Consider the following 70,557-nt stretch of genomic DNA (forward strand, 5'->3'; position numbering starts at 1 on the left):
TGGTGTTGTGAAGATCTACTCAGTAAAAGGATAAAACCATAACCCCCTTCCATGTATGATATGGTTGACCACCCCCATAACTTTTCAACTTTTTCCCCTTAGAAGTTGTGGGTCTTAAGACATCTCTCACATTAATGAACTTGTTGAGAACTGCAAAATAAGCTATAGTTCAGGGGTATACCTAATATACACAAGGATTGGGACGTTTTTGAACTTTAAAATTTTTACGTTTTAAGGCCATTTATCTCAAAGCTATAACTTTTGTCATTCATAATTTTATCAGTTATGAAATACACTCATGAGTAGCTTTAAAATGGTATATCTTGCATGGACATTGAGTTTGAAGTCTTGGATCTGGAGGAAATGTCGTTTTGCCTTAGGGGTTAAAGGGTTAAGGCCCGGTTCAGACGCCGTAGTTCACATGAGTACAATCGAATTCGAATTTAGACCGGTCCAAATTATTAAATCCCGACTGAATTGATTCAGACGACGAACTTAATAATTCAGCCGAAATTAATACACTGAAGCATACTATGACTGAAGAAAATTGCAGATTTGTAATAAATAAATTTGTAATAATTTCTGCATTTGATTCGGTTCAGGTGAAGTACGATCAAAGCCGGTCCACAGCCGTTATTCCCGGCTGGGCCAGGCGGGAAAAATGGCAGAGCCGATCCGAATTAGATCGGCCGTTCTAAATTGATTCAGACGCCGTACTTCACATGAACTTAATTCATTATTGAATTCGATTCAGCTCATGTGAAGTACGGCGTCTGAACTGGCTTAAGATAGGTTTCAATGTATCTCGTTTTAGGCCTTTTTAATACGTTGAACTTCAACCACCTCAAATATAATTTACGCGTCAGAAAAACAGCAAAAAATCACAGTAAATAAGTCCAATAAACACAAACAACAAAATACTACACTTTATGCTGACATGAATGGCCTTATAGTCGACACTAAGCCTTTGGTGGTCTAAACAGATGAAAATAAAAATCCGTTACTTTCATTTTAATAATGTTTATATTTTGATTCAACTAACCAATTACTGTTTCGGTGACTTACTGATCACGCGTCGAAGTAAAACAACCGAAGATCTACGAAGACCGAGCTAAGATTTCGCGAAGTCTGTACTGTTCTAAAAGCTAACCAATAAGATCGACACAAAAAGACAGAGCGGTTTTCTAACGACTGTCGTAAGATTAAAAATGAAACAACGACAAGGTAAGTCACTACGGCACCAATAGTACTATACAATCAACCAATCAGAAGGCGACGTTTTCCCGTGTAACCGGTACCAAGCGCGGGAAACATGCAAGCGGTGTCAAGTACGGAGACATGCCAGCGCGGGAAACAGTCATGCAACCCATACCAAGCGCGGGATAACATCCAACAGATACTTGGCGCGGGAAACAAGTAACCTCTGAAAAGCACGGGAAAACATGAAACCGGTACGGTATGGAAAACATCGAGTATTCCAAATCAGGATTGGAAAGGCAAATCCAATCACATGTATACAAACTATTTTGAAAAGTCATCAGAAAACCGCTTCACAAATGCTATGACTGTTCGTTTTCCTTCTTTGGTATAAAAATAGGAGTCACATCAGCAGGTTTATGAGTACAGTAAGGCGAAGCCGGGCACCCAACTATTAACACGTGATTCCCCTTTATCCATAACCTCCACATGCTTTTGTGAAATCCACGCACATCCAGATCCCAGATCTTGAGGCATTTGGCTATTTCCTTCCAAGTGGCCCAATCTGTTGGGTGGTCCATTTTCATGTAAAATACAAAGTTTTTGCCTTTTTCGTCAGGAACGAAGTCCTCATTGGCACAAATATTCTTAGAGTGATCTAGCGTTTTTGAAGAGCTGCAGAAAAACGAAAAAAAAAAGCATTGAGCATGAAGTCAATTCACTTCACGCGTGACCAGTATTTCCGAGAATGAAATGAACATTCGAATTCCTCTTTATAATGTCCGTTATTTTAATGAAATGTTGAACATTTCTCTGGAAATCTTAAAGAAAAAAACGCATTAACTGAAAAAAAGATTCAAAACACTTGGGAAACAATTGTTATTCTTGAAATACTTAATGCTGTAACCTGAAGAAAAATTCATAGCCATAGCTTTATACCGTCAATAAACTAGGGAAATTTCAACAGGAACTCTAAAATCTCGCCGGCGATGTTCAAAACTGACATGTAAATTTCACAGCTCCCTTCAAAATTCAAAAATACCGGTCACGCGTAACGTGGATTGACTGTTATTCCAAGAGCGCGCTTTAGATATGAGATGATACATGGCCAACGGGGCGTGTAATAATCCCATATTTAACAAGCGCAAGTAGAACAACTGTTTTATTAAAAATCACCAAGAAAGATTTCGAGATCTTGCTGATTTCGTTTCGCAGGAACAACCAGTAGACGATTAAATGGTCACCAATTCTTGGGCAGGTGATAATAGCTGACATCCCATGGCCGCTAAGCCAATCAACTCACTGGAATTGCATTATACAATGAACCAGTTTTTAACAATAGCAATTATTAAAAACTGGATCATTGTATAATGCAATTTCAGGGATTTGATTGACTTAGCGGCCACGGTATATGAGCCATTATACCATGCTCGAGCAATAGCGACCATTAAATTGTCTTCTGGTTGTTCTTGCGAGGAAAATCAGTAAGAACTAGCAATATTTCGTGATTGTTTTCAATAAAACAATTATTCTACTCACGCTTGTTGGATATGAAACGATTATAGCCCACTCAGCGCTACGTGCCTCGTTGGCTATCTATCATTTCATATATCCAATGCACGCTCGTGGAATAATTGTTAATTATACACTCCCCGTCCAACCTGTATTTCAGGAGGTTTCTCCATATGTTCCAGAACTTGTCCGCTGACGGCCATTTTTTCATCTCTTCAAAACTCATTAATAATTCATAAACCCATTGACCTATCAAATGGTCGATAATACATCACGTGCAGTGACTTTATATCGATAAACCCCCTCCTTATTAGTATGCGGTGTTTTATCAGCTGATAAAACACTCCTCATTAGTATGCGGTGTTTTTCTTGTATGCTAAATTCCAACGTTCACAAAAGCATAATTGTTATGAACTCTATTGACACACGCTTTTCCAGGAATGTTTTTGACGCCGGTCAAAAAAACTCGCAGCACGTGTTTTATCGGGTCTAAAACGCGATAAAACACTTCTGCTCGTTTTTTAAACATTAAACAAAGAAGAGCTGGTCAAATTCGAATTGTCCAAAAGAAAGCTACCCTAATAATTTAGGATAACTGAATTAAATTCTACAACATGTGATAATAAATTGCTCACCTTAGCAAACGTTCAATCTCTTTCTCATAGTTCTCCTTCTTCACCTTTTCCACGTCAAATCGAACGTTTGTTTCTGTGTTGAGCGCATGTTTCTTAAAATACATTTCTTGAAAATACGGATGCATATTGAGTCCTTTTGACCCAAAATGATAAGTGCGGGAAATATCAGGGATAATACACTCCCTTTCCAGTCTGTTTTCTGGAAGTCTCATCCACATATCCCAATCCCAGAATTTGTCCGGTGTCGGCCATTTTGGTTCCAGTTCTTCTTTGTACATCTTACGCTTTAAAACCCTGCAGAGAAAATTTCGAACGCAGGTCAGTAATGTGCATTCAGGGGAGGACACGAGTGACACGACAAGGGAAGTCACTACGTCACCAATAGTACTACACAATGAGCCAATCAGAAGGCGACGTTTTACCGTGTAACCGGTACCAAGCGCGGGAAACATGCAACCGGTGTCAAATACGGAGACATGCAAGCGCGGGAAACATGCAGCCCGTACCAAGCGCGGGAAAACATCCAACAGATACTTAGCGCGGGAAACGAGTAACCTCTGACACACGAGGCGGTTTTGTACGCCGATCGTGGCGAATTTGATCGCCAACGCATCTCGTTACCGCTTGACACGGGAACACTAAGGGCGAATTCATTTGCCAGAACTGGCCAGCTAGACCGACAGTCTGTAAATCAAACGTGTCACTTTGTAGGGGTGGTGATAAGCGCTATTTTGAAGAAATTCGAAGGACTAGGATAAAACTTTTCCTTCACATTGGTATATTCCGTTTACGAACTGCCAGTTCTGACAAATTGGAACCCGCACTAAGCTACACTAGGCGATTTCCTACGCCAATCTTGGCACTCCGTTGCTGCCGCCGTTTTGAAAATTGTGATAAAATCGTGTAACCTGATTTGTTGAATTAGATTGCGATTCACAGCGGCAAACGTATAAAATTGCGGTAGTGGGCACACTAGGCGAATGACGGTGAATTTAATCGCCAGTATCTCCCATGCCAGATAGCGCGGCGATTTTGTACGAAGATCAGTAAGGTCGGCAAGGTCAAGCGACTTGTATAAACTGCAAATCTTTTCCAGACGTTTGAGGATCCTGGATCCAACACCAGTTAGTTACAAGTTATTTTTTTCCTGATCGTTCTGTGATCTTTTATCCACTGCAGTCTGTTAGCATATCTGTTTTCTAGCCTTGGTACATGATTTATGTACTGTCAGTAACGGATGGATGTTTTGAGGATTATACAGGGAAACAGAAAATAATAACACCATACCACTCCGGCAAGAGGACTACGGTGATAAATGATTCAATTGAGCGGATAACGTGGTTTTCAATGAGTGTCGAAAGTAATTCGAGTTTACTTTGGTTTTACTTTAATGTGCACTGTGATTAGTTAGAAAAGGTCACGCCACTTTCTCAACCAATGAGCCAAACCAAAACCGCCGTCGCACGCGTGTTCCCGCGCTTGGCGCCGGTGCATGTATTTGCTTCAAATTCTGATTGGTTCATTGCGCTGTTTGCGTCTGTTGTAATTGGCCTGAGAAATTGCGTTGGTTTTAGTTTTCAATATTTTATTGAACACCGCTGTAATCAACCAACTTACCAACCAAGCCCGGGCATAGTTTCTATCCTGTACAGCATGGCGGGGTCACCAACTGTGTGCTCGTAACCCTAAAAAACAAAATTAGCATAGTTCACAGTGAATCACACACAAACAAAAAACATCTGAAACAAACAGTTTGCATGTATTCGGGGTGACTAAGTATATTAACAAAACAGGGTCAATGCTTTGTCACCAAAAAAGAAAATAGTAATCTCAAATTGCACTGTGTGTACACTGTACATAAAATGTTGGGAAAGGGCTATGGGATCCTAGCCCCACCTTTTTGTTAAAGAAAGTTAAGACTCAGGGTTGGAATTCTTAATTTCTGAACCATTTTATTACAGGAGATCTCAGCTGGCCTGAAATTCTGCTGAAACCTGTATGCAAACATTTCAAATACACGTATAAACACCACACTGAAATCTACGACACAGAGAACAGAAAAGGCCATTTCTAAGTTGCGATAAGCCTTGTTATCAAAGCGAGCTAAGCTTGTTTGGCAATTGCTTATTTCTTTGATTTATCGTAAATTAACCCAAAAGCCCTAACAGTGATCAGCATCAAATTTCGCTTTTTAATATCAATACTTATTCAACCCCTGAGGTCATGAGAATTAAGGATATGATCACCCAAGGCGAATTTTCTTGATATTTTAATAACTTCTCCATAGTACATGCATAAGAAAAGTGTGGGGAAAACATGGGAGAATTTGGGGTTAATGGATTAAAAGGACTTAAAGCAAAACCATTTAGATCCAGAATTGGTAAAATTTAAAAAATTTACACTGATATTTGACAAGCCTGCATTCTCAGTGAGAATGTCAACAGCTCACCTGATCATTCCATGCCGATACACAATACAGGCTTTGATCCTCCTTAAGTAACGGCAACAACTGGTGGAAATACCAGAAAATATCAGTTGACACGTCCAAATCTTCCTCCAGTATGATCATGTACTCTGCATCTGGATACAAGTTGAATGTCGTTGTTAAACTTGCTTTGTAATGCTGTTGGTAAAAAAGAAAAAAATAGAATACACACGCTTACACAGAGAGCAAGGTGCAAGTGTTCAAAGCCAGATCATTAATTAAGTCCTGGGTTAATACAACCTTTGATGTGAGTTAAATTAATAATCAATAAAGATTCTTCCGAAAGCTTGCTCTCGCTATCATTATTATTTTTTTTTTTTTGGGGGGGGGGGGGGGGGGAGGGGAGGGGAGGATCTCTACTTTTGGGATTTATTAGCAGCCACAATTTTCTGATGTCACTTTCGGGTGCAGGGGGTCGTTACTGTCGGAATTTTAAGTTAGTTGCAACAGCTTATCTACGTATAATAAATATGTCATGGTAATATTTTCCTAGTTAGGGGATAAGACACAAAAAGAAGGAAGTGACTTTAGCCCTATTCACACCAACAAAACATGTTTAATTAAACCGGGTTTAACAAAATGAAAATTGGTAACAGAAAGCTGAACCATTGACTTTTACATAGGATTCAAGTAAACTTTAACTTATGCTTTCACTTGAGCTAAATCTGTGGTCAACAAAAATCCGAAAGCAGCTTTTATGAAGGAAACAATTTTAAACTGTATTTAACTAAACAGCTTTTAAACGTGTTTAAGCCTTGGTGTGAATGGGGCATTTGTTTTGCTGACTTTCGATTACGTTACTTGATGTCATACCAGGAGTTGTCTACAAAGATGATATTTTGACCAAGCAAAACTAGGGATTTGGTGTAGGTGACTGACATAAAAAATACAGAAAACAATGAAAAAAGATAAAGAGAAAGAAAGGGTAACCAGAAGCAGTGCATCATGCACAGCAAGTGACGGCCACTTAACAGTAAAATTGCTGGCATAATAAATGTCACCTGAGAGATTCTTGCATTCTTGCTACTGATGGGTGTGTGCTGAATTCCTCTGATGCCAAACAGACGAGCGACTGCCAAGGGTTCCTCAAAGTATCCATCAATAAAAACAGTCATTTTAGTGGGATCTGCTCCCTGGGCAGACAGAACAGATCGGATCATGCGGTACAGGTAGTTTGGTCTGTTACTGGCGATGATAGCTACTGGTAGGGTCATTCTCTCTCCATTTGGTAGAGGGTCTCCTTTTATATCCAATGGTGCAGGGTTTGAACCTTCCACAATGCAAACATGCGAAATAAACAGAGGGAAGTGCAAAACTGATACCAAAATAATTAAATTTTCATACTTCTGTTTTATTAATCCTTGAATTGTAATCAGTCAAGAATTCAGTCATTGACCGCAAATGACAAGAATAAACTATAAACTTTATTAATTTTATTATTATTATTATTATTATTATTATTATTATTATTATTATCATTATCATTATTAGTGTATGCCACAGAATGTTAAAATAATTTTAACAACTGTTGTTCTTGTACAAAAATTGAAAAAACAAATTCCTTATAAATTTTTCTTCTTCACGTCTGAGGTGTATAAAAGCATTAAATTACACTTCTGACTGGGTACAATAATGCTGCGAGACAAGAGACTAGGGACAGCATGGCTGTGACGTCAATACCGGGATGTTTGGTCTAGCAGTTTCTCTATTCCTTAGACAGGGCTTCTGATAATTCGCGGGAAAAAAGTCAAATTTCGCAGGATTTTTGGAGACAAATTCGCGGAGAAAACGGCCGATTTCGCGGGAATTTTGGGGGCAAATTTCGCCGAAAAACAAAAAAGAAAGCCATGAAGAAAGATTCCAGAAAAAAAAAATGGAAGGATGTCAAATTCAGGGCAAGAAAGAAAACGCAAAAGTTCATCCAACCCAGTTCTCAAGGCAATTGTACTTGTTTCGAGGTACAAGAAAAACATAAGCTTTACCGAAACGCCCGGCCGGTTAACCTCCTTTTTCAGCTGCAATTTAGAGCCGAACACAGCAACGCAATAAATTTCTTTTCTCTCCTTGATCTCTTATGTTGCTTTGCAGTATAAATGGCAAGATTGTTCGTGATCGAAGGTTCAAATCCATTTGTGAAGTCAAAACATTGTTGTGTCTTCGATCGATTCGATCGTGTCCTGCACGGACGATTAAACAGGTGCCTGCATTACTACAGACAGCAGTTTCCTTTCCCAATCCGTATAGTGTCACCGAAAAGTCTTCTCATTTCTTGTGCTCAGTTTTTCGCAACATTGCTCCAAGAACGCCTTGTAGTTATGGTACGTTACGTTTACTCGTGGCAGTGACGAAATGTCAAGATAAATTTGCATTCATGGAAAGTAAACAGCCCCAGTAGCCAAGATAAGTTTCAAATATGTTGTACCGACATGTATTTGGTAGGATTTTTAACGAATTTCGCGGTATTACGCGTTTTTTTGTGAATTTCGCGGGATTCCGCGGATATACCTGAATTTCGCGGCTCCGCGACCGTGCGAAATATCAGAAGCCCTGCTTAGTTGTTTCATTCTGAGTATTGTATAATTCCAACAATCCCATTCACAGTTTTGTCCACATAGTTTTCTTCCTCTGCACCCAAAAAACTAGTTTTGTTGACAATGGGGCCCAAAGTGCAAGTACTGTAATACGCATACAAGTTTACTGTACACCTCAGATTGCAAAGCAAAAATTTTCACAAATTGTTTAACAGACAGACAACACTATCAAAAAAATTGTACGTTTATAAGAACTTGTTGCAGGTAAATGAAACACTACATGTCGTTTCAAATCAATACAAGAAACTGTATGTACTTTCACAGTTATTTGCTAGAAGGACAGATTGAAGTTTTTGGTAAGGCTTGCATCAACAAACGTGCAAAGCAAAGGTTTGACAAATCCCACAAAAATGGTTGATGCGACTTGCATCGGACCATTTTCATTGACCAATCAGACTGGAGAACACAATCAACTTTACCAGATGTTTTCCCTTAAGGCAAACATCTGGGTACAAGATTATCTCTGCTCCAGATTGCATTACTTACAGCTACAAACACTGCCATATCCTTCAAACTTGTCACAGAATTCTTTCCGTCTCCTTGTTGCATCACTATCCTCCCACGAACAAGATGCACTATCTTCAGACTCTAATGTTACAAGGGCCTGAATTGTTAAGGACTCTGCCCATGAGTCAAAATTAGGCGACTTCCTGTGTCCTTCTGCACTGACGGCCCCTCGCTTTTGAACGACAAAGGCCCAAGTATCCCTGAAGTTGAGATTTTTAAAGTTTTCACTTCCAAGTGTGCTCATAAGATTCCGTGCTGTCTTCTTTAGTTGGTATGCACCTTCATCCTGATGGAGAACATAGTATAGATACGGACTAATAAAACATTAACACCAAGATTGTACAGTCAGTATTACAGCTCATTGGAAATTCAATTGCCTGGCATGCTGTTTGTTACCATGTTTGAGTGGTTTCCTTTTACAAAGTGACCATTTAAAACAGGTCAAGAATATAGAAACAGCTCATTGGGACTTAGTGAAGGGTGACTGCAACTGCTTAATAGAGGTCAGAGTTACAGTAATTAAGGGAAGTAGTTTTCGGGACTTTGACAACTGACCACTTAATAGATGGTGACCGATTAATGCGGTGCTACAACGTATTTACAGTGCGACGCGCCTTACCACGGTCACGCAACAAACTATTTTTACAAGTTAGCCAACCAGGATATCCGAATTTCATTAACGGTCATGTCTCCTTGCATGAAGTCCAACAGGCAAGTAACGCAACAACGAATTATTGAAAACATGTCGTTTTGTATTGGCTAACTTGCAAAATGAAGTTTGTTGGGTGGCCATGGTAAGGTGCGTTGCACTGTAATACAGGTTCAACTGTACTCTGTACATGTAATAAATAATTAATATAAATAATTATTCCTCCTTTTTATGGTGTTTGTTTTAAAATGATTACATGTAAGTATCAAAACAATTTCAATGATAGTTGGTCAACAGAAAACTCACCCGTATTGTAAAGCACAAGATTCTTCCATCAGAAATCATGTTGACAAATAAAACCAGAGCATCCGAGTCTTCTTTACTGGCAAATGTATCAAATGCCCTGGTTGCCATGACAGCACCAGTCTTTTGATTGAGTACAGCAACGTTCACACCCCTGGTTTGCTCATCTGTACCCTCCAACACCTTAAAAATCGAAGCAAAGTAGATTTTATTTGGGGTAGCAAGGGGTTGGAGAATGGATAGACTACAGACCATTCATAGGAGGCAGGACAGAGGAAACAAATTTGTGAGGTGAGGCAAAAATTCATATTACAGTCAATCCACATCACCCGTGACCAGTATTTTTGAAATTTGAACAGAGTTTTGAAATTTACATGACAGTTTTGAACATCGCCGGCGAGATTTTAGAGTTTCCGTAGAAATTTCACTGGTTTATTGACGGTATAAAGCTATGAGTTTTTCTTTACTTTACAGCATTAAATTTCAAGAATAATTATTTATTGTTTCCCAAGTATTTTGAAACTTTTTTTCAGTTAATGCGTCTTTTTTTGGAAAGATTTCCAGAGAAATGTTCAACATTCCATTAAAATACCGGACATTACAAAGAGGAATTTCGAATGTTCAGTTCATTCTTGGAAATACATGTACTGGTCATGCGTGAAGTGGATTGACTGTAAACCTTACAATGAGATACTCATCTAAAACAAATTTATGTTTGATTTTCTGCCTTTTCCCAAAAAGTTACAGGGATTTTAATCTAATGGTCAATAACTTAGATTTTTACAAACTAAGTGATCACATTGCCCATAAAATTGCTGGTAAACCCAACATTCAGTACAACAGTGTGACTCAATGGCGTTAGAAAGGTGCAATTTTAAAAACTAAATGTCATGTACACTGTATTCCAACATGTGTCGTGACTGAGTGTCACCCTTACCTTGGTGCCGTCCACTGTGATAGAGGCCACATCTTTACTTGACTGAACTTCAATGGTAATCCTACGACCCTCGACTTGAGAACCTGCGTATATTACAACAAAGCTACAAATTAATTTTATCCTTGAAAGCCAGACTGCATTTTATATAGGGTGCAAATTAATGTTGTGTCACTTACACTAATGACACAGATAATGGATCAGAGAATTAACTATGCAGTGTATGTTATGACACCACAAGCTTTTAGCTCGAAGACTCATCATATTGAAATAAAGGCTTACTACTACTACTACTAGAGTGCTAAAGAGAACCCATAAATTTCCTGCCAAGTGTGTTCCCTAGCAGGAAATTCATAGGTTCACTTTAGCATTCTGAGATACACTGCAAATTTAATTACATCTACAGTTGTACAGTTGTATTTTACTGTATAATATATAAGGTTACATAAAAGATTTCAGAATGGGTTTCAAAAGAGCTCATCCCATTCGTGTGGACTTACGAGGCTCTGGGTAGTGCATATTGTATCTTTGGGATAGGCTTAAATGTACATCACATGGAATACACCCTGGCTTAACAAACAGTCCAACCCCTGACCATGAAAAAATGGGAGGTTTTGTGAGTTCCAAAGGTGCAAGCTTCCAGGAGGTCCAGGGCAAGTGACGGGGATGATCAAATGGAGGCAAAAATCAAAACTCCAAAAAATCCCCAGGGCTTCCAACAAAACCCAAAACAATCCCTGGACTAAATTAACCCCCAAAGAAATCCCATGCTAAATTACCAAGCCTTAAAAATTTCCAGAAAGCATTAAATGATATGACACGAAAAATAAAAACATTAGAAATTAAATGTTTGTGTTTGTTCATTCATCATACCATCTGAAGTTATCTTCTCCGCATCTGGTAGTCATTCTAACAACACTCGAGACATCCAAGAACATTTTCTGTTTCAACAATAACATTATGCAGAATGACAACGCGGCCGGGATATGCGGGCACTACCATGAATTTTCAGATTGTTTTGAATACCTCAAAAAATCCCTACTGAAATCAAGCCACCCAAAAAAATACTTGCCAAATTTTTCCTACCCAAAAAATTCCAGGAATCCAAAGATTCAAACACAAAAAAAAAATCCTTCGATCATCCCCGTCACTTGAAATCCGGAGTACCCCCCCCCCCCCCCCCCCCCCGGCATGCTCCCCTAGGAAATTATTGCTATGATTCAATTTACCACCCAGGGCACTAATTTACTTTTGGTAGCTAAAGGGACGGTGCTTATTCGAGGGAGGGAACTTTATTTACAGAAAGGACTCTTGTTATTTTTTGGTTTTTCTTTTATATAAACATGGGAGAATGAATAGGCACTTCATTGAATAACAGAAACTGTAATATTACATGTAACAACTGTTTATGATGCAAGCTGATCGCTGCGACTGGTGTACAAAATCACCCTGTCAAGCAGCAACGAAATTTGCTTTGGCGATCAAGTATAAAATCGCCTAGTGTGTTGCTGGCTTTAATTCCATTGTGTTTGATTTGTTCAAACATCAAACACACCATAAAGTTTCTACTACAAACACAGATGATTTGCGGTGGAGAGATGATGCTAGGTTAATGGCAACTAAGTAGTGACATGGTTGACTGCCCCGGGTGGGATACTCGGGTATAAACGTGACGGGGGGGGGGGGGGGGGGGGGGGTCCGACGGAGCCTAATATTTTGCACTCAAAATAATACATGGACATTATATTGTGCACCAAAAAAAATACAAGATGGGAAATTTTACACCCAAAAAAATACATGACTTTTATACCCTAAAAATGCGATCTTAAGAACAGTATACATACTGCCTTTCTGCCTTTCGGGAACTTTGGCTTGAATTGCGTAAGAACCATTAGCCTGGCAGAAATTAGAACCCAAAAAAATACACGCAGATTTTTCAGACCCAAAAAAATACACGGTTAAATCTTCAACCCCCAAAAAAATACAGGAGTTGAAAATTTTAGACCCAAAAAAATACGTCGGACCCCCCCCCCCCCCCCCCCCCCCGGTAACGTTTGCAAGGTGGCTGGTGGCGAGTCTTCGTACCGTGGTGGCAAGATAACTGGAAACCATTGTTACTGGTGAATTTGCCTTTTGTTGGTATAAATTACTCGCAAAGCAAGTAATGTCTGGGTCAATTCCAAAAGCGATCATCCCCCCCCCCCCCCCCCGGGCATTTGACTTTTTTAAAAATGCCTGATCAAATTCCCCTCTATATGAGCCAATTTCTAGGTCAAATGCCCCACTGGTTGGGGCTGAAAAGTCATCGTGTTGGTTTTTTTTTTGTATTCACTAGCTCTGTTTATATAAAAATCAACGAAATTCATACATTAATAAATTTAAAACAATTTATTATTAAAGATAATGCATAACATCACATATGATCCGATACTCACTTTTCTTTTATATTAAATGTACATGAAGTTTGCTAATACGTGTGATAACAAGAACAATGATAAGAAACACTATGTTATGAAACCTAGACATGCCAACAAGTCGAGCTTCGAACGCCGAGCAAAGGGAGAACGAAGCTTGAGGGAACTTGGACATACCACTGAAAATGAGAAGCGAAGGGCAATATGTAACCCCACCATGCCAAAAACAATCTCAGATATATTTGTTGGAACGCTTCTCTATGGCTTACTACATTAAAAACTGTTTGACGCAAAATATACGCGTAAATTCTGGCTCTGAATAAAGCATTCCGACAATTTATGCGACCGCTGACCAGCATTTTTTCGACGGGTCAAATGCCCGATGGGTCGGGTTTCTATTCGCGTCAAATGCCCCACTATGTGGAGCCGAACAGGGGTCAAATGCCCGGGGGTTGCCCGGGGGGGGGGGGGGGGGAAGATCGCGCTTGGAATTGACTGATACATAACAAGGTTATCACAGGTGTGTAAATCAAAGAAAGACTTTAAGCACAATGATTGCCCCACGAGCGGGCAAGATTTTCACACCGACCAGATATTAATTATGTATACATTCTGTCACTCAAACTATAACGTTCGCTCGACAGTGGTGCATATATAATCAATGTTTGGACTCTCTGCCCGCTGGTCAATCCAGTTCATTAAATGACACGTTTAAAAGTGGACCTGTAATCTGTTGTTGCTCCATAACACCTTCAGAAGCTTACCTGGGTTTTGTTTGCGTTCCAATCCACTTCTGTCCTCTTGAACTTTGTTGGTATTCGGACCATGTGCGTCCCTCTGATACCTTTTCGTTGTATCCCATATGAATATCAAATTTATGATTACTGTCACGCAAAGAACTATCACCAATATCCACTGAATTATCCTGCTAAAGATCCCTTTCTTTCGTACGCGAATCGGCGTCTTCTTGCAAGGAACAGGGATGCTGAAGTACGCCGACGCCGGCGTGAAAGGTTTCGCGTTCGGGTTGGGCTGCCACGAACTCATATTGAATTAATTCGTCCCAACTAAATTTCGAGCATGTGAAAAAATAGTCGCACTTTCAAAGCCATGGAATTTACCCATCACTGCTGGGTTCCAAGAGAAAGCTCTAAGCTACTGATCGCGCTAAACAGTCTTCATTAGATTGAGTATGTTGATCGACGTGTCAAACTGTAATTTCTCCCCCAGAGCGTGAGTCCTCTGTGTCCTCGTTTATTGTTGTTGCTTAGTAGCCAGGCAATGCCGATAAAATGGAAAAATGGAAATACAGGGAGAAAAACGAATGGGTATTTATAGAAGGGGCTGGCTTGCTGGGAGTTATTTTTTATATATTTATTTTCCCATTTCTGGATTCAAGAAAGGGGGAATTATTTCAAACCATGAGCTTTGAACAAAACTTAAATTGGCCTTTCCAAAAATTTACCACACAACTTACAACTGAAAGGGACCGCAAACGAAAATGCTGCAAGTATACGCAGGATCTGTACAAGATCTAATCAGCCAAAAATATAAATTGTGTTTGCAAGGACCACCGTGACAAAATAAAAGTACCGGATCCTGTAGTGAAGGATCTAATCAGCAAAAAAATTGTAAAGCATATAATCTAAAAAAAGAGCAAGGCTGATTTCACGGTCAGGGAAGTATATTTTCCAATATTTCGAAAGGCACGGCCTTTCTTCTTCAGGGTATGTTTGAGACTGACCCTGTGGCAAGATACGTTACAATTTAAAACCAAATTAAATTGTAACGTATCTTGCCACAGGGTCAGTCTCAAACATACCCTGAAGAAGAAAGGCCGTGCCTTTCGAAATATTGGAAAATATACTTCCCTGACCGTGAAATCAGCCTTGCTCTTTTTTTAGATTATATGCTTTAAATGACTCAAATTTCTGCAAGGCTGATCGGACTGCGTAGAAAACTTAACACGACAGCAACGTGATAGAGACCAAACCGAGAATCAACAGAATGCGGCAACCGTGGACAGCTGTTTCGAGCTGGTTGACTCAGCAAAAAGTAGAACAACCAACGCGAGTCGAGTGGTCTACCAAATGCACGGTAGTGACTTCAGATGGGCCCAAATTCAGACATCCGTCCACATAATAGCACGTGACTACGAACAATGAACAAAAGAACTGAAATATCAAAACTCCCGTTTGCTAAAAAAAACAAATGCAATATTGAAGGGGACAGGGCGAAAGAAAGAAGGAGACCGTTTCAACATTCTTGACTGAACCTGTAGAACAAAATGACATGGTATGCTTCTGCACATTACCAAGTAAGGCGAGCGCGCCACGCGAGTGATCCCGCGAGGACACGCGTCGAAGCAATTTCCACGCACGCCCACGTGATTAGCTCTCTTTACTAAACTCTATGGGCCAGGGCCGGCATGTTCGAAAGCCGATTAACGCTAATCCACGATTAGAAGTTAATCAAGGCCTTCATCACGTTCCTTAAGAATGGGTTTAAAGGCTGATGTCAAGCTAAAGGTAAAGAGAAGTCTAAGTCAATACTGAAGTACGAAAAACTTTTGGAAGAATCTTTATTGATTACGTATTAAACTCGAATCAAAGTTCACGTTAATCCAGGATTAGCTTGAGCTACGAACAACTGGGCCCAGTTATTTAAACAGAGTTTAACTTAAGCCGCGCCTTAAGACAATCAGTGGGCCTCCAAATCTGTTTATAAGTGGTTGATTTTAAGTAGACAAATAGTTTTCTAGTCTGGGATGCAAGCCTTCTAGTTACCATCAGCAGCAGACAACGGTTTAGACATGACTGTTGGCAAAATGAAAATGGCTTAGCTGTTTTCCTAAACACCGTCTAAACTATCTTTTAATAACTGACCCTATATCCATTCGAAAAATAAGGGATGTTTTGACCATTGGTACGTCTGAGTTTTGAAGTAGTTCTTTTGTTTCCTAACACGGGAAAGGTCAGAGCCGGGGGTTTATTAGAGCAAGGCACTTAAGGGCTAATTGACGAAGAATTTACCAAAATAGAGTTATCGAACGCAAAAAATCGACACAATTTATAAAAAAATTGTACACTGCTACGCGCTACGCCAACAGAGAAAGAACTGAATCAGCTGACAAAATAATTGTAACGTGTAAATTGGCCTGTACGATTGAACTTGCTTTACCGGGCCGATGAAATTAGCCTTAACTGAGAGAGTGAGGGTAGTAGGGGGATTAAAAGAGTTTTAGCAGTAATCAGGAGCGCAAGTTAGCGAAATATAGTCAATTAATAATCATGCGGTACAAAAATTAATTTACCAGTGTTGCAATGCCTTTCAGCCCGTTGTATTGTTGTTGTTGTTGTTGTGATGTTTTGTTGTTGTTGTTTTCCTTCCCCTCCTCATTCGTTTATTTACATTTACTGCAGTTTGAGCTCTCATGCGATAGTTTTTTCTTTTAACTGACACGAATTATGTCCAAGCAACAAGCAGTCAATCTTTTATACAGTATTTTGTATTTAAATAACATCTCAAAATATCAAATAAACTCTTAATTACATTGTCTCAGCAAGCTAGCTAACAGAACAAGATATAAATAAGATTAAGCACGCAAAACTGGATTTCTCCTCTGGGAAGGAGCACGGAGCGCTCATTTCTCCCCAACTAAACTAAGGGGCCTAATGAATGCTATAAGAGGTTTCAAGTCCTCAGTAATTTTACTTTCCTTCATCAAAATTTTAGAGAAAAAGAGAGAAGGAAGAAACTGAGAAAGTGAATAGACTTTCTTTTGGAAATAAGGAAAGTTACACAACAATGCCTTTTTTCCACTCCCCTTAATCTAAGCACTGTGGAATAAGCTATGACAGACTAAGGTCACATTCACACGGATTTGTTTGCGCTCAGGGCCGTACATAGCGCGGGGTCAGAGGGGGCAACTGCCCCCGCAAGGAAAACTCAATTTTTTTTCTAACAAAGTGTTTGAGTTTGCTGAGCTATTTCTTGTAGCTATACTGCTCCGAAATCACACGAAAATCGACTAACTTGATTGAAAAAATCTTCCTTCAATGTGAATTCCAAACAATTAAAGGTCTTAGGGGCCACTTTCTGTGTATGTGTGTAGGGGTGAAAACAAAAACGTCCAACTAGAAACCCTGTCTGTCCTGTGAGGGGTGTGCGGAGTTTGCCCCCTCAGAGAAAAAAGTCCTACGTACGGCCCTGGCGCTTTCAAAGATATTCAGCTCATTTTGCCCATCCATATGAAAAAAAAAAGACCAGCATGCCAACCTGCAATATCAAAATGATCAGACGTTTTCAGAGTTAAATGTGCTTTCGATGCACGTTCCAGGCTCCGACGAATTTTTGCTCAGCGGGTGCGCGACAACTGAAACAATAAAATGATGTTATGTAAAGGCATATAATATTATCTGTTTGTTTGCTTATTAAATAATAATCTTTATTTCTCTAACTTCTTGTAGTCTCAAATATTGATCAACACTTTTAGAACAAGATAGCCTGCGTGGAAGGCACTTGAAGGAGGCGCAAGCGCGATGCGATGGCAATTATTAATGATCCAACAGAAACAACTGAAAGTTCTTTGGAAATCTTCGGATGATACTTGACAATGTTTGGCTAATGAGAGGAACACCGTTAATATGATACAAAGCCATAAAAACATGTGCGAAGTAAAAATTAGCTGAGATGTCATGCTTAACTGATAGTTGAGAAATGGCTGAAATTTTAGCTGATAGTAGTGAAATGGCTGAGAAATGGCTGAGAAATGGCTTAAACTTGAACCGATGCAATAACTGAGAATCCAGCACCCCATGAAGACACTTTTTCCAATGGTGTTGTTTGTTGACATTTTACAAAATCATGTCATGTTTGTTTGTTTGCTTTGTTTTGTTTTTCTTTATGGACTGGATTTGTTTTATTTTAGATGCTGTTGAGTGTATAAGGGTTAAGACTGACTAAACTCTTCTCTAAGTGCCACCTCCTCCTTGTGTGCTTTGCTGTTTAAGTGCATTTTGTAAGGAATCGGTCCATTGAGACTCTTGCCACACACATCACAGTAGAAAGATTCACTTGAACTGACTTTGCCGTTGTCACCATATGCTGTGAAACAGAAAACAAAAGAAAAATAGAAGAAAGATTCTCGCAGTTAGTACGCAAGTTAAGTAGTTGCGCAAAGGAAGCCTGAAAAAAATTCAGGCTTGAAGGGGATTCAAACCCATGACCTCTGCGATACCGGTGCAGTGCTCTACCAACTGAGCTATCGAGCCAACTGGGAGCTGCTCATTATTGTGAGTTCGTAACATACCCGTGAAGGATAAATAAATAAATGTAACTGATATGAAACATATATTTTTGACTGACTGCAGATGAAAGATCAAATAGAAGAAAGATCCTCGCTGTTAGCACGCAACTTAAGCAGTTGCGAAAAGAAAGCCTGAAAAAAAATTCCAGCCATATATTTTTCTCTGAAAATACATAGGAGAAAGCAAATATCTTAGTCTGTCTGAAAATGGGTAAAGGTTTTAATGCACGGGCTGCACACCACCACCAGAAATTTGGAGAAGTATTCCCCCTCCCCAGATTACTGCTAATTATATATATAGCTACATGCCCTGCATGGAATTCTAGTTAATCGTTCTGGGTTCATTTTTACCCCCAGAATTTTGCTGGGTTTCTTTGACAGTTCACTGGATGGTACCCATTTATCCAACTGGCCTCAGTTGCCCAAAAAGTGGATACTTTCATCCAGCTGATGAGTAGCTATCCAGCAGAAATCCAACACAAGTTATTGTAACATTGCCCAAAATAATATGGTCATGGTGCACTGAATATTTATTGTCCATAGTTAACCTATATCCTGCGATATGCGTGATTTTGTGTGTCAGGGAGAAAAATGGCAAAATAAAGATCGTCTCCAGCTTTTCTGCAATAAAAAGCTGCTTTGTTATTAATGCCTTGAATAATAAGACAATAAAATTGTATTATCCTGCTCAATCTTGCGGAATATCTCCTTATTTTAGCCAACTCAGTCTACAGCCTCATCGGCTAGTATCAGACAATATTTCACGCAATTTCACAGGATAATTGTTAAGAGCTATCTGCTCTTTGAATAACCAAGGCCTGAGTTAAAGGAGGCAATGTGGAACTCATCAACATTACAAGATGGCAAGAAATGTGTTCAGAACTTCTGATCAAACTCCATTGTGCTAACTTCACCACCACACCCCTTGGAAAGGTGCATTTCAAGAGGCTAGAAGGACAGAAAGATGAACTAGCCAGATAACAATATTACTGTATTAATAAGCAGTCCTTTGTAAGTGGAATACACTGTACCACATTTCAGATTGAGCACTTTGTCAAGCTAACAATGAATCTTAAGCTACCTGATTTATAAGGTTTGAAAGCTGGTTCACCAAACTTCCCGACAGGCTCATTGTCATGATCATCCTCTTCCCTCTTCTGTTTCATCTCTTCAAGCCACGGCAGAGCAGAAATTTTCTCTTCTAGAACCTACCAAACATTCATTTAATTTTGATTAGACACTCCATGCAACTCAGCACTTAAAGCTACTCCAGTGGTGATAAACATTGTCAGCTGTTAACAAAAAAAATGTAGTGCATTTTCTCACCCTTCACCTCAGATGATTTAGAATTCTTTCTACAAGCTCATGGCATTGATAATGAAGGAAAGCATTCCATCTCCCATTGATCAGTCACTGAGTAAGCCAAAAGAAAGAAGAACGACAGCTAACTTGAAGCCTTCTCTTCTATCTCACAAGCTACTTCAGCAAATGATGACTGTTTACAGTAAAGGAGACCTGTACTGTCTTTAAATTGAATATCAGTGATACAGTGTACGTGCATGTTCTTAGAGTACAAAAAAAACCTTTAAAGTTTTCTATTGTCTTTCTTACATAAATCATTCCAGTGGTTAGAATTTTTAAGAGGTAACGTTGTGTGACAAATTTTATGTTGTTCTTAAAGTGTTCGTTTTTTCCAAAGATATTTAAAGGGAAATTTATTTTTGCGTATGATATTAGAATTATAAAGGAAATAAAGGGAGATGTAAAGAATCGACCATAAGAGCACTAGGACACAGGCGAGGCATTTCTTGCAATATTAATGTGACTGCGTGATGCAGTGAAGCCTTAACGTGTTGCTTGTGATGGACTGCATGAATGTGTGATGCGGTTCGCAAGTCCAACCCACAAAAATGACCTGGCTCACCAACAAGTCCTCAGTAGCTCAGAGATTAGCGCATCTGATCTAGAACACGGAGGGTCGTGGGTTCGAATCTCATCTGGGGCTCAGATTTTTCTGTGTCCTCTTATGGTCGATTCTTTAAATAAATTTTTGTTTTGGTAAATCCACCCCCTACCCTTCCACCCCCTCCCCCTCCCCCTCTCACACTTACCATCATGTAGGTAGCAGGTACAAATCCTACATCACCACTGTCATTTCTAGCCTCCCACCAGTGAGGGTTGGTAGGATGTGCTCTACTGAACTCCAATTTTTCACCTTGCATTACTGTCAACTCATCAAATCCACCTGGCCTGTCTGGGTTACATTGGTAGTTGTACTTGGCCAATAGTCTAACTGGTTTATCACCTTTCTGTGCTGGTACAGTTGGTGCTCCTGGTACTAAGAACAAATAAACAACAACAATCAGCATCAAATTTCTCCTGGTATATCAATGTTTATTCAACCCCTGAGGCCATGAGAATTAAGGATATGATCACTCAAGGTGAATTTTTCTTGATATTTTACTAACTTCTCCAGAGTGCTTTTATAAGAAAAGTACAGGGACAAGATAGGAGAATTTGCACTTTGATATTGATTCTTAGGGCATATCCTTAGGAAACCAGAGAATGAATTGGTCAACAAGTACGCCCTTTTCCACCCTAAACATGGCAAACGTAAGCCCGGTCACCCAAAGCTGACGTTTCATCAGTACATTGCCAGCATAATCAGCCAGGCATACCCACCAACGCCAGAACAAATTCAAAGCATGGCAAAAGACTGGAAGGCGTGGAGAAAGCTTGTGACCGATTGCAGTGCAGTTGGCTGAAGATGATTATGATGATGATGATGATGATGATGATGATTAGGGGTTAAAGGGTTAAGCCATTCTGCACCAGGAGGTGGGGTTGCTCCCTATAATGGACTATACTGGGAGGCTCCACCCAAAAGGGAAACCTTTTTCTGGCTGGAGGTATATAAGAGGCATGGATTTCACAACTTGAAGTATAGAAAAGGGCATGCCAAGGAAAACTGAGCCTGTACATAAAAGTACCTCAAACAGACCCAGTAATAATAATAATAATAACAATAATAATAATAATAATAATAATAATAATTATAGTAATACACTTTATTTAGAGAGGGTGGCACGGAATAGTTGAGGTAACTAATAAACTTGTGGCCCTCTATCTAAAAAAATCTTACAAAACTAATACAATGTAATAGGAAGTGTACATAGAAATGTGAGAGCTAAAAATACAATGTATGTCAAATTCTAACATGACTATCAATAAAAACTAAATTATCCATCTGATAAGAAGATGAATATTTGTCAATAAAAATAAAACAACTTGAGAGCAAATGAATAATGGAGACACAGTTTTTCTACCGTACACTGTATGTATGTGAAAGGGTACCATTTTCTATGGAAGGTATATGAAAGGGCTATATTTAATTTTCTTTCAAAAATGGTACATGTATAAACTTATGTTGTAGTTTAAAATATTTTTTGGTTTTAAAAAAAAATCAAACTAGTTTGATTTTAATTTTGCTTTAGTGCAGTATTGATTACCATAATCCAAGACAAACAGAAAGAGGATCAAACATGTCTGAAATGTTTAAACCAAACACATTTTGAACCATAACACATATAATCGGGTAAGGACTTGGACCTTGAGACGGAGCCACCATGAATAAAAGGTTAGGGTTAGGGTGTTTAATTTAGGATTTGGGGTGATTTTCCGCCATTCCGCCATTCCTCCGTTTCGGCTTTTTGCTGTCTTAAGTTTATGCACAATAATTATATGGGCTTTGCAGAAATTATGCTGCCCTTCACCTCAAAACACCTAAGGCTTGTGACTGTCAAGGGAAAACCATTATTTCTGGCTAGATTGCAGAACACCCGTCCCACCAAATATCTAACTTAAAAAACAGCTCCCGCAGTCCCGCAGTCGTGTTCTTTAATGCTGCCCCTGTAGTCCCGCAGTTGTCGCACTACACATGAATATAACTTGTTCTTTTTACTCACTTAAGTACCCATCGACTCTGGGACTGCGGGACTGCGGGTGCACTCGTAGAAATGAAGTGAGTACAACGAGTGCACCCGCAGTATTCATCCTGCAATATTCATCGACTCTGGGAATGCGGGAGCACTCCTTTTTCAAGTAAGATATTTAGTGAACCGGGTATTCTGCAATCGCTCCCAATTTCTAACATTTGTAAAGCTTAGTAAAAATAATCTTACCTGCAACGCCAGGGGTCGCTTCCGCGGTGCCGTTCACGTGGTTGATAACATTTTCAACACAATGCTTCCGAGCCGTTTCTTCTTGTACAAGAGCACCATTGGAATTATGCACCTGACCTGGAAGTCTGCATGGCTCCCATGAATTAAAGCGCAAAATTCCACGGCCATATGATCTAGTCTTGCTGGTCATAATTCCAAAATATTTCAAAATCCCGGTGAAAATCTAATGGCCCGCAAATGCGCGAAAATGCTCCCGTGAGATTTCAGGGCAGCGGACAACCACGTGACGGTAGCTGCTTGATATATGGTAATTTTTATGTCCCCAACTGTGTAACCCACCTGATTCATGTGAGCTGCGAAAATTGCCTGGTGCTTGCCGTTTCGCCTACGTCTTATACTCCTGTTCGAGGCAGTTTTTTTACTATCCTTACATCGAACGAATTAAAATCGCCCGCCAAATTGACAGTAAAATGTATGGAACAGAGTTCTTACAGCACAACTTGGTGTCGCTAGCATGGACAGCATGCGTCGCCGGTCTTGGTTCTTTTGGTTCTTTCTGGCTGAGACAAGCAAATTAGGAGACCTCAGCTGCACGCAAGCTAGGTGTAGCATAAGTCACCCAGCTCTTCCGCGATTTGTGTTGGCCATTGTACATAGCCTCCCACACAGTCGTTTTAACGTCGACTGCGACGGAGGCTAACTACGCGAACACGTCGCCGAAGCTTTTCGATTTGTCAGTGACCTTTCAGTAACGTAAACACCATCAATGTTCATCAATGAAGATGACCACTGTCGTATAAGGGTTTGTGTCTGTTGTGTGGGGAACTGAAAAGTATCGTATTCCCCCCCCCCCCCCCCCCCTAAATAAGGCCTAACGAACTTAGATCACATGACGTCTCGCGGGACATTCGTGTGCTGAGTGCCTGGTAAACAATTCCACGATTAGTAATAGTTTACTACTGATACGAAGAGCATCTTGAAACAGCAACAGATCAGACCGGTAAGTGATTAGATGAAAGACGGGAAGATTAGGGTTTCCCAACCTGTTCGCAGGCTAGGTTGGCGAAGGGACAGGTTTATGCACAGTTTGTGAAATCATTCGGTCACACATCACCCGTATACATGTACAGGTATATTGCCCATTTCGAAAGACTTGCCCGCCAAGAAGCGAGCTAGAATTTCTTTTTCATTTTCAGTTTTATTCAGGGTCCCATATAGACTAAGAAAATTGTGCGAATGAAACCTATTATGATGTTCATAATGCGAACATTTTCAGTTGCATATACGGCTGACTCTCTAGGCTAAATAAAGGTCAAACGATCATTCAAGACTAGACGTCGATCAATTCTGTGACCGGCTCTTTTTTTAATAGAAAGGCTGAATGTTACATTTGAATATTGGACTTCGATGCTTTCAATACGACTGTGGAACTAAAAAGCTTTGCTAGAAAAGGAAATCGAACGACCTGGGCTCATGCACACAAAAGTAGCAATACATTTTAAAGGAAGCCTGTTCGAAAGGAGGAAAATAGCGCGACAACCCGAAGGTAACCGACCCCCTAGAGTTCGATTTATTAACGTACGTTATTTATTTATGAAAATTATCAAAAAGGAGACTTCTTGAAGTTATGATACCTTTTCCTAAACCCTCGGAAATCGCAATAGAGGGTCAATATATTCTAAACATAATACAATATTCGGAATATTACGGTTTAATTTGGTGACGGAAAATGATGCTGCCAAGCCGCCTGAGCACCATGATTGTACCAACTCTTCTTCATTTACCCATTCCGCTACTGGATATTATTCCAAAGGAAATATACTTGTGTGAAAAATACGTAGACCTAAGCATTTGTCTCAGAAGGTGGAATACATGTCATACATGATTTAGCTAACAGAACCCTCAAAAGTAGGGATATAGAAATTGTCAATGAATAAATCTGAAACTAGCTAGTGTCACTAGTTATTGAACTTAAGTAAGCTGCCCTTTTATTTAATAGCAAGATGTCCATGAAGAGCTTCGTAAGTTAACGTTAAAAATTTAGATACCAGTCAGTTTTGTTGCTCATTATTTAACCCAATCGAAATGTGAATAAATTACAAAACGTGATTGCTACGCTTGGTCGGGTTTTGGCTGAGGTTTAGGTGCTCAAAAGCGATTAGCTTAACTGATTTTCTTAATATTCAATGACTAAGTAATTTCCGTTTTATTAGAATCCTGTAAAGGAGTGATTTCTCAAGGAAGAGGCATAGCTGGTGTCGAAGACCAATGCAATATCTACTGTATTCACTTGACTGGTTTCGTGCGTCAGTCAGTATTTTATATTGCATGTATAAGTGTCCCTCTCAGGTCACGCTATATTGGGAAAGGACACTCATTTTCAAAAACAGTATGACGTCAACAATTGAAATCACAACAAGCTAAAGTGACTCTTCGAGCCAACTCGAGCGAGCTCCAAGCCCTGTGGCCACAAAACACTCAAAATGGCGCTGTCATGGAGATTTTGCTGTATGTTGGCCAAAACTGTTTCAAATCTTTGACGTGAAATCGCTAAAACAAAATATTAACAAAATATTTTAAGGTTTTCATTGATACGCATATGTTTTTTTTTTGCGCGCTATTCAAACTTACACTAAAAATAGGTGACACTGGAATTTTGGCCAAAGAATTGAGGTAGACTGTGAGTGGGTAGTGTAAAAATCTTAGCGAAATCAGTTTTTTAATTGTGCATACAGTCTTCGTACGCTCGCCTAATAGCGAATAAATGCTCAACTTGGGAAGTGTTTTAAAAGAGTGTCACTAAAGAAATTGGTCCTTGATTTTAGGTGATGATATGTAGTATTGTTCTTTAACACGAGTGATAGAGAATGTGTTATTGGCGCTTATTTTGGCGAGTTCTAACTTGTGCGATTTCGCGATGAAGTGAAAAAAAAACACGAAAATTTATATGTACCATATGGTGATTTTACTGCGAACGGAGTGGTTTATTTTCATTATAAGGCTTTCCTTAAAAGTTTAATGGCGTTCACAAACACCAGCTGTATTTTCCCACCACTCAGGAGATCATTGAAGCGGTTAATCTTTGTTTTATTAGAGATTTAGGATTGCGTTTGTGGGATTCACCACGATTATGTTTTCTTGAAAAAATAGTTCATAGACGAGAATAGTGCAAAATAATTCTCTCCTGACCTTTGATGGTAAAGCAAAACGAATCAATTTTACTGAGAAACTGAAAGCAGCGAGCGGCAAATAAAGGGTAAACATGATCACGTGTTCATATTTGCCGTTTGCCGTAAGCGTAATTCATTTTTAATATTATCAGCGCTGAGCTGTGAAAAACCATACCTCTTTGTTGCGTTCGCATATTTAAACAGCTCTTTGTAAAGGTTATCAATGAATTAAATATGCATCGATACTCTGCCCCATGTCCTGTTTGCAAAAGATCGAAGCGCCAAATCTTGCGCCACACTTTTACTTTTCGACCAAGGTATGTCCAATATAAAAGTAACATAATAACTAATCTGTTTTGATCGTAAATGCTTAGCGTTTAGTTTTAAAATATTGCATCAACAGACTTCGAAGAAAACACATTATACCGTTGACTGCTTTTTTCCTGTGGAGGTAGATGGGAATCAAGCTAAATCAAATACGTTTGTCATCGAGCAGGGCGCACAGTTTTTGAATGCAAGGCTGTTGTAAGCACGACAAAAATTATGACTAGGTCGCAGAAAATTAACCGTTCAGCGCGTATTTAAACTAACTCTTTACTTTCCTGTGATGCTTTTCGATTTCTCGATATTGCGCGAAATGAAAGTTTTTTTTTTTTTTCGTTTCGGGAAGTGGGAACAACTACATTATATATATTCAAGAGAAATTGAAATAATTTTAACATAATGTCGTTTCCATTTACGCTTGTTTCAGGCGCTAAGTAAGTATGTGAGAATTAAAAAGCGAATTTATTTTCTCTATGGGCAGCTGGCTTTAAGGCAGAAAATACACAATAAGTTGTTGTAAAATTTGCATAATTTTGGTTTGAAATGTAAATAGATATTTTTCGAACTCGTCATGGTCGACTTTTCCACAGTAACAAAACTGATCAAAGTTACCTGTTTCTTTTGAGCGACTGCGAATTGGTTGAACAAAACAAAGCGAAAATGTGTATATCTATGGTTTGCACTAGATCAAGGGAAAATAAAAATTCTCAACTCGGCGGTACACCACTAACATTCTTGGCCAGAAATCAATACGGTAATTTATGAACTTCTGGTGGGTCAGGTCCGATAACATGTAAATAAGTTAACCGGAATCTCTGCTGCCGATACCTGAATTCAACACTACATCTGTCGAGATGAAATGAGGGAATGTTTAAATGGTTATCGTTAATCGCCTATCCTTATTTTCAAAGCTGCAAAAAGTAGGCAGGAAATTTAACTTCGCAGCAACTTCGTAGCAGTCGCCTTTTTCTCGATACCACGGGCGCCTGGTGAAGGCGCGGAAGGTGAAAATGAGAAAAAAATTGCCCTTCTTTCTCGAATTCTAATAAATAAGATACTCCCTCCTCCTTTTCAATTTTGCGCTAATAAAAAAATCGCGGAAATACAGAAGTGATGCCGCGAAAAAATTCCTTTTAAAAGGTAAACAGGCAACGATACAATATTATCGTTTTTATTATAATTGGAGACAGGTATTACAGTTCATAACAGCACCGTCTGTAGCCACGAGAGTTGAACTTCTTCTTTTTTTTTAATGTTGTGTAATCAGTGCTAATATTTGTCATCACGTTTTAGTTTAGCCTTTCAACCAGTCAACTGGCTGCCTCGCTCCGCTAGCCCCTATGGTTATTCCAGGTAACCAGTACTCTAATCATGACTTTTAATATTTTCTTTGTTGTAATTTTATTGTTGAGCAAGAGTGGGTACAAATAAAAGAATAGTTGATTACTCGCTCACTCACTTACTAAGTATATATGCATTACGAAGTAAACAGGTTTTTACAAGTGAGTTAAAGCGCCAGTTAATTTTCTTTTCTAGTATCAAGGTTTTCATTTGTTTCTTCAGTGTTTGTTTGATTGTTCGTTTGTTCCGTTTTTTGTTTGTTTGTTTGTTTGTTCAATTTTCATTTGTCGATGTCAGGTCCTGTAATCTTCGGAAATTCTCGGTAATCTTCGAGAGTGTCGTTCGGTATCTCGACAGTGTCGTATCCGCGCACTTTTCACTGCATGCGCGAGCTGTTTTCCGTTGAGATGATAAATTGCTTTTAAAAATCTTTTGAAAGCTGTTTTCCATCATTTACGTACGGTGAAGGTAATTTTATATGCATAAGTATATTCATTTCCCATATCAATTATTGTTGTTTATTGTGCCTAAACGTGGCAACTCTAGCACATCAACTTGCAATTTGTAAGCTTAAATAATGCAATAACTAGGTTGATGTTTTTTAATCATTTCTCCTTTCTTGCAGGTAAATTTACTTTGTCGTAGTTTGCAGCGATTTTTCTGTCTTCACAAAGGATCTGCAGTTAGCGAGGTCGGCTTTAAATCAATACACAGTAGTTTTAGTGTTATCCACAAGTTCGTGAAATTACCAGGGATCGACAGGGAGAAACAAACGTTTAAGCAAGCGTTTCACGAGAAACTGGGCACCTGTTCAGTTTGGAAAGAGATTCAAGAATCCCAGTTGAAATGAAGGAAACAATGTTTGAAAACGGAAAATGTCATTGAATGGAGAACGTCTTAAAAATACAGAGGTGTGTTGAATTATAATTTGAGCCTATATACCGATTTTGAACGATGGCTGGTTGCGGACGAGTGAATATCGGTATTTTAGCTATCGCGGCAACATGGTCAATATTCATGTATTTCATGTACTCTAACAGTCTGGCTTCGTGTTTGGAAGAATCAGTTAAGCTACGAATGGCTGTTGAAAGAAAAGATAGATTTGTGGAGCTGCTTCGGGATCAAAATGAAGATCTTAAAAAGAAGATCTCTAAGCTTCAGGATGGGTTTGGGAAAAGTGCGCAAGAGAGGATGTTTCTGGTAAAAGAACTGCGATTTGTCTCCAATGGGACGGCATAAAAAAAGAAAGTTTACTTCATCTTTCGTTTCATCTTTTATGGAGCAGTAAAGGCCAGCATCTAATTTTGCCTTCCAATATCACTGTTTATTTAAACATACAGTTTATGCGCATTTTTGTTAAAAATAACTTCTCCCAACCACTTTTGTAAGAAATATATATACACGTTATTCACCGGCCGAGGTCGGCCCGTACTCAAGACCGTGGGCACCGTTTTTCCCTATACGGACCAACCTAGGCTGGTGAATAACATGTTGATTTTTCTGTTTTTTCAGTTTTTAACATGGACGAGGCAAATTAGTTTGCAAACAGTCTACGAGCGTTACGTCTACGCACTGTCGCTCTCTAGTTAAATTTTGCTTATCAAGAAAGCGGCGTGCGTAAGCCTCAAATAAAAAGGCTAGACTAATGATAAAACATACTTCAAACATATCCTGGAGTAACAAATGGAAAAAGCGAACTGTGATATCTCATAAAAAGCAGTAGAGAAATAAACTAAACAACGATCTTTGAAAAAAGCGTACAAACAAGCGAATAAATGCTCTGCGTACGCTTTGTTTTGATGAAAATGAAATCACTGTTTAATTTTAAATTCGCTTTTAAAACGAAAGTTCTTAAAAAAGACTCGCACTTCTTACTCTCTGACTTTACATCTTATTGTTTTAATTATTTGTATTTGTTTTCATGTCAAGATCGTCACAAATCAATGCTGAAATAAGAAAATGCACAAGAAAAACTTGTCAGTAGTCTATTCCAACGATACAGTGTTGCGAGGCGTTTGCTAGACTGTTTGGCTCAAAATTTTAGAGCTTGTCTTGGAATAGGGCCACAATTTCTGGGTCAATAATCTCTATGTTAAAAAATTAGAGGCCCGTCTGCTCCTCTGCCCCCCCCCCCCCCCCCTTCCCCTCTCCTCCCCTCCCCTTCGCTGAATAGTTACCGACCCCTTATTCTACGCTATTCATCCTGCTATCTGGGGTAGGGCTGGGCGAGCTGCGCCGTTGGCAAGGTCTTACATGCATGTTCCTTGGTCAAGAGGACAAAAGAACGAACAACAGAACAATATCGCAGCCCAAACAACAATGCAGCTGCAGGTTATGAGCTTTTGAAAGGTGCAGGTCTAATAAAGAATGAACGGAATGCCATTGTGTTCATTCTCAGGGCAGAATACGCCCCCCCCCCCCCCCCCCCAAAAAAAAAACATGAATACCGTCTATTGTGTGTATTCCCATGGCCAAATAGTCCCGAAAAGAATGCAACCTTAAAAGGGGAAGTATCGCAAGGATTTTCACCTTTTGTGGTGAAAAAAGTGCGACAACGCCTTCACTTAGTTACGAAGTAATTCTAGAACATCAAGAAAAAAAATCAATTGATTTCTTGAAAGGAACAACAGCGCATTTTGGAAACAAAAACGCGAAAACTTAAAAACAGTTAGCCTAACTTTTACACGTTGCAGTCCATTATTACCCAGTCCATCTGTGACCAGGGACCGTCTCATCGATAGTCTTAGAACACTGGGGCGACAATCTACAACTTAGTAATACTTCCCCCCTTATTAAAGTTGGCGTTGTTTGCGATTTGCCTAAACATTCATAAACATCCACAAATTTCGGTTGAGGCAAGTGGAAGGGGCTGTTTTCGATCGACCCACTGACAAACTTTTCGAACTAAGGGAGACTTTGAAAAGTTAGTCATGCCATTTTCCCGGTTGGAACGTTCAATGCTGGGAAATAGAAATTACGGTTCCGGTTCAACCATGAGTACCAGGATTTTTACGGCAACAAGAATTTCTTCACAAGAGCGTCAACCTCAAATGGAACATGTTTTTTGTAATGACATTCTTAAAAACTTCTTTTCAAATGGTAACCAATATGTACAATCTTGATTTCCAGCCTTTCTGTACGCGGCCCGGCACATGACTCTTTTTCGAGAGAAGGATAATTATTGACTTCACTAAACGACTCAAGAAATCCGGCAAGCCTTTCGTTTTATCAGTTTATCCGGTCGCCATTGTCAAGAACGCAAATATGATATAGGAAGAAGTGGTCAAGGTGCTTACAATTAAGTAATACATTCATAAAGGTAATTTATTTGACTTAGTTAAATAACAGCAAGCTTTATTCATCCATCTTAAAAAATAAATATACAATGGATTTACATAATTGGATCTAGAGTTAAAAATACACAATCATAAACAAAGGAGCCTTGCTGCCCGCGTCATAAAAGAGTTTGCATGTCTTTTGGTTCTTGACCTTGGTATTGTTGTTACTGGTCCTGACGTGATCTCAGGTTAAAGCTATCATACTCGGTGATTTGTCAGCAGACCATCTCTGAGAGTAGATTGCTTCCGTAAAAAGTGAAATGCGTTATTATAGTGTAATTTCTGTGCAGACCTTCAAACGTAACGGGAGAATTTCATTATCGTGGTTTAAAAAATGACATTTACTACACGATTGTTTACCCAATCTCGTACCCAGAGTCTTCAGGCTTTTTGGTCAGCGGGGCAACGCCGGGAAGACTCTGGGGACATCGAATTTTATTACCGCAGGATTTCTGCGGTAAAACAATGGAAACCGTTACGGAACATAACAGCCAATCAAAAAATTGGAATTTTTTCGATGTCCCCAGAGTCTTCCCGGCGTTGCCCCGCTGACCAAAAGGCCTGAAGACTCTGGGTACGAGATTGTTGTTTACCTTGATGGATGTATGCCATATTTTTTCAGCGGCTTGTTCGCGTATGACGCTTGCTCAGATCATTTTGCTCTTTACAACTGATCTCTGATTAAATGGAAATGTCAGTGCAGTGAAAATTTGAAATGCAACCATTGCGGTGAAAGATATAATCGCAATTTTCCTGCGTTGATTTTAATCTACATTTAAAAAAGTAAATAATTCGTGAATGGATGTGTTTTCATGTAAATTAGATGTCCACGTTGAAATAAAATTGCCAAAAAATTAAATTCCGTTACTTAGGAACATCTGCCAGCCATGATGAATTTGAATTCACTTGTTGAAATTTCCATGCCAGTTGTAATACAGACATAAACCAAACTGGCTTGATGTTATACCAACCTTCTACAAAGGCAGCTTCTCTAAGATTATTGTCTCTTTTAGCCGAGAGACAAAAAAAATTTTCAGTGTTCAAAGTGCGGTTAGGTTGGACGAAATTACATGCCATCTTGAAACAACACAGTCAAGTCACCGATACACGCCAAGGAAAATCAAACACTAGACAAACGTTCTCAGGATGACATCTAAAAGATCACAAAGTGGATTATTTCGCCGATTTGCGATGTGGGTTCTGTTTATTTGTGCCGCGGCGGTCATCATTTTCAACATGATTTTCGTACTTCAAACAGCTTCTGACGTCGCTCTTTTAGCGCATAATTTTCAGCAAGAAAAACGAGTAACGTTTTCGCCGGCTTTCAGCAAAGACGAGATAAGAGTTGAAACTTCGACTACAAAAGGTAAGCAACGTTCTTAACTGATTTCTAATTCGTAAATTCTCCTAAGTTACATTTCTGAGAATATAGTAATTCATCACCTGAAACTAGTGTTCTAACTTCGTACGAACGTTTTCAGTCATTGATTTTAAAAATTTTATTCAGTCATTAAAACTGTAGTAAATAATCAATTTATTGACGGCAACTTCCTTCCACAATTTACATACATTTCAAGTACAGGGGAAACAGGAACACGGGTGCAGTGGTGAGAGCACTCGCCTCCCACCGGTGTAGCCCGGGTTCGATTCCAGAACTTTTTAGTAATAAACGACATGCTCAATTTTAATATACCGAATGGAAATTTTAGTGTTTGGATGCCTTAACCAGTTCATGCGTCAAAATTTTGCGCGTTTCAGTGTTTTTTGTCCGAAAGTGCTCCAGGCAAGCATAGGGTGAAACAAAGACAAAAGGTGAAATATCGACTCATCAATCTATGACTAGTTTCCACGTGAAAGGGGTGGTTCTATCTTTGGTAGACTTTAGAGCATGTTATATTGGTATCTCATGTCGGAAAGTTGGAGTAATGCGAGGTCACAACAAAGCTGAAGCAAGGCTCCTGCAAAAATCAATGCTTTCGGTCGCTGCCATTTATATTTTATAACCTGAAATAACTTTCTTTTATTTTCCAGAAGCAAAATACTTAGAAATAGAGGTGTATTCCAGTAAAGAAAACGTAACGCTTACGATTAATGGAAAGACGGCAAGTATTGTCATATGAATGTTCATTTATTAGTTTCCTGAGGTCTTGCCTATGTTGATGTTTTAAAAAGTAATTATATCATCGTAAGGATACAGTATGGTTTGTTGATAAGAAATCTGATATGAATCCTTGAGCAATAAAATGTTATTTTTTTATATATACCTGCAAGTGATAAGACGGGGCAGGTAAACTGTAAAATTATCTGCGGAGTCACTAAAGCAAACACTTGCCAGCTTCCTCATAGCTTTTTCGTCCGGCATTCACGGTAAATTCCTTTCGATGGCGCATTTGTGACTATTGCCAACGTTTCCTGGCCACGTGAAGGAAGATCGATATTCCCCTGAAACAGCGAATAGGAGGGAAGCCAAGAATCTTAACACTGGGCAACCTTACTACAGTAAAAAAAAGAGGATATATTTCAAAAGCGCTTTACATCGATAAACGCTGAACGAAGTTCACATCTACTGAAGGAGATAACAAAATTTTAAAACAAAAATCACGTAAAAAGGCTTTTGATAGTGTTAATTCATAACTGTCCTATGAGGGCACGTGATCAGACTTGGTCTTGCTTTTCTCCATCAACAGAGATCAGACAAATCTGAAATGTTATTACGAGGACTAAACGTGGTGGTCTTAAATGAAGTAACAGGCGCAGTGATGTCTTCGAGGTGGTTTGATACCTACGAATCTAAAGCGGACAGTGGTTTACTTATGGATTATTTAAAAGGTTTAAAACATGGAAGAATCGTCTGTTTTGCTGTGAGGGTAATTACTTCAATTTTATCTTTTCCAGTCATATCACAAATTGAAGCTGTTCTCTATGCTGCCCATTTGCAGGTCAAATTTTGCAATAAGCAACCTCGTCTCGGATACATATCTGTGATAGTACAGCCGCGTCCTCCTTAACCATCCACCACTTCCCCCTCCTCCCACCTGCCTCTCCTCTCTTCACCCTTTCGATCGGGCAAAATGAAGAATGAACTGCAAACTCACCCCAGGCTCTCTCCTTTTCCCTTGCTCTCTTTCTCAAGTAGACGGGAAAAGGAAAAACTCTTGGGAACGAGGTTGAATGAAATGCGGGTTTAAATGTGAGGAAAACGCTCTATCATTTATTCACCAGACTTTAAACATAACTCGGGATGACATCACATTTCGTTCCCAACGTGACGCGCGTGCGCCACGTCCCTCGCAGGAAGGCAATTTTCGCGTGACACTAGTCCCTGAGAAAAACAGAGAGGTTATTCGTGTTCTAATTGTTTTCTCAATTTTTAATCTTAGGACGAGGCAGTTCAACAGCTTTCACAGGATGCCAAAGACTATTTGTCAACGTACGACAGTTCTTTTATAAAACAACTTGAGTTTCGTTCAACATGGGCCTTCGTCGTTCAGAAAATGAAGGATAAACATGTTGTTTATGCTGAGAGTTTTCAGAGTCCTTCAAATCCGGGTGAGTGGGCGAGTCCAGTGAAGCTTCGCACGTGGGTTAAACTTCTGCCTGAAAATGTCGTCCAATGCAGCTGGCCGGACACACTGACCAACAGGAGGAGGAGGGAGTTCTGTGACATCTATGAAGGATATCCTGACGTTTGTAGATGTAAGTGGTGTCAGTTTGGGAATCTGAACTACATGGGCGAGGAAAATGACTTCGCTTAGGTCTCTTTGAGTTTACAACTCAACCCTTGGTTCGCTCTTAAAAGTTGCCACGCGGAAGCCTGCCACAAGTTTCTCTGTACCTCAATAGAACCCCTGACCGGGTCGGTGCGTGCAAGGTCATGGGTGATCTCGAATACAAATTTCACTCGATTTTGTGCTGACCATGGGGGATCTGGGTACGATATTAGGTATTCTCATAACAAACAGTGTACAGCTTACTTATTTATTAAGTTTACATATTTCAGTAAATAGAAGAAGGATTCTCGCAGTTATTTACGCAACTTCAGCAGTTGCGTAAAGAAAGTCTGGAAAAGGTCCAAGCCTGAAGTTTTTCAGGCTTTCTTTTCGCAAAGGATTGGCCTTTCTTCTATTTAATATTTCACCCGCAGTTCAAATATGTTTCATATACTCATATTCATGTATATATTTATTGAAATTCAGGCGAGGAACCCGTATCTATAGAACTTAACCCACCTGCGTTTCAAGACGGAAGTCGCTTAGAACTCCCCATAGCAGTCATGGCAAGCAACCGACCGCATTACCTACTGCGCATGCTTCGTGGCCTACAAAAGGTGGAGGGACTGGACCCAAGTATGCTGACGGTATTTATTGATGGATTTTGGAAGGAGCCAGCTTCAGTTACAAGGCTTATGGGAGTCAAACTCGAACAACACGCTGGAGTCAGTAGGGTGAACGCCAGGATAGCACAGGTAAATCACGCATGTGCAGTATCAAACTCTGTTTCTCGGCGCATGAATATGTATGCACTTCCACCCTGTCGAATACGGCTATGTTATCGTCACAAATTGCTCATCCAGAATAAAGCCGAAAAGGGTTGTACACGTGACGTAACGAAATCATTGTTCTTAGAGGAAATACGACACAATCATGAAATATGTTCAGTGAATATGTATCAGTATGCTGCTTCCAGTCCATTTGCGACCCTTGTCTTTAAATATCCTTTTCCCTGTTTCTTTTTGTTGTTGCTGTTGTTGTTGTTGTTGTTGTTTGTTCTTTTGAATGAGCAACGTGGCGAATCGAAGTTTTGTGCTCATGGGTGTGGTCTGCAGCTTTTTGTTGCTAGGTTGATGTTGTGTTGTGTTTTGCTTGTTTTTCTTAATGCTGCTGAGATGTAAATCTGTGATGATCCTGATTGGTTAATCAACATATAAACAATGACCGCTATTTGACGTGAAGCATCAGTTTACCGATTGCAGACAAGCAGAAAAATTGAGGGATTTTAAAACATGTTGCTTAGCTGCGTAGTAGGTGTAGTTGAGCGACCCTTGACAGGTCACAGCCTGGTTACTACGCAATGAAACATAACCAAACTTGGTAAACGTCCTAATTTTTATGTGATCTTTCTGGGTTCATTTCTTCATATGACGAAATTTGAGCAATGTGTAAACTAGGGCCCAGTCCCCTGATGAGCTTCGCAGAGGGCAATTCAAGACCTCGCAAAACCTCCGCAAACCAAAAAAGCTCTGAGTGGTTTTCTGACGGATCGCGTGATCTTTCTTTGTTGTTTCAGCACTACAAGAAATCCATCCATGACTCGTTTGAACAGCATCCAAACGCAAACTTCCTGGTGATTCTTGAGGAAGATCTCGATGTGTCTGTGGATATTCTTAGCTACTTCAAGCAACTTCTACCTGTCTTGGAAAACGACGAAAGCGTTTACTGTATATCAGCTTGGAACGATCAGGTACGACATCTGCAAAACATACATTAAGACAAAATCATATATTCTTTGGTTTTTATTGTTTCTAATATATAGTTAGGCAAGCTTAAAAGCCGAGCTCCAAAGGTATAGAAAATAGTGACCATTTCTTCCAATTTGGTGACAACTACCCGATTTTCGCAGTGCTCTTTGCAGTTGTAAAAGGAATGTCAGTAACGGCGGATTTCAATTCAAACGTCTGCCCAACAAGCGCTTGGTATAAATGGCCCGTCCCACCCCCCCCCCCCCCCTCCCCCCAAGACATCGCACAAAGACTGCTAACAATCAGGTCCCACTTGTTGAAAGAGTGGATAACTTTATCCAACGGATTAATTGTTTCCAGCGTTAGGATGTACTCCAACTAATGCTGATTTTATCCACTGAATAGCGACTTATCCACGGGATAAAGTTATCACTCTCAGTGAACACTAGGGCCTGAACAATAAAAGAAAAGATTTGTAATCTCCCGATATGTCCCCTAATTACGATGAAAGGCCTTTAATTTATTCTGTACAATGTTGCTTTTAATTTTATACATGTAAATTTACATTAATCGATCAAAATCGTTAGCTACAGTATCATCGTCCTTTTAACTGGTTAACAAGCGCTTGGCATGAATGACACATCCTTAACCGTTAATGGGCGATATTTTTTTTTTCTAACTCCAGGGTTACAATCACCTCTGTAATGATCCAGCTATGATGTACAGAGTGGAAACTATGCCTGGTTTAGGATGGTAAGAGGTCTAATGCGCATGCTCTACTTAAGCCAACCTGTCATTTCCTCCAAGACTCCAAGTAGTCACTTTTTAAATTGTCGGACGGGTGAATCGAGAAGATCGGTTTACATCGCTCTTTAATTGGTCATTTCCGAGCTACTTTGGACCTCATTATGAAAGCGAGGCTAAGTACAAAGATTTTATTCTGAAATTGAGTTTTCATTCATATGCAAACAAAACTAATTTTCATATGAAAAGCTTTACACTTTGTCTCGCTTTCATAATGAGGTTCACAGCAACACAGAAATGGCCTATTCAGCTCTTCCCCGGCTCGACTATTCCGAAAGGGTCTGCTGGCAGTGTAGCGTTTCTCGAGCACAGAAATAATGGGACAGAAAGACTACCCACTAATGTCTTTGCCCAGTTTTGAACTCATCCGAGAGGCCCGAAAGCTCGATCACCAACCGCTGTTCGGGAAATGAGCCCAAGGGAGCGTCGGAAATCGAGCCTAAGTGGTCTAAAAACTGCCTCTGTTCAGAGACTGAGAAGGCTGGCACAAAACAGACGTTGAAAATTTCTTAAGGGGGCTGACTTCACCTATGAAATTTTGCAGGGTATTGAGTCGTAAACTATTTAAAAATGAGCTCGAAGAAAAGTGGCCAAAGCCAGACGAGATGGTCGATTGGGACATCTGGACTCGAATGCCAGCCCAGAGGAAAGGACGTGAATGTATCATACCTGACATCTCTCGCACTTACCATTTCGGTGGCAAAGGAATTAACGTGGGTGGGTTTATGCAGGCGTTGTACTTTGAGAAGCATGCCATAAACAAAGAGGCACACGTAAAACTGGATGTGGATAAAATGTACAAAGAAAACTACGAAAAAGAAATTCAACAACTTCTGAGGTAAGCCCATTTCCAATGTCCAAATTTTTTTCTAGAATTGTTACGTTCTGTTGTTGTAATTGTTGTTGTTGTTGTTGTTGTTGTTGTTGTGCATGTTGTTTTTGTTTTTTTCTGTTCTGTCACCTGATACGTTCAGTCTTATAAGCACTTAAAGCCGACAAAACTATGGGTCCGGACTTAATCCACCTTACTGAAAAAGGTGGCAATTGGCACATTTACCTATAATTCTTAGCGCAAGAAAACTGAAAAAACTCTCATAAAAATGCAGAGAAAACTTCGAACGACTTCAAACTTAGCATAAACAATGCTGTTAGTACAGGAACAAATTTTACACAAGTGATATGGCTTTCTATGTGCCTATTGGCTGTGTTAGGTTCGCAAGGTATTGTGGTAAAATGGACAGCCGCCATCTTTTTCCGTGGCGTTGATTGGATGAGATTAAAAGCGTTGTCCATCATCTACGCACCGGGATATACAGCGCGTACTGCTTTTTTTTTTTTAACGAAGTCGGATTAATTTTCCCTTTAGTTTAAATGCGTCTCATGCTAGACAACGAAAACTTCCTCCTTCGCTTCCCTAAGGAACACTTGAGGGACAGAACGTGTTAATGTGCGTCGTAGTTCCACGCGGTTGGCTATTATCTCGTGCGCTCACGTGCCCTCTCGTGAATTCTCGGTGTCATTACTCTTCTTGAACGGAAGAAGGGATTTCTCAAAGTCGCCTTACACTTACTTTGCTTGTACTGAAATTTCATCTGTTTTTATAGCGAAGCCGAGACTTTGGACCATACCAAAACGCCGTGCACAAATCCAGACGACTTCATCCCCGATACGCAGCTCAAAATATACGTGTTTTACATTCAAATGGAGCATCACCATAACTTCGAGACTTGGAAAAATGTGGCATCCTGTCTTCACATGTGGGATCTTGACGCGAGAGGATTCCATAAAAGCATGTGGAGATTTTGGCTTAAGAAAAATCATATCCTCGTCGTAGGATGTCCAGCATCACAATACTGTTCTTACAAACCAGCTGAAGTAAAACCTATTTATATTCCAAAGAAGTCTACGGATTAACGATGACTGTGATAATTTTATACAAAAAAATGTTTAAATATCGGAAGCTATCACGGGAAGACATCTTCTTCTGATTGTTTTGGTACTTAGTCGACCGCATGAATGTATTGTCCGCTATCTTAAGTGTGGTCAAACGTAATAAAATAAGAAAATTCCTTTAAAGATAACGGTTTTACTTTGACATCTCGAAGCTAAAAAGTATTTTGTGAGTCTATGAGTTTACTAAGTCATTTTATAATTTTGCTAAAAAAAACGTTTCTGGAACCATTGGAGGAGTCTTTTTTAACGGATGTCACCCACGGAACAGTAAACAGCATAGTCTCCACATACTTCACTTCAAAAAAAAAAAATTGAAACTTTTTTAGTAAATCGTAAAATGATTTAGTAAACTCATAGACTATGAAAAAACTTATCATATTTGAGTTCTCAGCTCAAAGTGAGAGCTTTGTCTTTAACGTACTTTTCTTCCGTTTCTCAAAACTCTCGGGCCCGAAATTTATTTTTCAAATCCGTTTTCTATCGATTCGTGATGGTTTTTCATGCAAGCTAGACTAATGTGTTTCTTAATCCTCGAAAATCTTCTTTATTCTCGGTTGCTCTACTGTTCATAAGCGGAAGAGGGGATTGTTCAAAGTCGTTTAACATTTGGTTCGCTTGTAAACATTTTATCTATGTTTTTGTAGCGAAGCCGAGACTTTGGACCATACCAAAACGCCATGCACAAATCCAGACGACTTCATCCCCGATACACGGAACAAAATATACGTCTTTTACATCCAAATGGAGCATCACAATAACTTCGAGACGTGGAAAAATGTGGCATCCTGTCTGCACATGTGGGATCTTGACGCGAGAGGATTTCATAAAAGCATGTGGAGATTTTGGCTTAAGAAAAATCATATCCTCGTCGTGGGATGTCCAGCATCGGAATATTGTTCTCACAAACCAGCTGAAGTAAAACCTATTTATGATCCAAAGAAGTCTACTGAGTCATTTTATGATATGCTAAAACGTTTTCGTGAGAACCCAGAACCTTTAGAGGAGTCAGTTTTCCCAAATTAAGGCCGAGAATTGAAACCCCTGTAAAAACAATTTTAAAAACACGTTTTGGTTTATATCAAGATATTTCGGCCCTACTTCATAGTGAAAATCATAGAGCCGACATATTGTAGTTTCATCATAAATATCTTCATTATAACAGAGTGGTTTTCAATTGCGTGTCGAAAGAACGTCGCGTTTGCTTCGGTTTTGATTTACGGTAGCCTCCCACGCAGACGTCCTTAGGGGTTCGTCACGCGTTTCCTCCCCCGCTTGACGAACCCTAAGGACGTCTGCATGGGAGGCTAGCTGTACGGCGCACTGAAATTAGTTAGCAAATCTTTCCCCACTTTCTTGGCCAATGAGAAGCAAAACTAAAGCCAATCGTGTCTTGGTCGCACGCGTTTTCCCGCGCTTGGCACCGGGTGACATGTATTTGCTTCAAGTTCTGATTGGTTCATTGTGCTGTTTACGTCTGTCGTGATTGGTTAGAGCGATTAGACTTTGGGTTTGGTTTTACGACACTCAATTAAAAACAACTCTAAAAGAAAAACTTCGGTTTTACAATGATCTTAATTCTCTGCCTTAATTTCTTCATTTTGTGATCTGTTACTGACTCTTTTCATACAAAAACGTCTAAATTTTGAGCGGAGGCAGGAGCCCATTATCCGGAGCGCACAACTCCTATAGATTCATGAAATGGCGTTTTCACAGACTTATCTATTTTTAGATTGAAGTTTCCACAAATTCAGTCTCCTAGTACAGGAGCTTTACTAAGCAGTCTTATACTTTGCATAATTCTCATGTGAGGCGGAATTTAAATTTTCGCGGGAAATAGTATTCCCATGCGCATATCTAAAAATAGACCGATCTGTGAAAACGCCGTAGCAAAGACTTTGTATAGCTTCGAGTAATGAGCTCTTGGCGGAGGCTAAGCTGCCCGAAAACGGTCCTTCGATGTATATTACCAAAAAATTTCTCAAGTTTATAAGAACGTGCAATGATAATCTCAATAGATACCAGAAAAAACAATTCAAGACATCATCAGAGCATCAAAATGTCGAAATAGCTACACTCACCAATAACAAAAAATACACATTGTAGACTGTTATTATTACTGTGGTCTAATATGTTGAGATCATTTTGATTCCAAATTTACTAGGACCAAACTATCCCCTTAATTCTATTATTAGCTAAACGTGTGTATTTGTATTTGTTTTAAAAAACGTGGAGAAAATATATAACTACTAACCATAATAATAATAATAATAATACGATAGTAATCTTTATTTAATCACAGACAATTCATTAGCTATGTACAACTTAATCTACAACTAAATAAATCATTACAAATATAATACTAATTCACTAATGAACGATGTTTGTGCTCTTAGTTGTTAAAATTTTGGTTCATCTTAGCCTCAACATTTTTTTGTGTGTAACGAGAGGTTGGTTTTAGAACTGAGAGAAAACTGTGACACAAATTAAAATAACCTCTCGGTCTCTAAGGTTTTCTATTCAATTTATCGCAGTGGATTTGGTCTGTTTTTGGAGAGGAGCAGCGAAAACCGTCAATTGAACGAAAAATATTGCGAGCGGGGAAAAACGAAAAGAGGTTGGGGAGAGGGGGCGAAAGGACTCACTTTCTCTCCTTCACTTTTCGCACGCATCGCTATTTTCCTCGCGAAAATCATTACTAAAAAATAAAGAACAACATGATATTAAGACTTTGTAAAGAACAACCGGACGTTTTTCTTGCATCTTTTTAACACAAAAAATGTGTTCGATTATGCTGTTTTCCTTTGAGACACGAGTGAGCTAAAAAAAACTCAAACAAAATTCAAAAGAAAAATACATTAAGACAGAGTAAAGAAGACTAGAGGGATTTTTAGCGGGATTGGGAAGAGGGGCGAAAGAAAGAAAGCGCCTGCCCCGAACAATCGGCAGCCCTCAGATTAGCGCTGCGCAAAAAAAGTTGAGAAATTTAACAAGTTAGATAGAGTAAAACGGCTCGGGGAGAGGGAGGAGACGTGTTCAGTGTTCAAGGGACACAGCAGCAAAATGAATGCCCATGCTCCACACATTTGTGATTCGAGCGAGAATCGACTACGAATGCTCCACTTCAGTCGCCAAATTCACACCTGTTATCACAATATATTTTTTTTTGAATAAGATATGTGATGGAGGAAGTTCGAAGGAACCTTTCCTGAAAGCGGCAACCTTATCTATTTTGATTTGGGCTTATCCCCGCGAAACGAAAACAAACAATGGAAATTTTAAAAATGCCGCCATTTTGCCGTATGATTGCTCACGTGTGACGAGCATGCGCACTCATTTTGCTGCTGTGTCTGTTTAGGGTCGATTACCAGCCGCTGTTCGAAGAAATGAGCCCACGCTCCTCCCTATCCTCGGAGAAAAAGTTCCCAAACCGAGGGAACGATAGCGTGAATATCAGGCTTTTCGGGGGGGAGGGGGAAGAGAGGAAGGGGAAAAGAGTCCTCCTCTTCCCCTTCCCTCCCTCTCCACTCCCCCCTCCCCTTAGGAAGGCCTGATATTCACTCTCCTCTCTCCTAAGGAAGGCCTGATACTCAGGTTAAGGGAACGAGGAAAATGGAGCCTACTTAGTACTTTCTCTGTTTACTTGTACACGGAGGTGATCACGAAAGCTCCCAAAAGTAACGCCGGATGGTACAAGGCTGCTAAATCAACGATGGTCGTTTCTTTTCTTCTTCACCTAACGTCTTAAGTTCCACTGCCAGTCAATTCGCCCATAACGAATTCGCCCCTCGTTCAAAATCTTGCTGTAAAGAAATTTAGTCACACTTACCACTAGTTCCTGATACAAAATATATGGCACTCGCTCACTTGTGTAGTTCAAAACGTCTACATTGATAGTGGCTACCAGTCAATTCGCCCAAAGCAAATTCACCCCTTGTTTTCTGAAAACCTTGCGGTAAAGTAATTTAGTCACACTTCCCACTTATTCAAGAGGCTTAAACATAACATCACATTTCTTTCAAGTAGATTGTTGTGGTTGGAAACGTTGTTTTCGGCTGTTGTTTTGATTTAATCACAGGTAGCCCACGCTCGAAATATGAGCGCTAGTTACGCAACGGTTGAAAAATATAAGGATTTGTATGGGAGAAAAACGGTTTATTTTAGAGGCTAAAAATATGAACGAATTTTTAAATAAAAATCACCCACCTTACTTCTCTTGTGTATTTCTTGCCTCCCATGTGGTTTTTAGGGCGATTTAGCGCGATTCTCTCTAGAGAGAGAGCGATGGAACTAAAACTCACTGGAATCGCGCTAAATCGCCCTAAAAACCACATAGGAGGCAAGAAATACACAAGAGAAGTAAGGTGGGTGATTTTTATTTAAAAATTCGCTCATATTTTTAGCCTCTAAAATAAACCGTTTTTCTCCCATACAAATCCTTACATTTTTCAACCGTTGCGTAACTAGCGCTCATATTTCGAGCTTGGGCTACCTGTGATTTCATATAATAAACAGCTGTAGGTCGCTGCTATTTTTGGCCACCACGCCTTTGCATCGGTGAATGGTGTTAGGGTGCCTCGGTGATCCAAACAATAGATAAACCAGAAGGGAGGGGCTGATCAAGCGAATGACCATTGCGGTTGTTCAGTTCAGTTAATTTTTAAACATTTGAATTGGTCATTGCTTGAAGAAAATCAAACCGTGTCGGGTTAATCTAACTTGAACAAATCTTTGATCCAGTGAACAATGCTTATATGTGGAATCTAGGAGAATTTCCCTTGCTATAGTCAAGTCACGCCTTGTGGATACCGCCACAATGCAATCACGCCTTGCGGACACCTTGCACACACACAAGCGGTAATGTAGCCCTCGTAAAGTAAGCAGGTAAGAATTGATGGGAAAAAAAAACCTCCCTACAGTATTGCATGGGCAACTTCGTAACTAAAGTTCTCTTATAGACAACAAATTTGGATCTCGCAGTAACAGGAGTTGACTGTAGTTAGCCCGACTTTTGAACGCGTTTATTTTGGAAACTTGGTCCAGTTTAAAGGAGCCGCCAACAAGCTGTAAAAGGGTTGGTCAAGCGGCATCGGAACCGCGTTAATCCAGAGGGTAAAATTATTTGCGGTGGGTGGGGTAAGGTGAGCGTAAGCGACAATTTCGTCGACATAGCAACATTTATTGCACCTTAAATACAAGCTCAGAACAATTTTAATTTATTTTATCTCTGACTAAACACTTTTATGTGAACGTCGGAATGAAAACAGAAAATTTCACGTATTCTAATTAAAATGACTTTTAAGCGGTCGTGAAGACCTTCAAAATCATGCATACATTATATGCGTAAAAGAATGCCGCTAAATTAATGCAATAATATTTTGCTGTGCCTAGTAACAGAAAGAACACATTCACACGAACACTTGCTACGAGTTTTGAAACGATTACGAACGCTTAAAGGAAGGATAAGTCTAACGATATGACGTTCAGGGAACAAGCCGATCCGAGAATTTCAGAGCGTGAGACCGAAAATCTTCATCCAAAACTCACCAAGCGGCGATCGAGCCATTTGGATCTACCTGCAACAGATGACGAGGACGACGCAATTGAGATCAGGCCTGTTACTCATCTCTCTCGAAGGACAAGAAGACGTTTCGAGACCCGCTCTTGCTCGGTCGATTATTTTACTCGCAGAAATCGAGAAATTTCGATTAAAAAAGTTAGAGGTTTGACCCGTGAAGAAATCCAAATCGATAAAGACGAGGACTTGTTAGTAAATATTCCAGTGCAAACGAGACCCCGGTCTAACTCATCCATTGAAGTTTCAGAGTGTCGTTATCAAAAGCAGCATCGGTCTGGAACGAGCGCCTATGATCTTCCAGCAACCGATGATGAGGATGATGTATTGGAAGAAAGGCCTGTTTACTCTCCTGGAAGGAAGCGGAGCCGTTTTCAAGTGTATTCTTGTCCGAGTAATTATTACTCTCCAATAAATGATACCAAGATCAAGCCCGTGTCCCAAACAGAAAAGGCCATGCTACAGGTTCCGATGCTAGCAAGATTCCGATCTCACTCGGCATCAGAACTTTCAGAGAGTGCTTCTGAACATCAACATCTAAATCGCAGCCAGAGTCGGTCGAGCGTCTTCAGCAGCGAAGAGGAGGAGGTCTTTGTGGACAGCCCTATTCATTTTTCCAACCTAGAAAGGAGGGGCCGCTTCCAAGCGTTGTCAGGTTCAAGTGAAGTTTTTACTCCCAGAATTTGTTCCCCAGAGGGAACGGATACCGAAGAAAGCGAAATTGATAAATCAAGACAGAATGACATGGAAGTGAGAAATCTACTCCAGATACCAGCAGAACTAAGACGCCGATCTAATTCGACTACGGAAAATTCTGCGGAGGAAACTTTGAAACCGAATCAACATCCAAAACTCTCCAAGCGTCGTTCAAGCGAGTCAGATGCCCTGAAAAGGGCTGAAGAGCCAGCTATGGTTGATGATTTTCGTTATGGCAGGAGACGAGCGCAGAGTTTCCATACATCCAGTGATTATTTTATCTATAGGAGTGGGAAACTGACAGAAAACGCCAAGAAACTTTCTCAGGAAGAGATTCACTCCCTGGAAATCGATATCTTCAAACCTCTGGATTTCTTCGAAATATTGTTCGAGAGAATGAAAATAACGGACAGCAAAACTTCGATGGATCAGAATCATACATTGGAATGAACTATATGAACTATATATGCACCGGACAGATTGCTTTTTCCGTGTATCTTATTTAATGTTTATATTCTTCACTTAACATTAATTTTGTAGTATATTAAATATGCACCACCACGCATTTTTTATCGCGCGAGGTCTAAGCTAAGCGAACATCGTGAAAAAAATCTGCAAAAATGGCTAGTGTGGTGATTTTCGCGAGTAAAAATTATTCGTCAGTTATATTCGGTAAGTGGCGTAAAAGAAACTGACAAAATTACAGAGCTTTAAGTTAAAAAATAAGCTTTAATATTCACAACAAGTCAAGCAACGTTTGTATCAGGCCAAGAAAATAGATCAAATTATTCATAGTTTTGTTATTGAGTTTCTACGAAAAAAAAGAATATTTTTTTATTAAATAAAGTAAAATAAGATCTCCATAAAATAAAATGTATGAGGTTTTAGCCGTTAAGGTCCAATTTACGTGACATCGAATCTACACTGCGTTTGACGAGTTTAAACCACTCACCTCTCAAAATAAGTTAATTATACGTTGTGTGTGTATTTTAGAGCTGTTATATGATATTTTTGCCCGTTTTTCTAGAACTTGATTGACATACAACACCACAGAAATTCGAGTTGTAGTAATTGGAGGTTAATAGTACATTGCCCTGTAGATAAATGTCTTCAAGAGTGACTGGATGGCTGTGAGACTTCGACTGGGAACACTTGATGTTTCGAGGATGTGAATAACAACTACTGAGTTGAAAATTATTTCATAGTATTGTTCGTAATTAATTGTAAATTGTACTAGTTTAAGGTTGCACAGGGCCCCTATGGATACCAGCCTTTTTTGCTGACTGGTCCGCCCTGTATAAATAAAGTTTTTTCTTCTTCTTCACAAATTTCATTTTGATAAATACTCGCTTATACTTCGCTCTATCGGCGCTTCACAAGCCTAAACCGAGACGTTTTTGGTCAGAAAATACATTCAGCTTGCAACAAAGCATTTCGAAATATTGTTCGAGAAAAGGAAAATAAGGGACAGCAAAACTTCGATGGATCAGAATCCCTCTCTCCTCCGCAGAGGTTCGATGGGGCGTTATTTGTATCCGCTGAACGAAGTGAGTGCAGGCGCAAAAGCTGATAGGGTTGACTCGCCTTCCACGGAATTTTACGCCTGCACTCCCTTTTCTCAGCGGAGCCTCTGCGGAGGAGAGAGTCAGAATCCTACATTGGAATGAACTATATGAACTATATATGCACCGGACAGCTTGCTTTTTCCTTGTATCTTATTTAATGTTAATATTTTCCACTTAACATTAATTTTGTAGTGTATTAATAATATGCACTACAACGCATTTTTTTATCGCGCGAGGTCTAAGCTAAGCGAACATCGTGAAAAAAATCTGCAAAAATTGGCTAGTGCGTAATTTTTGCGAGTAAAAATTATTCGTCAGTTATATTCGGTAAGTGGCGTAAAAAAACTGACAAAATTACACAACTTTAAGTTAAAAATAAGTTTTAATATTCACAACAAGTAAAGCAACGTTTGAATCAGGCCAAGAAACTAGATCAAATTATTCATAGTTTTGTTATTGAGTTTTTACGAAAAAAAAAGAATGATTTTTTTATTAAATAAAGTAAAATAAGATCTCCATAAAATAATATGTATGAGGTTTTAGCCTTTAAGGTCCAATTCACGTGACATCGAATCTACACTGCGCTTGACGAGTTTAAACCACTCACCTCTCAAAATAAGTTAATTATACGTTGTGTGTGTATTTTAGAGCTATTTTGTGATATTTTTGCCCGTTTTCCCAGAACTTGATTGACATACAACACTACAGAAATTCGACTTGTAGTAATTGGAGTTTAATAGCACATTGCCCTGTGCATAAATTTCCTCAAGGCTGTGAGACGTCTCCTGGGAACACTTAAGGTTTCGAGGATGTGAATAACAACTGCTGAACAGACTTGAAAATTATTTCATAGTATTGTTCGTAATTAATTGTAAACTGTACTAGTTTAAGGTTACACAGGGCCCCTATGGATACTGCCCTGTATAAATAAAGTTTTTTCTTCTTCTTCACAAATTTCATTTTGATATTTACTCGCTTATACTTCGCTCTATCAGCGCTTCACAAGCCTAAACCGAGACGTTTTTTATTAGACACATTTAGCTTGTAACAAATCACTTTATTTAAGTGACTGAATGTCTTTAGCGCAGAGCACTAATTTGGGACACTTTCCAAATCGAATTGGAATTTAGAAGTGTTGGTTTTTGAGGAGAGGGGAAAACCAGAGAACCAGGAGAAAAACCTCTCGGAGCAAAGCCGAGAACCAACAACAAACTCAACCCACATGTGACACCGAGTCCTGGAATCGAACCCAGGTCACATTGGTGTGAGGCGAGTGCTCTCACCACTGCGCCATCCCTGCTTCCACAAAGCATTCCACTCGAACGAGCAGATAAGATATTTTTTATTTGTACCCTGAATCAAAGTAATATGGGGAAGTATGGTTAACTGCTTTGCTCGTGCTCCCATTGCCTGATTCCAAGCATTCCAGAAAAAGTGAAAATGTTTTAGGGGCGAAAAAACTGAAATGCTCACTTCGCTCATACTTGCTCAATTTGAGAAAAAATGCTATGTACTGTCATGAAAAATGTTTTGTTTGCGTTTTGTTTTGTTTGTATAATCGTTATGTATTTTCTGTTCCGTTCCTTTATTATCGCACGCCGTAATTAGCTACAGCAAAGGTCAATTTATTTGGGCTAATATTTCAATTAGGCATTGGTCTTCAATGAGAAAAAAAAGGGGCTCTTAAAAGTTTAAATTTGAATGTAAACGTAAACGGTTAACTAGTGTACATGACATAGCGTATAGAGTGTTTTCATTCACGTGACTACCGGCCAAATTGGTTTACTGAAACAAAAGAAAGTATTTACATAACAATAGAGTTCAATTCCTCGAGGTTTAGTTTGGGACACTAACATGGCCGTTAATTGTTTGTTTTGGGACACCAACATGGCCGCCGTGACGTCATGTGAAAACGCTCTATAGAGTGTTTTCATTCACGTGACTACCGGCCATATTGGTTTACTGAAACAAAAGAAAGTATTTGCATAAAAATAGAGTTCAATTGCCAGAGGTTTAGTTTGGGACACCAACATGGCTGCCATTTCTTTGTTTTGGGACACCAACATGGCCGCCGTGACGTCATGTTAAAACACAAAAGATTACGGAGTGCGTTCGATGATCTCGATCCCAGGTTCTTTCTCCTTTGCCAAGTTGGTGATGATGTCATCCGCCGTCACAAGATCTGCGGGGGATGCCAGCTACGCGTTCCAAGATCCTGTGAATCATTCGTACAACGGAGAGAAAAACAAATTGTGCTTTGTTGTAGTCTCAGCCCTGTAATCAGTTTGGTTTAACCAAATATTCGTTTCCACATCCCCGCGGAAGGCAGCACCACATTTTCTTATCCTGTAGACATGCTGCTACAAAACGCGAAAAAAGTATCATCAGTTATTGACACTGCGCATGCGTGAATATTCATTTCTATCAATATTTGTCTTGAATAGTCATGTTTCTTCAGGTCTCGTATATTTACACCATACTAAGTAATAGCTATTATTAATCCAGAGTTTTGTTCTACCACAAGTTTACCACGAGCAGTCGAGTATAAATGGTTCGATAGCATGCGATACCACTCACGTGACCATTTAGATTAAAAAGTTCCCCACGATATTCCAGTCTGTGCTTGTGAAATTTGTTTATTTATTTATTTATTTATTCATTTATTTACATATTTATTTATTTAATTTTAATGAAAACCCAAGTAGAAAATCGTCATCATCGTTATCATTCTCATCATCATCATTTCGTTTGCTTTCCATTTGCACGTGCAGAGAAAACATATGTAAATATAATCCATCTTTATGTAGCATCGGCCAGCTTTACCCCTGTAGGGCATATGTATAAACATGGCTCTCTAAAGTACAGCTGTCACAACACTTTGTTACTGTAATTGGTCAATTGAAAAATCCATAATAAAAAGTGGAAAAAGCAAAACAAAACCAACGAGATCCGCTTTCGCTCAACCAAAAGAATCAATGGCCACAGCATTGTTACACTCGAATGTGCCTACATTGACCTTTACCATGTTAATTTTAAACTTTGATGTACGCCTCAGTTACCAAACATATGATCCATCGAAACTGCTGAGCACCTTAAAGTTTGTAAACAGGCCAAATTTGAGGGTCTTGTCTTTTAAAATAGCTAAGTATAGATTCACGAAAATTTATAGACGTTTACACTCTTTTCTTTTTATAAGAATATTGTTTTTCTGTCCCAGGCTGAATATTCTCATTTTTCTAACCATGTTTTGCTGAAAATAGTCTTGTGAATATTCTTAGATTAGATGAATCCTAGATTATAGCGTATAGAATGTTTTAGAATCCAAGTCTTTGATGTTCAGATCGAGAATTTGGCTAGTGCAGGTTTTTATCGTTTTCATGATTGGCTAATTTAATTTTGCCGTTTAGAGAAAAGGAAGAATTTTATACGGTTTAATTAAAAAAATATAATTGTTTTTCATTTAAAAATTTTCAACACACAAAAACATATTCTTTTCAAAATTTCAGCCTTGCGTTTATTCTAATAAATTTCGCAAATTTCAGCCTCGATATAGATTCTTATCAAAAGCTATATCAAATCGGATGAAACTTCCCTTTCTATAAAATTCCAAAACCTAACGGAATTATATCTTCGCTATTTTAACAGAGAAGACTTTAATCGAAGATGTTCTTTACAACAGTATCAATGGAGTTTCGTTATCTGGCCTCCATCAAAATTTAAAATCACCGTAGTAAAGGAGAATTGCTGGGGTTAAACGTGAATCTCAATGGAATTTCAAGAGGTTTAAAGAAGAGATAAAAGAAAGAAAATGATTTTTTAAACACCAACAGACACTTGATACCCACCCAAGAGCACCCCAGGTTGCTAGTGGACTAACTTGGTATCCGTCTATTAATTATTAACTACATAGTCTAATTTTAAAACTTCACTAAATCTTCAATATTTCTTATTTCTCTTAATTTTACCAATCCTTCTAGAAAAACTATCTCCTCTCAAATATACCCCAAAATCACCCAAAAATTCACAAACCACCCCACAACATAGATTTATGGGATAAGCAGAGAGTTTTTGGATTGCTTGAAACGTGAACCAGATATTTCCATGAAAACGACTTTAAGCGGCGTGAAAAAGGCTTTCAGGTTTACCCCCGAAAATGTCTGCATACAGGACGTGCCACACCCTTTTCAGAGTAGCCTTAAATGAGACGTAAGGTTTACTTACCATGATATGGTTCGTCTTAATCAAAGATGGGTTTGGAGAAGATCTTTGTTTCACATAAATCTGCCAATTTTTAAAAAACTCCTAGGGTTAGTAATTCTTACGTTTAAGGGGTTAGTTTTCTTACGTTTGAGGGTTAATTATTCTTACTTTTAAGGGTTAGATTTCCTACGTTTAGGGGTTTATAATTATTACGTTTGGGAGTTAGATTTCTTCCGTTTGGGGGTTAGAAATTCTTACGCTTTGGGGTTAGTAATTCTTACGTTTGAACGTTGGTTTTATTACGTTTGGGAGTTAGTAATTCTTCCGTTTGGGGGTTAGATTTCTTACGTTTGGGGGTTAGTAGTTCTTTAGTTTGGGGGTTAGATTTCTTACGTTTGAGAGTTAGTTTTCTTACGTTTGGGGATTAGTACTTCTTATGTTCGGGGGTTAAATCTCTTTCCTTTGGGGGTTAGTTATTCTTCAGTTTGGAGGTTAGATTTCTTACGTTTGAGGGTTAGTAATTCTTATGTTCGGGGGTTAGATTTCTTACCTTTGGGGGTTAGTAGTTCTTATGTCCGGGGGTTAGATTTCTTACGTTTGGGAATTAGTAATTCTTATGTTCTGGGGTTAGATTTCTTACCTTTGGGGGTTAGTAGTTCTTATGTCCGGGGGTTAGATTTCTTATGTTTGGGTGTTAGATTTCTTACGTTAGGAGGTTAGTAATTATTATGTTCTGTGGTTAGATTTCTTACGTTTGGGGGTTAGTATTTCTTATGTTTGGGTGTTAGATTTCTCACGTTTGGGGGTTAGTAATTCTTATGTTCGGGGGTTAGATTTTTTACGTTTGGGGGTGAGTAATACTTATGTTTCCGGTTATATCTCTTTCGTTTCAGGGTTAGTCATTCTTATGTTCGGGGGTTAGATTTCTTACGTTTCGGGGTTAGATTTCTTACGTTTGGGGGTTAGTAATTCTTATGTTCGGGGGTATGATTTCTTACGTTTGGGGGTTAGTAGTTCATACGTTTCGGAGTTAGATTTCTTTCGTTTGGGAGTTAGTAGTTCTAATGTTCGGGGATTAGATTTCTTACGTTTGGGGGTTAGTAGTTCTTACGTTTGGGGATTAGATTTCTTACGTTTGGGGGTTAGTTGTTCTTACGTTTGGGGGTTAGATTTCTTACGTTTGGGGGTTAGTTGTTCTTACGTTTGGGGGTTAGATTTCTTACGTTTAGGGGTTAATAGTTCTTATGTTTGGGGGTAAGATTTCTTTCCTTTGGGGGTTAGTAGTTCTTATGTTCGGGAGTTACATTTCTTACGTTTGGGGGTTAGTAGTTCTTACGTTTGGGGGTTAGATTTCTTACAATGGGGGTTAGTTGTTCTTACGTTTGGGAGTTAGATTTCTTACGTTTGGGGGTTAGTAGTTCTTACGTTTGGGGGTTAGATTTCTTACGTTTGGGCGTTGGTAGTTCTTACCTTTGGGGGTTAGATTTCTTACGTTTGAATGTTAATAGTTCTTATGTTCCGGGGTTAAATTTCTTACGTTTGGGGGTTAGTAGTTCTTACGTTTGGGGCTTAGATTTCTTACGTTTGGGAGTTAGTAGTTCTTATGTTCAAGGGTTAGAGTTCTTACGTTTGGGGGTTACTAGTTCTTATGTTCCAAGGTTAGATTTCTTACGTTTGGGGCTAAATAGTTGTTATGTTCGAAGGTTAGATTTCTTACGTTTGGGGATTAGTAGTTCTTATGTTCGGGGATTAGAGTTCTTGCGTTTGAAGGTTAGTAGTTCTTACGTTAGGGGGTTAGATTTCTTACGTTTGGGAGTTAGTAGCTCTTATGTTCGGGGGTTAGAGTTCTTACGTTTGGGGGTTAGTAGTTCTTACGCTTGGGGGTTAGTTTTTTTTACGTTTGGGAGTTAGTAGTGCTTATGTTCGAAAGTTAGATTTTTTACGTTTGGGGGTTAGTAGTTCTTATGTTCAGGCGTTAGATTTCTTACGTTTGAGGGTTAGATTTTTTACGTTTGGAGGTTAGTAATTCTTATGTTTGGAGATTAGATTTCTTACGTTTGGAGGTTAGTAGTTCGTACGTTTGGGGGTTAGATTTCTTACGTTTGGGAGTTAGTAGTTTTTATGTTCGGGAGTTAGATTTCTTAAGTTTGGGGGTTAGTAGTTCTAATGTTCGGGGGTTAGATTTCTTACGTTTGGGGGTTAGTAGTTTTTATGTTCGGGGGTTAGATTTTTTACGTTTAAGGGTTAATAATTCTTAATTTTGGGGGTTAGTAATTCTTTTGTTCGGGGGTTAGATTTCTTACGTTTGGGGGTTTATAATTGTTACGTTTGTGGGTTAGTAATTCTTACAATTAGGGGTTAGATTTTTTTACGTTTGGGGGTTAGTAGTTCTTATCTTCCGGGGTTAGATTTCTTACGTTTGGCGGTTAGTAATTTTTACGTTCGGGGTTAGATTTCCTTTGTTTGAGGGTTAGTAGTTCTTATGTTTGGTGGTTAGATTTCTTAAGTTTGGGGGTTAGTAATTCTTACGATTGGGGGTTAGATTTCTTACGTTTAAGGGTTAGTAGTTCTTACTTTTGGGGGTTAGTAATTCTTACGTTTAGGGGTTAGTAATTCTTACGTGTGGTGGTTAGATTTCTTACGTTTGAAGGTTAGTAATTTTAACGTGTGGGGGTTAGCTTTCTTACGTTTGGGGGTTAGTAGTTCTTTCGCTTGGGGATTAGATTTCTTACGTTTGAGGGTTAGTTTTCTTACGTTTGGGGGTAAGTAGTTCTTATGTTCGGGGGTTTGATCTCTTACCTTTCGGGGTCGGTTATTCTTCAGTTTGGAGGTTAGATTTCTTACGTTTGGGGGTTAGTAATTCTTATGTTCGGGGGTTAGATTTCTTACATTTGGGGGTTAGTAGTTCTTATGTCCGGGGGTTAGATTTCTTACGCTTGGGGGTTAGTAATTCTTATGTTCGGGGGTTAGATTTTTTACCTTTGGGGTTTAGTAGTTCTTATGTCTGGGGGTTAGATTTCTTATGTTTGGGTGTTAGATTTCTTACGTTAAGAGGTTAGTAATTATTATGTTCTGGGGTTAGATTTCTTACCTTTGGGGGTTAGTATTTCTTATGTTTGGGTGTTAGATTTCTCACGTTTGGGGGTTAGTAATTCTTATGTTCGGGGGTTAGATTTTTTACGTTTGGGGGTGAGTAATACTTATGTTTCGGGTTATATCTCTTTCGTTTGGGGGTTAGTAATTCTTATGTTCGGGTGTTAGATTTTTTACGTTTGTGGGTGAGTAATACTTATGTTTCGGGTTATATCTCTTTCGTTTGGGGGATAGTAATTCTCATGTTCGGGGGTTAGATTTCTTACGTTTGGGGGTTAGATTTCTTACGTTTGGGGGTTAGTAATTCTTATGTTCGGGGGTTAGATTTTTTACCTTTGGGGTTTAGTAGTTCTTATGTCTGGGGGTTAGATTTCTTATGTTTGGGTGTTAGATTTCTTACGTTAAGAGGTTAGTAATTATTATGTTCTGGGGTTAGATTTCTTACCTTTGGGGGTTAGTATTTCTTATGTTTGGGTGTTAGATTTCTCACGTTTGGGGGTTAGTAATTCTTATGTTCGGGGGTTAGATTTTTTACGTTTGGGGGTGAGTAATACTTATGTTTCGGGTTATATCTCTTTCGTTTGGGGGTTAGTAATTCTTATGTTCGGGTGTTAGATTTTTTACGTTTGTGGGTGAGTAATACTTATGTTTCGGGTTATATCTCTTTCGTTTGGGGGATAGTAATTCTCATGTTCGGGGGTTAGATTTCTTACGTTTGGGGGTTAGATTTCTTACGTTTGGGGGTTAGTAATTCTTATGTTCGGGGGTATGATTTCTTACGTTTGGGGGTTAGTAATTCTTATGTTCTGGGGTTAGATTTCTTACGTTTGTGGGTTAGTAACTGTTATGTTCGGGGGTTAGATTCTTACGTTTAGGGGCTAGTTGTCGTACATTTGAGGGTTAGTAATTCTTATGTTCGGAGGTTAGATTTCTTCTGTTTGGCGGTTTCTTAATCTTATGTTCGGGGGTTAGATTTCTTACGTTTGGGGGATAGTAATTCTTATTTTCGGGGGTTAGATTTTTGACGTTTGGGGGTTAGTAAATCTTATGTTCGGGGGTTAGATATCTTGCGTTTGGGGGTTAGGAATTCTTATGTTTGGGTGTTAGTTTTTTTACGTTTGAGATTAGTAATTCTTGTGTTTGGGAGTTAGATATCTTACGTTTGGGGGTTTAGAGTTCTTATGTTTAGGGGTTAGATCTCTTTCGTTTGGGGGTAGTAGTTCTTATGTTCGGGGGTGAGATTTCTTTTTTTCTTGGGTTAGATTTCTTACGCTCGGGGCTTAGTAGTTCTTATGTTCGGGGCTCAGATTTCTTACTTTCGGGGGTTAATAGTTCTTATGTTTGGGGGTTAGTAGTTTTTATGTTCGGGGGTTAGATTTCTTACGTTTGTGGGTTAGTAGTTCTTATTTTGGGGGGTTAGGTTTTTTACGTTCGTGGGTTAGTAGTTCTTATGTTCTGGGGTTAGATTTGTTTTGTTAGGGGTTAGATTTTTTACGTTTAGGGGTCAGTAGTTCTCATGTCTGGGGGTTAGATTTCTTATGTTCGGGGGTTAGTAATTGTTATGTTCGGGGGCTAGATTTCTAACGTTTGGGGGTGTGTAGTTCTTATGTTCGCGGATTAGATTTCTTACGTTTAGGGGTTAGTGGTTGTTATGTTTGGGGGTTAGATTTCTTACGTTTGGGAGTTAGTAGTTCTTACGTTCTGGGGTTTGTAGTTCTTATATTCGGGGGTTAGATTTTTTACGTTCGGGGATTAGATTTCTTACGTTTAGGGGTTCGTAGTTGTTATGTTTGGGGGTAGGATTTTGTACGTTCGGGAGTTAGTAATTCTTACGTTTGGGGGTTAGTAGTTCTTATGTTCGGGGGTTAGATTTCTTACGTTCAGGGGTTAGATTTCTTACGTTTAGGGGTTAGTAGTTGTTATGTTTGGGGGTAAGATTTCTTACGTTTGGGAGTTAGTAATTCTTATGTTGAGGGGTTAGATTTCTTACGTTTGGGATACAGTAGTTCTTATGTTCAGGGGTTAGATTTCTTACGTTTAAGGGTTAGTAGTTCTTACGTTTGGGGGTTAAATTTCTTACGTTTGGGGGTTAGTAGTTCTTATGTTCAGGGGTTAGATTTCTTACGTTTGGGGGTTAGATTTCTTACGTTTGAGAATTAGTAATTCTTATGTTCAGGGGTTAGATTTCTTACGTTTGGGAGTTAGTAGTTCTTATGTTCAGGGGTTAGATTTCTTACGTTAGGGGGTTAGATTTCTTACGTTTAAGGGTTAGTAGTTATTACGTTTGGGGGTTAGATTTCTTACGTTTGGGGGTTAGTAGTTCTTATGTTCAGGGGTTAGATTTCTTACGTTTGGGGGTTAGATTTCTTATGTTTGGGGGTTAGTAGTTCTTATGTTTTGGAGGTTAGATTTATTACGTTTGGGGGTTAGTAGTTCTTATGTTCAGTGGTTAGATTTCTTACGTTTAAGGGTTAGTAGTTCTTATGTTCAAGGGTTAGATTTTTTACGTTTGGGGGTTAGTAGTTCTTATGTTCAGTGGTTAGATTTCTTACGTTTAAGGGTTAGTAGTTCTTATGTTCAGGCGTTAGATTTCTTACGTTTGAGGGTTAGATTTTTTACGTTTGGAGGTTAGTAATTCTTATGTTTAGAGATTAGATTTCTTACGTTTGGGGGTTAGTAATTCGTACGTTTGGGGGTTAGATTTCTTACGTTTGGGAGTTAGTAGTTTTTATGTTCGGGAGTTAGATTTCTTAAGTTTGGGGGTTAGTAGTTCTAATGTTCGGGGGTTAGATTTCTTACGTTTGGGGGTTAGTAGTTTTTATGTTCGGGGGTTAGATTTTTTACGTTTAAGGGTTAATAATTCTTAATTTTGGGGGTTAGTAATTCTTTTGTTCGGGGGTTAGATTTCTTACGTTTGGGGGTTTATAATTGTTACGTTTGTGGGTTAGTAATTCTTACAATTAGGGGTTAGATTTTTTTACGTTTGGGGGTTAGTAGTTCTTATCTTCCGGGGTTAGATTTCTTACGTTTGGCGGTTAGTAATTTTTACGTTCGGGGTTAGATTTCCTTTGTTTGAGGGTTAGTAGTTCTTATGTTTGGTGGTTAGATTTCTTAAGTTTGGGGGTTAGTAATTCTTACGATTGGGGGTTAGATTTCTTACGTTTAAGGGTTAGTAGTTCTTACTTTTGGGGGTTAGTAATTCTTACGTTTAGGGGTTAGTAATTCTTACGTGTGGTGGTTAGATTTCTTACGTTTGAAGGTTAGTAATTTTAACGTGTGGGGGTTAGCTTTCTTACGTTTGGGGGTTAGTAGTTCTTTCGCTTGGGGATTAGATTTCTTACGTTTGAGGGTTAGTTTTCTTACGTTTGGGGGTAAGTAGTTCTTATGTTCGGGGGTTAGATTTCTTACCTTTGAAGGTTAGTATTTCTTATGTTTGGGTGTTAGATTTCTCACGTTTGGGGGTTAGTAATTCTTATGTTCGGGGGTTAGATTTTTTACGTTTTTGGGTGAGTAATACTTATGTTTCGGGTTATATCTCTTTTGTTTGGGGGATAGTAATTCTCATGTTCGGGGGTTAGATTTCTTACGTTTGGGGGTTAGATTTCTTACGTTTGGGGGTTAGTAATTCTTATGTTCGGGGGTATGATTTCTTACGTTTGGGGGTTAGTAATTCTTATGTTCTGGGGTTAGATTTCTTACGTTTGTGGGTTAGTAACTGTTATGTTCGGGGGTTAGATTCTTACGTTTAGGGGCTAGTTGTCGTACATTTGAGGGTTAGTAATTCTTATGTTCGGAGGTTAGATTTCTTCTGTTTGGCGGTTTCTTAATCTTATGTTCGGGGGTTAGATTTCTTACGTTTGGGGGATAGTAATTCTTATTTTCGGGGGTTAGATTTTTGACGTTTGGGGGTTAGTAAATCTTATGTTCGGGGGTTAGATATCTTGCGTTTGGGGGTTAGGAATTCTTATGTTTGGGTGTTAGTTTTTTTACGTTTGGGGATTAGTAGTTCTTATGTTCGGGGGTCAGATTTCTTACGTTCGGGGGTTAAACTTTTTACGTTTGAGATTAGTAATTCTTGTGTTTGGGGGTTAGATATCTTACGTTTGGGGGTTTAGAGTTCTTATGTTTAGGGGTTAGATCTCTTTCGTTTGGGGGTAGTAGTTCTTATGTTCGGGGGTGAGATTTCTTTTTTTCTTGGGTTAGATTTCTTACGTTCGGGGCTTAGTAGTTCTTATGTTCGGGGCTCAGATTTCTTACTTTCGGGGGTTAATAGTTCTTATGTTTGGGGGTTAGTAGTTTTTTTTGTTCGGGGATTAGATTTCTTACGTTTGTGGGTTAGTAGTTCTTATTTTGGGGGGTTAGGTTTTTTACGTTCGTGGGTTAGTAGTTCTTATGTTCTGGGGTTAGATTTGTTTTGTTAGGGGTTAGATTTTTTACGTTTAGGGGTCAGTAGTTCTCATGTCTGGGGGTTAGATTTCTTATGTTCGGGGGTTAGTAATTGTTATGTTCGGGGGCTAGATTTCTAACGTTTGGGGGTGTGTAGTTCTTATGTTCGCGGATTAGATTTCTTACGTTTAGGGGTTAGTGGTTGTTATGTTTGGTGGTTAGATTTCTTACGTTTGGGAGTTAGTAGTTCTTACGTTCTGGGGTTTGTAGTTCTTATATTCGGGGGTTAGATTTTTTACGTTCGGGGATTAGATTTCTTACGTTTAGGGGTTCGTAGTTGTTATGTTTGGGGGTAGGATTTTGTACCTTCGGGAGTTAGTAGTTCTTACGTTTGGGGGTTAGTAGTTCTTATGTTCGGGGGTTAGATTTCTTACGTTCAGGGGTTAGATTTCTTACGTTTAGGGGTTAGTAGTTGTTATGTTTGGGGGTAAGATTTCTTACGTTTGGGAGTTAGTAATTCTTATGTTGAGGGGTTAGATTTCTTACGTTTGGGATACAGTAGTTCTTATGTTCAGGGGTTAGATTTCTTACGTTTGGGGGTTAGATTTCTTACGTTTGAGAATTAGTAATTCTTATGTTCAGGGGTTAGATTTCTTACGTTTGGGAGTTAGTAGTTCTTATGTTCAGGGGTTAGATTTCTTACGTTTAACGGTTAGTAGTTATTACGTTTGGGGGTTAGATTTCTTACGTTTGGGGGTTAGTCGTTCTTATGTTCAGGGGTTAGATTTCTTGCGTTTGGGGGTTAGATTTCTTACGTTTGGGGGTTAGTAGTTCTTATGTTTTGGAGGTTAGATTTATTACGTTTGGGGGTTAGTAGTTCTTATGTTCAGTGGTTAGATTTCTTACGTTTAAGGGTTAGTAGTTCTTATGTTCAAGGGTTAGAATTCTTACGTTTGGGGGTTAGTAGTTCTTACGTTTGGGGGTTAGATTTCTTACGTTTGGGAGTTACTAGTTCTTATGTTCAGGGGTTAGATCTCTTAAGTTTGGGGGTTAGTAGTTCTTATGTTCAGTGATTACATTTCTTACGTTAGGGGGTTAGATTTCTTACGTTTGGGAGTTAGTAGTTCTTATGTTCAGTGATTAGATTTCTTACGTTCGGGGGTTAGATTTTTTACGTTTGGGAGTTAGATTTCTTACGTTTGGGGGTTAGTAGTTCTTACGTTAGGGGGTTAGATTTCTTACGTTTTGGGTTAAATCTCTTACGTTTGGGAGTTAGTAGTTCTTGTGTTCATGGGTTAGATTTCTTACGTTTGGGAGTTGGGTGTTTTTACGTTTAGGGGTTACATTTCTTACGTTTAGGGGTTAGTAGTTCTTAAGTTAAGGGGTTAGATTGCTTACGATTAGGAGTTAGTAGTTCTTATGTTCAGGAGTTATATTTCTTACGTTAAAGGGGTTAGATTTCTTACGTTTGGGGGTTAGTAGTTGTTATGTTCAGGGGTTAGATTTCTTACCTTTAGGGGTTACATTTCTTACGTTTGGGGGTTAGTAATTCCTACGTTAGGGGGTTAGATTTTTTACGTTCGGGAGTTAGTAGTTCTTATGTTCAGGGGTTAGATTTCTAACGTTCCGGGGTTAGATTTCTTACGTTTTTAGGGGTTACTAGTTGTTATGTTCAGGGGTTAGATTTCTAACGTTTGGGGGTTAGATTTCTTACGTTTGGGGGTTAGTACTTTTTACGTTTCGGGGTTAGTACTTCTTACGTTACTGGGTTAGATTTCTTACGTTTGGGAGTTACTAGTTCTTATTTTCAGTGGTTAGATTTCTTACGTTTGGCGGTTAGATTTCTTATATCTGGGGGTTAGTAGTTCTTACCTTTGCGGGTTAGATTTCTTACGTTTGGGAGTTAGTAATTTTTATGTTCAGGGGTTAGATTTGTTTTTTTGGGGGGGGTTAGTAGTTCCTTTTTTCAGGGGTTAGATTTCTTACATTTCGGGGTTTGTAGTTCTTATGTTCAGGGGTTAAATTTCTTTCATTTGGGGGTTGGATTTCTCACGTTTGGGGGTTAGTAGTTCTTATGTTCAGGGGTTAGATTTCTTACGTTTGGGGTTTAGATTTCTTACGTTTGGGGGTTAGTAGTTCTTACGTTGGGGGGTTAGATTTCCTACTTTTGGGTTAGATTTCTTACGTTTGGGAGTTAGTAGTTCTTATGTTCAGGGATTAGATTTCTTACGTTTAGGAGTTAGTAATTCTTATGTTCGGGGGTTAGATTTCTTACGTTTGGTGGTTAGATTTCTTGCGTTTGGGAGTTAGTAGTTCTTATGTTCAGGGGTTAGATTTCTTAGGTTTGGGGGTTAGTAATTCTGATGTTCGGGTGTTAGATTTCTTACGTTTGGGAGTTAATAGTTCTTACGTTAGGGGGTTAGATTTTTTTACGTTTGGGAGTTAGTAGTTCTTATGTTCAGGGGTTAGATTTGTTACGTTTGGGCGTTAGATTTCTTACGTTTGGGTGTTAGTAGTTCTTACGTTAAGGGGTTAGTTTTCTTACGTTTTGGGTTAAATCTCTTACGTTTGGGAGTTATTAGTTCTTCTGCTCATGGGTTTTGGTTTCTTACGTTTGGGGGTTGGGTTTTTTACGTTTGGGGGTTAGATTTCTTACGTTTTGGGAGTTAGTAGTTCTTATGTTCAGGGGTTAGATTTGTTACGTTTGGGAGTTAGATTTCTTACGTTTGGGGGTTAGTAGTTCTTACGTTAAGGGGTTAGATTTCTTACGTTTTGGGTTAAATCTCTTACGTTTGAGAGTTAGTAGTTCTTGTGCTCATGGGTTTGATTTCTTACGTTTGGGGGTTGGGTTTTTTACGTTTGGGGGTTACATTGCTTACGTTTGGGAGTTAGTAGTTCTTATGTTCAGGGGTTAGATTTCTTACGTTCAAGGGGTTAGATTTCTTACGTTTGGGGGTTAGTAGTTGTTATGTTCAGGGGTTAGATTTCTTACGTTTGGGGGTTAGTAATTCTTACGTTAGGGGGTTAGATTTTTTACGTTTGGGAGTTAGTAGTTCTTATGTTCAGGGATAAGATTTCTTACGTTCGGGGGTTAGATTTCTTACGTTTGGGGGTTAGTAGTTGTTATGTTTAAGGGTTAGATTTCTTACGTTTGGGGGTTAGATTTCTTACGTTTGGGGGTAAGTAGTTTTTACGTTTGGGGGTTAGTAGTTCTTACGTTACGGGGTTAGATTTCTTACGTTTGGGAGTTAGTAGTCCTTATGTTCAGTGGTTAGATTTCTTACGTTTGGCGGTTAAATTTCTTACGTTTGGGGGTTAGTAGTTCTTACCTTTGCGGGTTAGATTTCTTACGTTTGGGAGTTAGTAATTATTATGTTCAGGGGTTAGATTTGTTACGTTTTGGGGGTTAGTAATTCTTATGTTCAGGGGTTAGATTTCTTACGTTTGGGGGTTAGTAGTTCTAATGTCCAGGGGTTAGATTTCTTACGTTTGGGGGTTATATTTCTTCATTTGGGGGTTAGTAGTTCTTACGTTGGGGGGTTAGATTTCTTACGTTTGGGGGTTAGTAGTTCTTACGTTGGGGGGTTAGATTTCTTACTTTTGGGTTAAATTTCTTACGTTTGGGTGTTAATAGTTCTTATGTTCAGGGGTTAGATTTCTTACGTTTGGGGGTTAGTTTTTTTACGTTTGGTGGTTAGTAGTTCTTACGTTAGGGGGTTAGATTTCTTACGTTTGGGGTTTAGATTTCTTACGTTTGGGGGTTGGGTTTTATACGTTTGGGGGTTACATTGCTTACGTTTGGGAGTTAGTAGTTCTTATGTTCAGGGTTAGATTTCTTACGTTCAAGGGGTTAGATTTCTTACGTTTGGGGGTTAGTAGTTGTTATGTTCAGGGGTTAGATTTCTTACGTTTGGGGGTTAGTAATTCTTACGTTAGGGGGTTAGATTTTTTACGTTTGGGAGTTAGTAGTTCTTATGTTCAGGGATAAGATTTCTTACGTTCGGGGGTTAGATTTCTACGTTTGGGGGTTAGTAGTTGTTATCTTCAAGGGTTAGATTTCTTACGTTTGGGGGTTAGATTTCTTACGTTTGGGAGTTAGTAGTTTTTACGTTTGGGGGTTAGTAGTTCTTACGTTACGGGGTTAGATTTCTTACGTTTGGGAGTTAGTAGTTCTTATGTTCAGTGGTTAGATTTCTTACGTTTGGCGGTTAAATTTCTTACGTTTGGGGGTTAGTAGTTCTTACCTTTGCGGGTTAGATTTCTTACGTTTGGGAGTTAGTAATTGTTATGTTCAGGGGTTAGATTTGTTACGTTTTGGGGGTTAGTAGTTCTTATGTTCAGGGGTTAGATTTCTTACGTTCAAGGGGTTAGATTTCTTACGTTTGGGGGTTAGTAGTTGTTATGTTCAGGGGTTAGATTTCTTACGTTTGGGGGTTAGTAATTCTTACGTTAGGGGGTTAGATTTTTTACGTTTGGGAGTTAGTAGTTCTTATAATCAGGGATAAGATTTCTTACGTTCGGGGGTTAGATTTCTACGTTTGGGGGTTAGTAGTTGTTATCTTCAAGGGTTAGATTTCTTACGTTTGGGGGTTAGATTTGTTACGTTTGGGAGTTAGTAGTTTTTACGTTTTGGGGTTAGTAGTTGTTACGTTACGGGGTTAGATTTCTTACGTTTGGGAGTTATTAGTTCTTATGTTCAGTGGTTAGATTTCTTACGTTTGGCGGTTAAATTTCTTACGTTTGGGGGTTAGTAGTTCTTACCTTTGCGGGTTAGATTTCTTACGTTTGGGAGTTAGTAATTATTATGTTCAGGGGTTAGATTTGTTACGTTTTGGGGGTTAGTAGTTCTTATGTTCAGGGGTTAGATTTCTTACGTTTGCGGGTTAGTAGTTCTAATGTTCAGGGGTTAGATTTCTTACGTTTGGGGGTTAGATTTCTTCATTTGGGGGTTAGTAGTTCTTACGTTGGGGGGTTAGATCTCTTACGTTTGGAGGTTAGTAGTTCTTACGTTGGGGGGTTAGATTTCTTACTTTTGGGTTAAATTTCTTACGTTTGGGTGTTAATAGTTCTTATGTTCAGGGGTTAGATTTCTTACGTTTGGGGGTTAGATTTCTTACGTTTGGTGGTTAGTAGTTCTTACGTTAGGGGGTTAGAGTTCTTACGTTTTGAGTTAGTAGTTCTTATGTTCAGGGCTTAGATTTCTTACGTTCCGGGGTTAGATTTTTTACGTTTGGGGGTTAGATTTCTTACGTTTAAGGGTTAGTAGTTCTTACGTTAAGGGGTTAGATTTCTTACGTTTTGGGTTAAATTTCTTACGTTTGGGAGTTAGTAGTTTTTGTGTTCAGGGGTTAGATTTCTTACGTTTGGGGGTTGGGTCTTTTAGGTTTTGGGGGTTAGTAGTTCTTAAGTTAGGAGGTTAGATTGCTTACGTTTGGGAGTTAGTAGTTCTTATGTTCAGGGGTTTGATTTCTTACGTTTGGGGGTTAGATTTCTTACGTTTGGGAGTTAGTAATTCTTATGTTCGGGTTATGATTTCTTATGATTGGGGGTTAGTAATTCTTATGTTCTGGGGTTAGATTTCTTACGTTTGTGGGTTAGTAACTGTTATGTTCGGGGGTTAGATTCTTACGTTTAGGGGTTAGTTGTCGTACATTTGAGGGTTAGTAATTCTTATGTTCGGGGGTTAGATTTCTTCTGTTTGGCGGTTTCTTAATCTTATGTTCGGGGGTTAGATTTCTTACGTTTGGGGGATAGTAATTCTTTTGTTCGGGGATTAGATTTTTGACGTTTGGGGGTTAGTAAATCTTTTGTTCGGGGGTTAGATTTCTTACGTTTGGGGGTTTAGAGTTCTTATGTTTAGGGGTTACATCTCTTTCGTTTGGGGGTAGTAGTTCTTATGTTCGGGGGTGAGATTTCTTTTTTTCTTGGGTTAGATTTCTTACGTTCGGGGCTTAGTAGTTCTTATGTTCGGGGCTCAGATTTCTTACTTTCGGGGGTTAATAGTTCTTAAATTTGGGGGTTAGTAGTTTTTATGTTCGGGGGTTAGATTTCTTACGTTTGTGGGTTAGTAGTTCTTATTTTTGGGGGTTAGGTTTTTTACGTTCGTGGGTTAGAAGTTCTTATGTTCTGGGGTTAGATTTGTTTTGTTAGGGGTTAGATTTTTTACGTTTAGGGGTCAGTAGTTCTCTGTTTGGGGGTTAGATTTCTTATGTTCGGGGGTTAGTAATTGTTATATTCGGGGGCTAGATTTCTTACGTTTGGGGGTGTGTAGTTCTTATGTTCGGGGATTAGATTTCTTACGTTTAGGGGTAAGTGGTTGTTATGTTTGGGGGTTAGATTTCTTACGTTCGGGAGTTAGTAGTTCTTACGTTCTGGGGTTTGTAGTTCTTATGTTTGGGGGTTAGATTTTTTACGTTCGGGGATTAGATTTCTAACGTTTAAGGGTTAGTAGTTGTTATGTTTGGGGGTTAGATTTTTTACGTTCGGGAGTTAGTAGTTCTTACGTTTGGGGGTTAGTAGTTCTTATGTTCGGGGGTTAGATTTCTTACGTACAGGGGTTAGATTTCTTACGTTTAGGGGTTAGTAGTTGTTATGTTTGGGGGTTAGATTTCTTACGTTTGGGAGTTAGTAGTTCTTATGTTCAGGGGTTAGATTTGTTACCTTTGGGAGTTAGTAGTTCTTACGTTTGGGGGTTAGATTTCTTACGTTTGGGGGTTAGTAGTTCTTATTTTTAGGGGTTAGATTTCTTACCTTTGGGGGTTTGTACTTCTTATGTTCAGGGGTTAGATTTCTTACGTATAGGGGTTAGTAGTTCTTATATTCAGGGGTTAGATTTCTTACGTTTGGTAGTAAGTAGTTGTTATGTTCAGGGGTTAGATTTCTTACGTTTCGGTGTTAGTAGTTCTTATGTTCGGGGGTTAGATTTCTTACGTTTAGAGGTTAGTAGTTGTGATTTTCGGGGGTTAGATTTCTTACCTTTGGGTGTTACTAGTTTTTATGTTCGGGGGTTAGATTTCTTAGGTTTGGGGGTTAGTAGTTCTTATGTTCAAGGGTTAGATTTCTTACGTTAGGTACTAAGTAGTTCTTATGTTCAGGGGTTAGATTTCTTACGTTTAAGGGTTAGTAGTTCTTATGGTCGGGGGTTAGATTTCTTAGGTTTGGGGGTTAGATTTCTTACCTTTGGGAGTTAGTAGTTCTTATGTTCAGGGGTTAGATTTCTTACGTTTAGGGGTTAGTAGTTCTTATGTTCAGGGGTTATATTTGTTACGTTTGGGTGTTAGTAGTTCTTATGTTTGGGGGTTAGATTTCTTACGTTTGGGGGTTAGTTTTTTTACATTTGGGGGTTAGCAGTTCTTACGTTTGGGGGTTAGATTTCTTACGTTTGGGAGTTAGTAGTTCTTATGTTCGGGCGTTAGATTTCTTACGTTTGGGGGTTACATTTCTTACGTTTGGGAGTTATTAATTCTTATGTTCAGGGGTTAGATTTCTTACGTTTGGGGGTTAGTAGTTCTTATTTTTATGGGTTAGATTTCTTACGTTTGAGGGTTAGATTTCTTACGTTTGGGGGTTAGTAATTCTTAAATTTCGGGGTTAGATTTTTTACGTTTGGGGGTTAAATTTCTTACGTTTGGGAGTTAGTAGTTCTTATGTTCAGGGGTTAGATTTCTTACGTTTGGAAGTTAATAGTTCTTATGTTCGGGGGTTAGATTTCTTACGTTTGGGGGTTACTAATTCTTATGTTCCGGGGTTAGATTTCTCAAGTTTGGGAGTTAGATTTTTTACGTTTGGGAGTAAGTAGTTCTTATGTTCAGGGGTTAGATTTCTTACGTTTGGGAGTTAGTAGTTGTTATGTTAAGAGGTTAGATTTCTTCCGTTTGGGAGTTAGTAGTTCTTATGTTCAAGGGTTAGATTTCTTACGTTTGGGGGTTAGTAATTCTTATGTTCAAGTGTTAGATTTCTTACGTTTGGGAGTTAGTAGTTCTTATGTTCAGATATTAGATTTCTTACGTTTGGGGGTGAGTAGTTCTTATGTTCAGGGGTTAGATTTCTTACGTTTGGGGGTTATGATTTTTTACGTGTGGGGGTTAGAATTCTTCCGTTTGGGGGTTAGTAGTTCTTACGTTAGGGGGTTAAATATCTTACGTTTTAGAGTTAGTAGTTCTTATGATCAGGGGTTTATTTTCTTACGTTCGGGATTTAGATTTCTTACGTTTGGGGGTTAGTAGTTCTTACGTTAGGAGGTTAAATTTCTTACGTGTTAGAGTTAGTAGTTCTTATTTTCAGGGGTTAATTTTCTTACGTTCGGGGGTTAGATTTCTTACGTTTGGGGGTTAGTAGTTCTTATGTTCAAGGGTTAGATTTCTTACGTTTGGGGGTTAGCTTTCTTACGTTTGGGAGTTAGTAGTTCTTATGTTCAGGTCTTAGATTTTTTTACGTTTGGGGGTTAGTAGTTCTTACCTTTAGGGGTTAGTAGTTTTTATGTTCAAGGGTTAGATTTCCTACCTTTGGGGGTTGGTAGTTCTTATGTTCAGGGGTTAGATTTCTTACGTTTTGGGGTTAGTAGTTCTTATGTTCAAGGGTTAGATTTCTTACGTTTGGGGGTTAGATTTCTTACGTTCGGGGGTTAGTCATTCTTATGTTCGGGGGTTAGATTTTTTACCTTTGGGGGTTAGTAGTTCTTATGTTCAGGGGTTAGATTTCTCACGTTTGGGGGTTAGATTTCTTACGTTCGGGGGTTAGTAATTCTTATGTTCTGGGGTTAGATTTCTTACCTTTGGGGGTTAGTAGTTCTTATGTTCAGGGGTTAGATTTCTTACGTTTGGTAGTAAGTAGTTCTTATGTTCAGGGGTTAGGTTTTTTACGTTTGGGTGTTAGTAGTTCTTATGTTCGGGGGTTAGATTTCTTACGTTTAGGGGTTAGTCGTTGTGATGTTCGGGGGTTAGATTTCTTACCTTTGGGTGTTACTAGTTTTTATGTTCGGGGGTTAGATTTCTTATGTTTGGGGGTTAGTAGTTCTTATGTTAAGGGGTTAGATTTCTTACGTTTGGTAGTAAGTAGTTCTTATGTTCAGGGGTTAGATTTCTTACGTTTAAGGGTTAGTAGTTCTTATGGTCGGGGGTTAGATTTCTTACGTTCAGGGGTTAGTAATTGTTATGTTCGGGGGTTAGATTTCTTACGTTTGGGTGTTAATAGTTTTTATGTTTGGGGGTTAGATTTCTTAGGTTTGGGGTTTAGATTTCTTAAGTTTGGGAGTTAGTAGTTCTTATGTCCAGGGGTTATATTTCTTACGTTTGGGTGTTAGTAGTTCTTATGGTCGGGGGTTAGATTTCTTACGTTTGGGGGTTAGTAGTTGTTATGTTCAGGGGTTAGATTTCTTCATGTGGGGATTAGATTTTATACGTTATGGGGTTAGTAGTTCTTACGTTAGGGGGTTAGATTTCTTACGTTTGGAGGTTAGTAGTTCTTATGTTGAGGGGTTAGATTTCTTACGTTTGGGAGTTAGTAGTTCTTATGTTTAGGGGTTAGATTTCTTACGTTTGGGGTTAGATTTCTTACGTTTGGGGGTTAGATTTCTTACGTTTAGGGGTTAGTAGTTCTTACGTTAGATGGTTAGATTTCTTACGTTTGGGGGTTAAATCTCTTACGTTTGGGAGTTAGTAGTTCTTTTGTTGAGGGGTTAGATTTCTGACGTTTGGGGGTTAGATTTCTTACGTTTGGGGGTTAGTAGTTTTTACGTTAGTGGGTTAGATTTCTTACCTTTGGGAGTTAGTAGTTCTTATGTTCAGGGGTTAGATTTCTTACGTTTGGGAGTTAGTAGTTCTTATGTTCAGGGGTTAGATTTCTTACGTTTGGGGGTTAGATTTCTTACGTTTGGGTGTTAGTAGTTCTTACGTTTGGGAGTTAGATTTCTCACGTTTAAGGGTTAGTAGTTCTTATGTTCAGGGGTTAGATTTCTTACGTTTAGGGGTTAGTAGTTCTTACGTTTGGGGGTTAGATTTATTACGTTTGGGAGTTAGTAGTTCTTATGTTCAGGGGTTAGATTTCTTACGTTTGGGGGTTAGGAGTTCTTATGTTAAGGGGTTAGATTTTTTACGTTTGGGAGTTAGTAGTTCTTTTGTTAATGGGTTAGATTTCTTACGTTTGGGGCTTAGATTTCTTACGTTTGGGGGTTAGTAGTTCTTACATTTGGGAGTTAGTAGTTCTTACGTTAGGGGCTTAGATTTCTTATGGTTTGGGTTATATCTCTTACTTTTGGGGGTGAGTAGTTCTTATGTTCAGGGGTTAGATTTCTTACGTTTGGGGGTTATGATTTTTTACGTGTGGGGGTTAGAATTCTTCCGTTTGGGGGTTAGTAGTTCTTACGTTAGGGGGTTAAATATCTTACGTCTTAGAGTTAGTAGTTCTTATGTTCAGGGGTTTATTTTCTTACGTTCGGGAGTTAGATTTCTTACGTTTGGGGGTTAGTAGTTCTTACGTTAGGAGGTTAAATTTCTTACGTTTTAGAGTTAGTAGTTCTTATTTTCAGGGGTTTATTTTCTTACGTTCGGGGGTTAGATTTCTTACGTTTGGGGGTTAGTAGTTCTTACCTTTGGGGGTTAGATTTCTTACGTTTGGGGGTTAGTAGTTCTTATGTTCAAGGGTTAGATTTCTTACGTTTGGGGGTAAGATTTCTTATGTTTGGGAGTTAGTAGTTCTTATGTTCAGGTGTTAGATTTTGTCACGTTTGGGGGTTAGTAGTTCTTACCTTTAGGGGTTAGTAGTTTTTATGTTCAAGGGTTAGATTTCTTACGTTTGGGGTTAGATTTCTTACGTTTGGGGGTTAGATTTCTTACGTTTAGGGGTTAGTAGTTCTTTTGTTGAGGGGTTAGATTTCTGACGTTTGGGGGTTAGATTTCTTACGTTTGGGGGTTAGTAGTTTTTACGTTAGTGGGTTAGATTTCTTACCTTTGGGAGTTAGTAGTTCTTATGTTCAGGGGTTAGATTTCTTACGTTTGGGAGTTAGTAGTTCTTATGTTCAGGGGTTAGATTTCTTACGTTTGGGGGTTAGTAGTTCTTATGTTCAGGGGTTAGATTTCTTACGTTTGGGAGTTAGTAGTTCTTATGTTCAGGGGTTAGATTACTTACGTTTGGGGGTTTAGTAGTTCTTATGTTCAGGGGTTAGATTTCTTACGTTTGGGAGTTAGTAGTTCTTATGTTCAGGGGTTAGATTTCTTACGTTTGGGAGTTAGTAGTTCTTATGTTCAGGGGTTAGATTTCTTACGTTTGGGGGTTAGTAGTTCTTATGTTCAGGGGTTAGATTTCTTACGTTTGGGGGTTAGTAGTTCTTATGTTCAGGGGTTAGATTTCTTACGTTTGGGAGTTAGTAGTTCTTATGTTCAGGGGTTAGATTTCTTACGTTTGGGAGTTAGTAGTTCTTATGTTCAGGGGTTAGATTTCTTACGTTTGGGGGTTAGTAGTTCTTATGTTCAGGGGTTAGATTTCTTACGTTTGGGGGTTAGATTTCTTACGTTTAGGGGTTAGTAGTTCTTATGCTTAGGGGTTAGATTTCTTACGTTTGGGGGTTAGTAGTTCTTATGTTCAGGGGTTAGATTTCTTACGTTTGGGAGTTAGTAGTTCTTATGTTCAGGGGTTAGATTACTTACGTTTGGGGGTTTAGTAGTTCTTATGTTCAGGGGTTAGATTTCTTACGTTTGGGAGTTAGTAGTTCTTATGTTCAGGGGTTAGATTTCTTACGTTTGGGAGTTAGTAGTTCTTATGTTCAGGGGTTAGATTTCTTACTTTTGGGAGTTAGTAGTTCTTATGTTTAGGGGTTAGATTTCTTACGTTTGGGGGTTAGTAGTTCTTATGTTAAGGGGTTAGATTTCTTACGTTTGGGAGTTAGTAGTTCTTATGTTCAGGGGTTTGATTTCTTACGTTTAGGGGTTAGTAGTTCTTATGCTGA

The 70,557-nt window shown here is 39.0% G+C and overlaps 3 protein-coding genes and 2 long non-coding RNA genes across 6 annotated transcripts; 3 read left to right on the top strand and 2 right to left on the bottom strand.

Moving 5' to 3' along the window:
• Positions 1-803: 803 nt before the first annotated feature.
• LOC146484781 (protein O-linked-mannose beta-1,2-N-acetylglucosaminyltransferase 1-like) lies at positions 804-14,463 on the bottom strand. The gene is made up of 9 exons (XM_085104225.1): positions 13,992-14,463; positions 10,817-10,899; positions 9,883-10,062; positions 8,907-9,213; positions 6,831-7,099; positions 5,794-5,967; positions 4,962-5,029; positions 3,345-3,638; positions 804-1,872 (listed from the first exon to the last, which is right to left on the bottom strand). The coding sequence occupies exons 1-9, from the start codon at positions 14,272-14,274 to the stop codon at positions 1,560-1,562; spliced, it is 1,971 nt and encodes a 656-aa protein (XP_084960351.1). The 5' UTR covers positions 14,275-14,463; the 3' UTR covers positions 804-1,559.
• A 2,212-nt stretch (positions 14,464-16,675) lies between these two features.
• On the top strand, positions 16,676-17,691 carry LOC146484782 (uncharacterized). Its single transcript, XR_014863511.1, has 2 exons — positions 16,676-17,128; positions 17,452-17,691. It is a non-coding gene; the product is annotated as an uncharacterized LOC146484782 (long non-coding RNA).
• On the bottom strand, positions 17,490-22,970 carry LOC146484783 (uncharacterized). The gene is made up of 4 exons (XM_085104159.1): positions 22,717-22,970; positions 20,647-20,873; positions 19,617-19,743; positions 17,490-18,333 (listed from the first exon to the last, which is right to left on the bottom strand). The coding sequence occupies exons 1-4, from the start codon at positions 22,904-22,906 to the stop codon at positions 18,179-18,181; spliced, it is 699 nt and encodes a 232-aa protein (XP_084960285.1). The 5' UTR covers positions 22,907-22,970; the 3' UTR covers positions 17,490-18,178.
• Positions 22,971-23,615: 645 nt separating this feature from the next.
• LOC146484784 (uncharacterized) lies at positions 23,616-29,484 on the top strand. 2 transcript variants are annotated; one of them, XR_014863514.1, is made up of 2 exons: positions 23,616-23,716; positions 28,177-29,484. It is a non-coding gene; the product is annotated as an uncharacterized LOC146484784 (long non-coding RNA). The 2 variants fall into 2 exon arrangements; XR_014863512.1 differs by lacking the exon at positions 23,616-23,716 and adding an exon at positions 26,060-26,203.
• A 2,031-nt stretch (positions 29,485-31,515) lies between these two features.
• On the top strand, positions 31,516-39,246 carry LOC146484785 (protein O-linked-mannose beta-1,2-N-acetylglucosaminyltransferase 1-like). The gene is made up of 9 exons (XM_085104229.1): positions 31,516-32,255; positions 32,921-32,991; positions 33,577-33,756; positions 34,270-34,585; positions 35,086-35,354; positions 36,176-36,349; positions 37,033-37,100; positions 37,696-37,989; positions 38,756-39,246. The coding sequence occupies exons 1-9, from the start codon at positions 32,036-32,038 to the stop codon at positions 39,063-39,065; spliced, it is 1,902 nt and encodes a 633-aa protein (XP_084960355.1). The 5' UTR covers positions 31,516-32,035; the 3' UTR covers positions 39,066-39,246.
• The last annotated feature ends 31,311 nt before the right edge of the window (positions 39,247-70,557 follow it).

The sequence above is a fragment of the Pavona decussata genome, unplaced genomic scaffold (assembly GCF_977016875.1).
Source record: "Pavona decussata unplaced genomic scaffold, jaPavDecu1.1 SCAFFOLD_29, whole genome shotgun sequence".
NCBI classification, from domain to species: Eukaryota; Metazoa; Cnidaria; class Anthozoa; order Scleractinia; family Agariciidae; genus Pavona; species Pavona decussata.

What these genes read in the sequence shown, in the direction of transcription:
- LOC146484783 (XM_085104159.1), bottom strand. Translation starts at nt 22,906, where the DNA reads ATGACCAGCAAGACTAGATCATATGGCCGTGGAATTTTGCGCTTTAAT. An exon ending in TACCTGCTACCTACATGATG is followed by an intron (nt 19,744 to 20,646) that starts GTAAGTGTGAGA and finishes AATGTTTGGTAG; the next exon opens with GTTCTAGAAGAGAAAATTTC. An exon ending in TTTCAAACCTTATAAATCAG is followed by an intron (nt 18,334 to 19,616) that starts GTAGCTTAAGAT and finishes TCTGTTTCACAG; the next exon opens with CATATGGTGACAACGGCAAA.
- LOC146484785 (XM_085104229.1), top strand. Translation starts at nt 32,036, where the DNA reads ATGACATCTAAAAGATCACAAAGTGGATTATTTCGCCGATTTGCGATG. An exon ending in ACTATGCCTGGTTTAGGATG is followed by an intron (nt 37,101 to 37,695) that starts GTAAGAGGTCTA and finishes GAAATTTTGCAG; the next exon opens with GGTATTGAGTCGTAAACTAT. An exon ending in GAAATTCAACAACTTCTGAG is followed by an intron (nt 37,990 to 38,755) that starts GTAAGCCCATTT and finishes CTGTTTTTATAG; the next exon opens with CGAAGCCGAGACTTTGGACC.
- LOC146484781 (XM_085104225.1), bottom strand. Translation starts at nt 14,274, where the DNA reads ATGAGTTCGTGGCAGCCCAACCCGAACGCGAAACCTTTCACGCCGGCG. An exon ending in TCACAGTGGACGGCACCAAG is followed by an intron (nt 10,063 to 10,816) that starts GTAAGGGTGACA and finishes TCGATTTTTAAG; the next exon opens with GTGTTGGAGGGTACAGATGA. An exon ending in TCTTGTGCTTTACAATACGG is followed by an intron (nt 9,214 to 9,882) that starts GTGAGTTTTCTG and finishes GTTCTCCATCAG; the next exon opens with GATGAAGGTGCATACCAACT.